This window comes from Achroia grisella, unplaced genomic scaffold (assembly GCF_030625045.1).
Source record: "Achroia grisella isolate CSIRO2021 unplaced genomic scaffold, CSIRO_AGI_Agris_v1 utg109, whole genome shotgun sequence".
In the NCBI taxonomy this organism is placed as follows: domain Eukaryota; kingdom Metazoa; phylum Arthropoda; class Insecta; order Lepidoptera; family Pyralidae; genus Achroia; species Achroia grisella.
Genome location: NW_026712573.1, coordinates 2,353,940 through 2,426,028, shown reverse-complemented (window position 1 = coordinate 2,426,028; position 72,089 = coordinate 2,353,940). Strand labels below are relative to the sequence as shown.

The 72,089-nt window shown below is 35.7% G+C and overlaps 5 protein-coding genes across 5 annotated transcripts; 3 read left to right on the top strand and 2 right to left on the bottom strand.

Moving 5' to 3' along the window:
* The first annotated feature begins 24,879 nt into the window (after positions 1-24,879).
* Positions 24,880-26,025, top strand: LOC131846857 (KRR1 small subunit processome component homolog). Its single transcript, XM_059196277.1, has one exon. It carries the CDS (start codon positions 24,952-24,954, stop codon positions 25,996-25,998), a length of 1,047 nt encoding a protein of 348 aa, XP_059052260.1. The 5' UTR covers positions 24,880-24,951; the 3' UTR covers positions 25,999-26,025.
* A 32-nt stretch (positions 26,026-26,057) lies between these two features.
* LOC131846606 (serine--tRNA ligase, mitochondrial) lies at positions 26,058-28,737 on the bottom strand. The gene is made up of 4 exons (XM_059195947.1): positions 27,966-28,737; positions 27,473-27,660; positions 26,826-26,993; positions 26,058-26,373 (listed from the first exon to the last, which is right to left on the bottom strand). Exons 1-4 carry the CDS (start codon positions 28,560-28,562, stop codon positions 26,058-26,060), a joined length of 1,269 nt encoding a protein of 422 aa, XP_059051930.1. The 5' UTR covers positions 28,563-28,737.
* Positions 28,738-29,293: 556 nt separating this feature from the next.
* LOC131846174 (DNA (cytosine-5)-methyltransferase PliMCI-like) lies at positions 29,294-38,261 on the top strand. The gene is made up of 8 exons (XM_059195418.1): positions 29,294-29,613; positions 29,712-29,826; positions 30,741-31,155; positions 32,377-32,590; positions 32,708-35,705; positions 36,395-36,575; positions 37,636-37,817; positions 38,115-38,261. Exons 1-8 carry the CDS (start codon positions 29,486-29,488, stop codon positions 38,205-38,207), a joined length of 4,326 nt encoding a protein of 1,441 aa, XP_059051401.1. The 5' UTR covers positions 29,294-29,485; the 3' UTR covers positions 38,208-38,261.
* A 466-nt stretch (positions 38,262-38,727) lies between these two features.
* LOC131846261 (ESF1 homolog) lies at positions 38,728-50,591 on the bottom strand. Its single transcript, XM_059195527.1, has 8 exons — positions 50,013-50,591; positions 49,207-49,327; positions 48,341-48,443; positions 47,879-48,002; positions 46,688-46,878; positions 40,364-40,568; positions 39,636-39,836; positions 38,728-39,415 (listed from the first exon to the last, which is right to left on the bottom strand). The coding sequence occupies exons 1-8, from the start codon at positions 50,446-50,448 to the stop codon at positions 38,742-38,744; spliced, it is 2,055 nt and encodes a 684-aa protein (XP_059051510.1). The 5' UTR covers positions 50,449-50,591; the 3' UTR covers positions 38,728-38,741.
* Positions 50,592-51,371: 780 nt separating this feature from the next.
* LOC131844329 (arf-GAP with coiled-coil, ANK repeat and PH domain-containing protein 2) lies at positions 51,372-70,351 on the top strand. The gene is made up of 20 exons (XM_059193190.1): positions 51,372-51,578; positions 51,660-51,776; positions 53,401-53,574; positions 54,255-54,339; positions 54,914-55,057; positions 58,238-58,333; positions 59,063-59,322; positions 60,181-60,297; positions 60,633-60,824; positions 61,667-61,773; positions 62,755-62,843; positions 63,304-63,398; positions 63,915-64,058; positions 65,599-65,669; positions 65,948-66,088; positions 66,484-66,641; positions 67,243-67,356; positions 67,815-67,921; positions 69,062-69,210; positions 69,546-70,351. Exons 1-20 carry the CDS (start codon positions 51,526-51,528, stop codon positions 69,563-69,565), a joined length of 2,433 nt encoding a protein of 810 aa, XP_059049173.1. The 5' UTR covers positions 51,372-51,525; the 3' UTR covers positions 69,566-70,351.
* The last annotated feature ends 1,738 nt before the right edge of the window (positions 70,352-72,089 follow it).

Sequence of the window (72,089 nt, the reverse complement as noted above, 5' to 3'; positions counted from 1 at the left end):
ACGAAATACAAAATCATATCGAACCCTACTTTCTATATACTAATTAGTATGGGGTCGCTATTTCTAATGTAGAGGTCATATAACTGAACCTTACCTAACCAACTTTTATACCTTATAGAATAGATCTGTGACCAAAATTTCCAGTGTAAAGGACATATAAATCATAACTGTATTTTTTACACGAACGATTATCATTTAGAATAGTCACCAAAGCAGGAATGAATTCCAAGATAGTCTCCTTAGCTGGTAATAAACCGTGGATATCATACAATGAAAGAAATGTATGGACATAACTTATTCTCATTATTTACAATCTGAAAATTTTACACATTTTGCAATCTTCAAATTACAAAATCCAAAGACAAAAATTATTCAGAACAGCATTCCTGAAAATAATTTCGACATCGAAAATGTTCAATATTTGTGTGAGTTTTTATGTCACAATCCAAAACTAATTTGATATTTGTGGTCACCTATACTAAGGTATAGGCAAAAAATTGACGTCTTCGGCCGCAGTATTGAATTTTTATTTTTTTTTATTTTGGCTTAGCTACCAGGGTGGCAAAAACATTTCGTCCATACATTGTCAACTCCTTCTAATAGTTTAGTATAACCGATGTAACAACTTACATCGGTTTTCATAATAATGTTTTCCAAATAATTTTGATAAAAGCCTTAGGGTTATTATTTATCGTAGGTAAAGGACCTATGATAAATAATAACCACTCATCACTCTTTTAATTAAAATATCATAAATATTAAAATCGGGGAAAGTTTTTAGCGCTGGCAATACTGAGATTCAATGCCATCCCATAAAAGCGGACTCGCTGCATGGTTACTATGTACCAAAATAAAAAAATCTTCCAAATTTTGTTCAATTTAACCTCGGCGGCCATCTTGGATTTTTCCATTTTGATACTTCTGACATATATATTACATTACGACAGATATATTTCGTCCACATATTGTACAGAGACACGGTCCTTTTAGTGGGTCCTTAGTAAATATTACTTTCTACGAAAATCTATGCCTGGTGTTGCCCCCTAATTTTACAAAAAATTGCATAAAACTATTAAGATGAGATTTATAATAGATACCCATCACATTTATTTTTAAAAAAATGTCGAAAAAAATTTCCCACATTTTGGGTTTGCTAAATTACCCAAAAATCGGGGAAAATTTGTAGCCTATATAATTCTTCTTATCTTTGCTCCATAGAAGTCAACATGCTGTAAGGAATAAAATAGTACTCCAAAAATGAGTTTTAAAACGTCCCTAAACTTGTCATCGGGAATAAAGTACCCTAACTCGGCAGCCATCTTGAATGATTCCTTTTTAAATAGTTTTAACATATACACCTTGGTGAGAAACATTTCGTCCATACATTGTACAGAGCCAAGGTAACTCCTTCTAGTTGTTCCTAAGTACTGTTTACAATGGAAATCGATGTATGGTGTTGCCAGCTCATTTTGACAAAAACCGCCTAAGACCCCTTGGGGATTATTTTTGACAGATCGTCATCATTGTTTGGTCTAAAATGATGAAACAAAAAATCTCACGTTTTTTACTTCTCTCTGATATTACCCTAAAATCGGGGAAAATTTTTAGACCAGGTAGTGCTTCGTACCGACTGCTGCTGTGACGATGGGTACCTGAAAACTGAATTTATAAAAATACCTTAACTCGGCCGCAATGGATTTTTACTTCTTAATACTTTTGACGTATTCACCCTAATAACAGAAACATTTCGTCCATACATTATGTAGAGTCTCGGTGGCTTCTTCTTGTACTATTCCCTAAGAAAACTGATCTAATATGTTGCCAAATAATTCTGACAAAAACCACGAAAAACCAATAAGGGGATGATTTTTGACAGATATCCATCATTATTTTGTTTGAAATATCGAAAAAAAAATCCCACATTTTGGACTTGTCTTCTAAATTACCCCAAAATCGGGGAAAATTTTCATACCATTTTTCCTTTTTCGTCCATATATTGTACAGAGACACGGTCCTTCTAGTGGGTCCTTAGTAAGTATTACTTTTTACGAAAATCGATGCATGGTGTTGCCAACTAATTTTACAAAAGATCGCATATAACTATTAAGATGATATTTATTATAGATCTCCGTTGCTCTTATATATAGTTTGTCGAAAAAAAAATCCCACATTTTGGGTTTGCAAAATTACCCAAAAAACGGGGAACATTTGTAACCTAGGTAATATTTCGTACCGAAATCTACCACGGCTCAATAAAGGTCGACTCGCTACAGGGAAGCCAGGTAAATTTATCATCAGAGATAAAATACTCAAACTCGGCCGCCCCTTAGATTTTTCCTTTTTTAAATACTTTTAACTTATCCACTTTGGTGACAGAAACATTTTATCCATACATTGTACAGATGTAAGGTGACTCCTTCTAGTAGTTCCTTAGTACTGTTTACTATGAAAATTAGTTAATACTTCGCACCGAGAGTTTCCATTCCTCAATACAAGTCAATTCGTTGCAGGGATATCATCCCTGTGCCAAAAACTGAATTTTAAAAAGTTCTTAAAATTGTCATCATAGATAAAGTATCCTAATTCGGCCGCCATCTTGGATTTTTCCTTTTTAAATACTTTTAACACATACATTTTGGTGACAGAAACACTTCATATATACATTGTACAGAGCCCAGGTTACACCTCTAGTTCCTTAGTACGGTTTACTATGAAAATCGATGTATGGTGCTGCCAGATGATTTTGACAAAAACCACCTAGGACCCTTTGGGGGATGATTTTGGACCCATGCTCATAACTGTTTTGTTCAACTTAATGAAAAAAAAATTTCCCACGTTTTTTTACTTTTCTCCGAAATTACACCAAAATCGCGGAAAATTTTTAGACCAGGTAAAATTTTCCACTGAGAGTTTCCATTGCTCTATAGAAGTCAACTCGCTGCAGGGATAAATGGTACCCCAAAATTGAATTTTAAAAAGTCCCTAAAAATGTCAACATAAATTAAGTACCCCAACTCGGCCGCCATCTTAGATTTTTACTTTTTAATACTTTTGACATATTCACCCTAGTGACAGAAACATTTCGTTCATACATTGTACAGAGCCTCGGTGACTCCTTCTAGTACTATTCTCTAAGAAAACTGATGTAAGGTGTTGCCAGATAATTCTGACAAAAACCACCTAAAATCAATAGGGGGATTGTTTTTGACAGATTTTCATCATTCTTTTGTTTGAAATATCCAAAAATTATTGTCCCACTTTTTAGGACTTATCTCAAAAATTACCCTAAAATTGGGGAAAATTTTTATACCAGGTAATACTTTGTGTTGAGACACATCATCTCTCCATAGAAGTCGACTGGCTGTGGGGTTGGCAAGTGTCCTAAAACTACATTTAAAAATATCCCAAATTTTCTCCGAAAAGCAAAACTCCCCTATCTCTGCCGCCATTTTGGATTTTTACTTCTTAATACTTTTGACGTATTCACCCTAGTAGCAGAAACATTTCGTCCATACATTATGTAGAGCTTCGGTGACTTCTTCTTGTACTATTCCCTAAGAAAACTGATCTGAGGTGTTGCCAGATAATTCTGACAAAAACCACCAAAAACCCTTAAGGGGATGACTTTTGACAGATTTTCATCATTCTTTTGTTTGAAATGTCGAAAAAAAATTTTCCCACTTTTTAGGACCTGTCTCAAAAAATACCCCAAAATCAGGGAAAATTTTCATACCAGGTAATACTTTGTGTCAAGAGACATCATCTCTCCATAGAAGTCGACTCGCTGCGGGGTTGCCATGTGTCCTAAAACAACATTTAAAAATGTCCCAAATTTTATCCGAAAAGCAAAACTCCCCTATCTGTGCCGCCATCTTGGATTTCTAAAATTTCATAATTTTCCCTAGAGGCCGGGTCCTTCGGCTATCCGACGCCGCACAGTGCGTTGAGCTAGCACACTCGTAGGTACCCTATCAATTTCAGTTTTTAAAGCTAGACCTCAATTTCAAAATTTGTCCCATGATGTATGGGTGTTGCCAGCAAATTCTGACAAAATCCACCTAAACCCCTTCAGGGGACGATTTTTGGTAGACCAACAAGACTTTTTCATTTAAAATGTCGAAAAAAATTTTTCCCACTTTATGGGACTTTTCTCCAAATTTAACCCAAAATCGGGGAAAATTTTTAGCCCTGGCAAATCTTCTTACTGAGACTTACCCATGTCAGTAGGTGGCGTATAGCTACGGGGTTGCCATGTGCAGCAAAAACGCGATTGAAAATATACCAAAATTTTTCCAAAAAATAAATCTCCCATAGCTTGGCCGCCATCTTGAATTTCTGAAATTTCATAATTTTCTCTAGAGGCCGGGTCTTTCAGCCTCCCAATGCCCTACAATAGGGATCGGTAGCATCCCCGCAAGTACCCTAGGAATTTCAGTTTTTGGAGAGACACCCCAATTTCTATTTTGGTCAAACCATGTATGGGTGTTGCCAGCAAATTCCAACAAAACCCACCTAAAACCCTTTATAGGATCTTTCTCGATAGGCCTTGATGCTTTTTTTGTCAAAAATGCCGAAAAAATTTTTTCCCACTTTTTGGGACATTTCTCCCAAATTACCCCAAATTCGGAAATTCTTTTTATCGCTGGCAATACTTCTTACCGAGACCCATCATCGCCCCATAGAAGCCGACTCGCTGCGGGGTTGCCCTATATCTAAAAAATTACTTTGAAAATTATCCGGATTTTTAGGACCAAATTCACACGCCCCCAACTCGGCGACCATCTTGGATTTTCCAAATTTCATAATTTTCCCTAGAGGCCGGGTCCTTCGAGTTTGCTAAGCCACACAACCGGAGTCGCCAGCACCCCCGCAACTACCCTGGGAATTTCGGTTTTTGAAACCGTAGAAAATTTTCAACCAGTTTTTGGCAATTTTTTCGCCGCCATCTTGGATTTTAATTTTTTGTTTTTACGCCATATTCTGGGTCCCGCCGAGACGTGCCAAATCACTCTTTGAACGGAATCGATCCGAGCGAAACTGTAAAAGTTAGCCGCCATCTTTGTCCGCCATCTTGGATTTTCCCAAATTTCGGAATTTTCTCGTGGTCACCCTAGCCAAAGGAACATTTCCCCCATACATCGTCTCGACCCCCGGACGCTCCTTCTGGGAGAACAACTATGTCAATCAGTCAGTGAGTCACCGTAATGCAGCTTTATATATTATAGACTAGCGGGTGCGTGTGTGCGCGGGCCTCAAGCGGCCCGCGAGGCGTTGTCGTAGATTTTTTTTTGTGAAGACGGTTTTCTTTTCGTTGTTAGAGTTGTCTGTTTTGATACGATTAGGTGACTTCCTATTGTAACAGTGAATTTCTGTTTCACGTGTACCATATATACCTGTGGCGAAACTTTGTATTGTAATGGTCACAATACAAAACCTAACCTAACCTACCTTTCTGTATACTATATTAGTCGGTCAAAGTTTTTAATGTAGAGCTCATAATACGAAACCTACCTTTTTGTTTACTATATTATTCTGAGGCCATAATTTCTACTGTAAAGAATCGCAATACCATTTTTTTTTTTTTTTTTTTTAACGTGTGGAAAAATCTTCAAAAGACCGTCACCCCGCCGGAGGGATGGCGAGGTGGTGTGTGGGACTTGTACCCACTAAAAAACCACACGGTGTACCTACGAGCGCCTATGCCGGAGCCAGGGGATTCGCAAGTGCATTCTACCCCAGCTCCGACGGCGACGGCCCGCCCTGTAGATGTTGTAGGGCAGGCCCCATCTCGTTTTGTGGTTAGGGCGACCTATTTCGCCCTACTCCATTGTGGAGGCGTGTGGGTACACGCGCACACCTCCGGGGCCTTTGGATTGGGGGACTGCCTCCCTCAAGGCAGTCACCCCGGCCCCAGTGGGGGATAGAGGGGGGCGGAGTTGGATACGCTCCCACCTCTAGGCCTGGCTCTTCTGCGGCGTAGGGAAGCGGGAAGAGCTGGCTCCCGCTCCCTTTCCGCCGCCTCCTTCCGCGAGATAACTTCCTCGCAGAAGGAGCTCACCGCCAGCCACGATCTCTCGCTACTGACCATCCTCCGAACTAAATTCGGCAGCGAGAGATCGTCCCCCACTATTCGTGTGAGGACACGGCGCTCACTCTCGAACGCTGGACATTCGTCCAGCGTGTGTTGCGCCGTGTCCTCCACACCTCCGCACTCGTGGCAGCCGGTCGTCGGCTCCTTCCTCGCCACATGACACAGATACCGCCCGAAGCACCCGTGCCCGGACAGTATCTGCGTCATGCGGTACGTCAGTGGCCATCTCCTATTCATCCACCTTTTGAGGATGGGACGGACAGCCTCGACGGTCCTCAGGCCGGCCGATGGACTGGCCAGCCTTTCTCTCCACCTGATCCTGAGGATCCGCCGAAAGTCGGACCTCCGCGCTCCAATCTCGTGGCCAGCGGGTGCCTCTCCCATGGAACGTCGCTCCGCGCGCCAGTGATACACTGACGCGTGGAGCTCCGCTACCAAGTCCCACGGAGGAGACCCCGCCAGCAGACCCGCCGCTTCCCCGGATATGGTGCGGTAGCCTCTTATGGCCCGTATGGCCATGACCCTGTGTGGCCTGTTAAGGCAGGCCACATTTTCCCTACCTAGGGCCCCCACCCAGATGGGGGCTCCGTACAGGGCCATGGGCCGCACCACGCCGAGGTATAGGCGGCGGGAACCTTCTCCCGGGCCCCTCACGTTTGGCAGCAGCCAGCTAAGAGCGCCGGCGGCTGCCATAAGGCGAGGGACCAGGTTCCGAAAGTGAGCGCGGAAGCTCCAACGACTGTCCAGGTCAAGCCCCAAGTATCGAATACAGGGCTTGACCCCCACCCTCTGGCCACTGACGACCAGCTGGGCATCCGGAGGTGGCGCACGCCGAGGCCCATGAAAACATAGGACCTCGGTCTTCTCCAGCGCCACCTGGAGCCCAAGCCTTCTAATTCGGCCGACGACCAGTGCCACGCTTGCCGTGGCAAAGCGGGTAGCCTCCCGTAGGTCCCGCCCCCGGGCAGTGACCAAGGTGTCATCCGCGTAACACACGAGGTCAGTGCCCGTTAAAAGGGCGCCCCGCAGGTTCCAATCATACCCGATGTTCCACAGGATCGGGCCCAGAACCGACCCCTGTGGAACACCGCGTTGCATGTCCCTCGGCACTACAACGCCGTTCCGCCCCGTGCATAGCACAGACCTGTCTTCGAGATAGGCCCCGATCACGTCCCGAATGTAGGGAGGCGCGCGATGGTATTTCAGCGCCTCCCTAATAGTCGCAAAGGGCAGGGTGTTGAAGGCGTTCTTTATATCCAACGAGACCGCCAACAACACCCCACCCTGGGACGTCGCCTCTTCCGAGAGGGAGCGCACACGCGAGATCGCGTCAATCGTTGAGCGCCCCTCTCGGAACCCGAACTGCTTCGGGCTGAGATCGGGACCTACCTGAGACAGGTGTTGGACGAGTCGGCCCGCCAAGATTCTCTCGAAGAGCTTGCCGATCTCGTCCAACAGCACTATGGGGCGGAACGCCGAGGGAACCACCGAACCTGCAGGGTGCTCCGCTTTGCGGAGCAGGACCACTCTACCCGCTTTCCACTGATTGGGAAACCGTCCCGACTCCAGACATGCGTTGAACAAGTGCCGGAGTCGGTCCCCTAGGGTGTTTAGGGCCAAGGCCAGGACGCGGCCGTGGATGCCATCCGGACCCGGGGCGACGTTCTTGCCCCGGAGTTTATCCACGGCCGCGGCGAACTCCTCCTCGGTGATAGCAGGAACCGCAGCAGCGCTGACGCCGCTGGCCTCTCCATCACTGCCACGCGGCATCATCGGAGGAGGTGTGAAGGGAGGCTGTCTCGGGAACAGCTCCTCCAACACCTCCTCCAGCTGCTGCGGCTGGAGACCCTCTGCCACGGGGGCGCCCAGGGGCGTAATTTGCCCCTGACGAACCTATAAGGTCGCCCCCATGGATCCCTGTCCAGGGTCTCCAGGAGTTCTTCCCTGGCTGTCTCCTTGGCCCTGCTGATGGACAGCTGCAGAGCTTTCTTCTTCTCTTTGTACTGCTCGTACAGCTGTGCTTCCTCGTCGGCGTCGCGGCCCCGCCTGAGTCGGCGGTGCCTGGTGTACCGGCGGCGGGCGGCGGAGCACTCCTCCCTCAACGCCGCTATCTCCTCCGACCACCAGTACACCTGACGCCTAGGAGGTCGAGGGCCGGCTCGGGGCATCGCCGCGTCGCAAATGTGCGACAGAGCCTCGCCGAACCAGCCCACCTCTGCGTCGACCTCCACAGGCCCCTCCGGTATGGGAACCCAGGCCTGGACGATGGAAGCCTCCATCAGCACGTCTTTATCTAGACGTTTCAACACCCATCTGGGGAGTTGTGGGACATTCCTCTCCTGGCGACCGGGGTGCGGAGCTACGGGTGAGGGGAGAACGTCTATCCGAATATAACGATGATCGGATAGCGTCTCCACCTCATCCAACACCTGCCAGCTCCGCACCCTCTGTGCGATCGCTGGACTGCAGAGGGATACGTCGACATGCGACCCCCCTGCTGTCTCACGCACGTGGCGGCCGACCCTCGGTTCAACACCACCAGGCCGGCCGCGGCCGCCCAGTCTTCCAGGACCCTGCCTCGAGAGTCGGTGATGGGGGAGCCCCATGCCGTGGATTTGGCATTGAAGTCCCCCATCACCATCATTGGACGGGCCGAGTATAGCTCCAGAGCGGCCCCCAGCCCGTCCATGAACTGCTCGAACTCGGCGAGAGTCCTGTTCGGAGAGAAGTATGTCCCGACAACGACGGTTTCCCCCCAACTCACTCCTATGTACCCCGCTCCGCCGAATAGGCGGCTGCCGAGCGGGGTCGCGGGGTTGCCCGCGCCGACAATGGCCACCAGGCCAGAGGGGTCGCCGAACCAATGGTCGCTTTGTGGGACGCGATATGGTTCGGCGACCACTGCAAGGTCAACTCCCCACTGCACCGCGCTCTGCAGAAGCAGATCCTGGGCGCGCGCGCAGTGGTTCAGATTCCCCTGCAGGAGGCGATGGACTGCCATTATTAACCGGTGTCCATCACCTCAGCCTCTCCCCGGCGGCCATTGCCGCGGGCCGATGACAGTGCGGATCCCCTCGCTCTCTTGGACCGGGATTGGGGGCACTTTTTGGCCCCCACCCGGTGATCAGCTGGGCGACCCGCCGCTGCGCAGACCACGCAGTGTGGGGCCGCCGAACATCCGGCCGCTTTGTGGCCGGGAGCCCCACACCGGTAGCAAAGGCCACTCCGGTCCTCCTCGTGCGAGCACCGTGCCACCACGTGCCCGCTTTCGAGGCACTTGAAACACCGGAGTGGCTTCTGCCGAAGCAGCTCCACAGCGGCCGAGACCCAGCCGATCCGGATCCGCCCTGCCGTCGTGACTTTCTTGACCGCGGCCAATGGGGCCCGCACCCAGCAGGTGCCCAGGCCCGACGCGCCGCGCCGAATCTCCCCGACGTTGACGGCGTCCGCCGTGCACTCGCCGTGCTGTGCCACGGCGGCCGCCACCTCCTCCCGGTCGGTACCGTCATCCAGGCATCGCAATACAAAACCTAACCTAACCTACCTTTCTGTATACTATATTAGTCTGGGGTCAAAGTTTTTAATGTAGAGATCATAATACGAAACCTTTTTTTTTTTTTTGACTTGGAGAAAATCCCTCATGGAGACCCGCAGGCCCCGGGGGAAGCCCGCGGGTACTGTGAGACTCCTACTCACTAAAAACTCCAAGATGTCCCTCACCCAACGCCATATGCCGGAGTCGCGGGATCAAATTATACTCTACCGCAACTCCGACGGCGGTGGCCCACTCTACAGCGGGCCCCATCTCTGCGGGTTCCCTTTGGAACCCACCACTTCCCCCGTCTTCCCTGGGGAAGGCGCGCGGGGACATGCGCGCGACTTCTTCGGGCCTAGTGTGATGGGGTGGGACCGCCCCCGCGGTCGTCACCCCGGCCCGGTAGCGATCTAGGGACGGCTTGGGCCGCCCCTGCCTGCTTGATCGCTGGGAGGGGAGGTGTCCATCCCCTCCTCTGCACCACTCCTACGGCCTGGGACCTGTGAGGCGGGCCGTTTCCCTCCCTTCCTTTTGGGCGGGGTGCACTTGTTGCTCCCCACCCAGTGGTCTGCCGGCCGGCCCTGTGATGCGCAGACAGCACATCTAGGGGCGGCGGTGCACACTGCGGCTTTGTGCCCGTTTTCACCGCACCGGTAACAAAGACCGCTGCGGTCCTCCTTTTGGGTGCACTGACCTCTCACATGCCCGCTCTGCAGGCACCGGAAACACCTCAACGGCCTTTGCCGCAGCAGCTCCGCCTTCGCTGTCACCCACCCGAGGCGGATGTGCCCTTTGGTGGTGACTTTCTTGACCCCCATCACTGGGCCGCGGACCCAACATGACCCTAGGCTAGAGGGACTGCTTCGGCGGATTTCCCCTACACGTACATCCTCCGCGTTGCATTCCCCGTCGCGCGCTATAGCAGCGGCGATTTCCTCCGGCGTCACAGAGTCATCCAGACCCATAATCCGCATTTCTGCAGTTTTTGAGGGCCTGGAGACCTTGGCCACGTCCTCCGGGATTAGTGACCGGAGTTTAGACGCCAGAGCGTCAGCCTTCTCTGCACAAGCGGTGCCGGAAATTTCGAGGATCCGCCCCCCAGTGATTGCGGGCCTAAGCCGCATGTCCTCTATTCCGAGGGGGCGGAGGTCGATCTTTCCTTTTGCCTCGCGGAGGATGTTGGCGTAACTGACGCCCTCCTTTTCCGCCGCCTCTCCGATGGTAATTACCACCGCCGCAGAGCGGGGCGGCTTTAGCCTCGAAGGAAGCGGCGGGCCAGTCTTCTTTGGGGGCGTCGAGTTCGCCTTCTTCTTCGCCGGTTGGGGATCGGCGACCGCCTCTTGGCCGGGTACTGTGGCCATCTTTCCCCGGCTACCCCTCACCACCGTTGCCCACGAGGAACATCCGGCAGCTGGCTGTGTCGCTGGGATAGTCGGGGGCTCCACCGCGGGGGGCTGCCCCTGCGGCGCAGATTTTCGCGCCTTCTTCCCCTTTGTGGCCTTTTGGCTTTGGGGAGCAGGACCCCGTTCTCCTTCGCTTGGAGCGACAGGTTGTGACACCGCCGCTCCTTGCTCCTCCTGCGCAGGTTGGTTCGCGCTTGATGGGGAGGGCTTAGGAAGCCTGGCGTTCACTTCCTCCATGAACTGCCCCATCATATTCCCCATCATGGAGCGTACTGTGCCCCCGACGTCCCTCATAATTTGGGCCCTGAAGGACTTTAAGTCGTCCAACGAGGGCGGGCCTCCTGGAGCGGCCTTAGCCGGTGCCGGTTTTGCGGCTCGGAGTTCGGCCACTTCCTTGCGGAGTTCCTCCACCTCCCTTTCCAGCCGGAGATTTCGGGCCAGGATGGGCGCGACAGAGCGCGGGACCACATCAGCCGATAGGGCGCCTATTATCCGGTTTATTCCGGCAAGTCCCTCTTTCATGTCCCTGATCGACGTACCCTTTAGGTTACCGGATTTCCGGATTAACTCTGCGATGGCCTCTGTGTGCTCATACACTGCGAGACGAACTCTATCTATCGCCTCATTCGCCGCAGTGTTGCCATCTTCTTGAGGTGTTTTAGGTGGTACATCCTCTACCGTCACGTCCGGGTTCATCGCCGATTTTCCTCCTTCGAAGAATTCATACCGGAACGAGTCCAGTTCTTTCCTCTTTGCAGCCGATATTCTGCTTTTGGCACCAGTGCTTCTTTTCTTCCCCTCCTTCTTTGAAGAGCGACTGGTGTTTGCCGCCGACGAGTCTGAGTCATATTCAGACAGACGCCTTTTACGCCCGGAGGGCGCGGCATCCTCAAACTCCATCTCATCCATAGTTGTTGCCCGCGAGCTCGACCGCGAAGAACCGCAGTCGATCCCGCGCGCAACCTTAGACCTAGTCCTTCGCGCCACTCTTTGGTCCGTCACCTCCGCTCCCGACATTGACCACAACTCCACGTCCGTGTTTCCAAGGCCTCTAGGGCCAGTCTCCTCTGACACCTTCCTATCCAGCACCACGATGCACTCCCTTGCCATCACTTCCTTCACCACCTTTTCCGCCATTTCCACGTCCTTCTCGGACACTCTCTTCACTACGTCCTTCTCAGACACCTCATCATTTTTGTGTTTTTTGTCCATTTCCATTTTAGTCCCACGAGTAGTGGAGAAAGTTGCACAGTAGGCAGAGCTCCTATACCTATCTGCGGCCTCATACGACTGAGTGCGGCTAGTTCTCAGAAGTTGGTGCCCTCGCGGCCGAAGTTACTCCTCCGACCCGGACGCCCTGGGAAACACGCTAGCTGAAATAAAATTCCAGCAGCGTGCTCCGCGGGATGACCTGTCCCTCGCCGGGCACCGAGCTTAAACAAGAGGTTTTTTATAGAGGTTGACTCCTCGCGGCCCCGGGCAGTTAAGCCAAGAGCCCCCGCTCCCACACTGGGCCGATAGACGTGATCACCGCACCCAGTGCAAGTTTACGGTTTGAAGTCAGTTGCACCGAAGTGCTGTCCGGCTGCGCAGTTAAGCACCCACCGGACCTGACTTGCCAGTAGGCAAAGAAGAAAAAGAGGAAACGAAAACAGAACGACAGAAAAGATTGTAAGAGAAAGAAAGGAAAAGACGAAAACAGAAAAAGACAAAAGAAGTGCCTACTCCTACTCGCCGGACTATCGGCCGACATAGTAGCAGTATCCCGAAGGAACGTCTACTATCCCGCCCAGGGCGTACCAGAACCAAACCATTGCTCGGCCACCGTTCCCCGTGGACGTATCCACGAGGATGGGGAAGCCTCCCAATGGCAGGCCCATACTTGGAGGTTGCCCGACTCACGCCCCCATAATACGAAACCTAACCTAACCCACGTTTCTGTGTACCTTATTGATTTGTGGCCAATTTCCATATTCTCCTGTCTATAGACCTAACCTCGTCTTACTTTTCAGTATACTAATAGTCTGAAGCAATAATTACTACTGAGTAGCAATACAAAATCTAACCTAACCTACCTCTCTGTATACCTTATATATCTTTGACCATAATTTGGGTTGCGTGTGGGTCGTTTTAGCTGATTTTTTTATGGTGAAGGTTTTCTTTTCGATCTTGGTTGGCAGAAACATGTTTTGATACGAAACTATACCACAAATGTCAATTCCTATTGTAAGAGTGAAAAAACGAAACCTAACTCACTGTTTATATACCGTATTGACTTATGGCGCCACTTTGTATTGTAATGGTCCCAATACAAAACCTAACCTACATTTCTTTACAATACATATATTAGTCTGTGATCATAGTTTATAATGTAGAGAACAGAATACGAAATCTAACCTAATTCACTTCTGCATACCGTATTGATCTGTGGCTATAATTTCTATTATAATTGGCCATTATATTACTACCTAACCGAATACGAAATACAAAATCATATCGAACCCTACTTTCTATATACTAATTAGTATGGGGTCGCTATTTCTAATGTAGAGGTCATATAACTGAACCTTACCTAACCAACTTTTATACCTTATAGAATAGATCTGTGACCAAAATTTCTAGTGTAAAGGACATATAAATCATAACTGTATTTTTTACACGAACGATTATCATTTAGAATAGTCACCAAAGCAGGAATGAATTCCAAGATAGTCTCCTTAGCTGGTAATAAACCGTGGATATCATACAATGAAAGAAATGTATGGACAAAACTTATTCTCATTATTTACAATCTGAAAATTTTACACATTTTGCAATCTTCAAATTACAAAATCCAAAGACACAAATTATTCAGAACAGCATTCCTGAAAATAATTTCGACATCGAAAATGTTCAATATTTGTGTGAGTTTTTATGTCACAATCCAAAACTAATTTGATATTTGTGGTCACCTATACTAAGGTATAGGCAAAAAATTGACGTCTTCGGCCGCAGTATTGAATTTTTATTTTTTTTTATTTTGGCTTAGCTACCAGGGTGGCAAAAACATTTCGTCCATACATTGTCAACTCCTTCTAATAGTTTAGTATAACCGATGTAACAACTTACATAGGTTTTCATAATAAAGTTTTCCAAATAATTTTGTTAAAAGCCTTAGGGTTATTATTTATCGTAGGTAAAGGACCTATGATAAATTATAACCACTCATCACTCTTTTAATTAAAATGTCATAAATATTAAAAGCGCTAAAAGCGCTGGCAATACTGAGATTCAATGCCATCCCATAAAAGCGGACTCGCTGCATGGTTACTATGTACCAAAATAAAAAAATCTTCCAAATTTTGTTCAAAGTCAACCTCGGCGGCCATCTTGGATTTTTCCATTTTGATACTTCTGACATATATATTACATTACGACAGATATATTTCGTCCACATATTGTACAGAGACACGGTCCTTTTAGTGGGTCCTTAGTAAATATTACTTTCTACGAAAATCTATGCCTGGTGTTGCCCCCTAATTTTACAAAAAATTGCATAAAACTATTAAGATGAGATTTATAATAGATACCCGTCACTTTTATTTTTAAAAAAATGTCGAAAAAATTTTCCCACATTTTGGGTTTGCTAAATTACCCGAAAATCGGGGAAAATTTGTAGCCTATATAATTCTTCTTATCTTTGCTCCGTAGAAGTCATGCTGCTACATGCTGTAAGGAATAAAATAGTACCCCAAAAATGAGTTTTAAAACGTCCCTAAACTTGTCATCGGGAATAAAGTACCCTAACTCGGCCGCTATCTTGAATGATTGCTTTTTAAATAGTTTTAACATATACACCTTGGTGAGAAACATTTCATCCATACATTGTACAGAGCCAAGGTAACTCCTTCTAGTTGTTCCTAAGTACTGTTTACAATGGAAATCGATCGATGTATGGTGTTGCTAGCACATTTTGACAAAAACCGCCTAAGACCCCTTGGGGATTATTTTTGACAGATCGTCATCATTGTTTGGTCTAAAATGATGAAACAAAAAATCCCACGTTTTTTACTTCTCTCCGATATTACCCTAAAATCGGGGAAAATTTTTAGACCAGGTAGTGCTTCGTACCGAGAGTTTCCACTGCTCCATAAAAGTCAACTCGCTCCAGTGACGATGGGTACATGAAAACTGAATTAAATAAAGTACCCTAACTCGGCCGCCATGGATTTTTACTTCTTAATACTTTTGACGTATTCACCCTAATAACAAAAACATTTCGTCCATACATTATGTAGAGTCTCGATGACTTCTTCTTGTACTATTCCCTAAGAAAACTGATGTAAGATGTTGCCAAATAATTCTGACAAAAACCACGAAAAACCAATAAGGGGATGATTTTTGACAGATATCCATCATTATTTTGTTTGAAATATCGAAAAAAAAAAAAAAAAACATTTTGGACTTGTCTTCTAAATTACCCAAAATCGGGGAAAATTTTCATACCATTTTTCCTTTTTCGTCCATATATTGTACAGAGACACGGTCCTTCTAGTGGGTCCTTAGTAAATATTACTTTTTACGAAAATCGATCCATGGTGTTGCCACCTAATTTTACAAAAAATCGCATATAACTATTAAGATGATATTTATTATAGATCTCCGTTGCTCTTATATATAGTTTGTCGAAAAAAAAAAATCCCACATTTTGGGTTTGCAAAATTACCCAAAAAACGGGGAACATTTGTAACCTAGGTAATATTTCGAACCGAAATCTACCACGGCTCAATAAAGGTCGACTCGCTGCAGGGAAGCCAGGTAAATTTATCATCAGAGAAAAAATACTCAAACTCGGCCGCCACCTTGGATTTTTCCTTTTTTAAATACTTTTAACTTATCCACTTTGGTGACAGAAACATTTTGTCCATACATTGTACAGATGTAAGGTGACTCTTTCTAGTACTTCCTTAGTACTGTTTACTATGAAAATTAGTTAATACTTCGCACCGAGAGTTTCCATTCTTCAATAGAAGTCAGTTCGCTGCAGGGTTGATAGGTGCCACAAAACTGAATTTACTAAAAAGACCTTAAAATTGTCATAATAAATAAAGTATCCTAATTCGGCCGCCATCTTGGATTTTTCCTTTTTAAATACATTTAACACATACATTTTGGTGACAGAAACACTTCATACATACATTGTACAGAGCCCAGGTTACACCTCTAGTTCCTTAGTACGGTTTACTATGAAAATCGATGTATGGTGCTGCCAGATGATTTTGACAAAAACCACCTAGGATCCTTTGGGGGATGATTTTGAACCAATGCTCATCACTGTTTTGTTCAAATTAACGAAAAAAAAAATTCCCACGTTTTTTTACTTTTCTCTGAAATTACCCCAAAATCGGGGAAAAATTTTAGACCAGGTAAAATTTTCCACCGAGAGTTTCCATTGCTCTATAGAAGTCAACTCGCTGCAGGGTTTAATTGTACCCCAAAATTGAATTTTAAAAAGTCCCTAAAATTGTCAACATAAATTAAGTACCCTAACTCGGCCGCCATCTTAGATTTTTACTTTTTAATACTTTTGACGTATTCACCTTAGTGACAGAAACATTTCGTTCATACATTGTATAGAGCCTCGGTGACTCCTTCTAGTACTATTCTCTAAGCATACTGATGTAAGGTGTTGCCAGATAATTCTGACAAAAACCACCTAAAATCAATAGGGGGATTGTTTTTGACAGATTTTCATCATTCTTTTGTTTGAAATATCGAAAAAAATTTTTCCCACTTTTTAGGACCTATCTCAACAATTACCTTAAAATCGGGGAAAATTTTTATACCAGGTAATACTTTGTATTGAGACACATCATCTCTCCATAGAAGTCGACTGGCTGTGGGGTTGCCAAGTGTCCTAAAACTACATTTACAAATATCCCAATTTTTCTCCGAAAAGCAAAACTCCCCTATCTCTGCCGCCATCTTGGATTTCTAAAATTTCATAATTTTCCCTAGATGTCGGGTCCTTCGGCTATCCGACGCCGTACAGTGCGTTGAGCTAGCATACTCGTAGGTACCCTATCAATTTCAGTTTTTGAAGCTAGACCTCAATTTCAAAATTTGTATCATGATGTATGGGTGTTGCTAGCAAATTCTGACAAAATTCCCCTAAAACCCTTCAGGGGACGATTTTTGGTAGACCAACAAGACTTTTTCATTTAAAATGTCGAAAAAAATATTTCCCACTTTATGGGACTTTTCTCCAAATTTAACCCAAAATCGGGGAAAATTTTTAGCCCTGGCAAATCTTCTTACTGAGACTTACCCATGTCAGTAGGTGGCGTTTAGCTACGGGGTTGCCATGTGCAGCAAAAACGCGATTGAAAATATCCCAAAATTTTTCCAAAAACTAAATCTCCCATAGCTTGGCCGCCATCTTGGATTTCTGAAATTTCATAATTTTCCCTAGAGGCCGGGTCTTTCAGCCTCCCAATGCCCTACAATAGGGATCGGTAGTATCCCCGCAAGTACCCTAGGAATTTCAGTTTTTGGAGAGACACCCCAATTTCTATTTTGGTCAAACCATGTATGGGTGTTGCCAGAAAATTCCAACAAAACCCACCTAAAACCCTTTAGGGGATGTTTCTCGATAGGCCTTGATGCTTCTTTTGTCAAAAATGCCGAAAAAATTTTTTCCCACTTTTTGGGACATTTCTCCCAAATTACCCCAAATTCGGAAATTCTTTTTATCGCTGGCAATACTTCTTACCGAGACCCATCATCGCCCCATAGAAGCCGACTCGCTGCAGGGTTGCCCTATATCTAAAAAATGACTTTGAAAATAATCCGGATTTTTAGGACCAAATTCACACGCCCCCAACTCGTCGGCCATCTTGGATTTTCGAAATTTCATAATTTTCCCTAGAGGTCGGGTCCTTCGAGTTTCCTATGCCCTACAACCGGTGTCGCCAGCACCCCCGGAACTACCCTGGGAATTTCGGTTTTTGAAACCCTAGAAAATTTTCAACCAGTTTTTGGCAATTTTTTCGCCGCCATCTTGGATTTTAATTTTTTGTTTTTACGCCATATTCTGGGTCCCGCCGAGACGTGCCAAATCACTCTTTGAACGGAATCGATCCGAGCGAAACTGTAAAAGTTAGCCGCCATCTTTGTCCGCCATCTTGGATTTTCCCAAATTTCGGAATTTTCTCGTGGTCACCCTAGCCAAAGGAACATTTCCCCCATACATCGTCACGACCCCCGGACGCTCCTTCTGGGAGAACAACTATGTCAATCAGTGAGTGAGTCACCGTAATGCAGCTTTATATATTATAGATATTTTAACTTTTGACCACAGAAAACAAGAGTGGAACATTTTCAGAAGCAAATTGCAACAATTTATTAAATTGAACGGCATTGCAAATGATTTACAAAAAATTAAAAAAAGTGCTATATTGTTTACACATTTGTCCGACGAAACATACCGTTTGGCTCGGAATTTAATACATCCGCGCGAATTAGAGACGGTAGTTTTCGATGAGCTTATAAAATTACTTGATGATCACTTTACACCTAAGAGGCTGACGTTCGCTGACCGGGCAAAATTTTATGATGCAGTAAAGGCACATAATAAATCGCTGGAAGAATGGGCAGTTCGTCTAAGAGGATTGGCAGTGTATTGCGATTTTGGAAGTGCTCTGGATGTCTTACTTCGTGATCGATTCGTGCTTGGATTGGGTGTAGGTCCAGAGCGAGATCGTTTGTTTGAACAAGATGCTAGCAAGCTTACGTTCACGAAGGCTTTAGAGGTGGCGCAGCAAGCGGCTTGTGCGCGTCAGGCTAAAGTGATTATGAATGAGAACGGCGAGTGTTCCCGTGGTAATCTTATAAAGGAGGAACCAATATTTAGAGCGACAGGTACGAGTGGTTCAGGCTTCGGTGAACGGCGCGAGTATTATTCTTCTACTGGAGATTCTATTAATCGTGAAAAACAGTGTTGTGTGTGTGGTTTAAAAAATCATAATACGGAAAAATGTCGTTATAAAAAATATACAGTCATATTTTAAATGTAAAACAGATTTACATGTGGAAAGTGGTAAAACTGCGGGGTTTAAGAATAGTCATTCCATATGTATTGAGACAGCGTATGTTAAACGAATTACACAAAGGTCATTTAGGTATAGTGAAGACGAAAAGTCAGGCTCGTAGCAGGATGTGGTGGCCAGGTATTGATAATGATATTGAAAGCATGGTCCGTATGTGTGAAACGTGCTGTATTTTGCAAACCGCACCTCGCGCTCCGCCGTGTCCGTGGCCGGCCGCCATAAAGCCATGGGAACGTATTCATATAGACTATATGCAAATAGATCAAAAGGTATTTTTGGTCGTGATCGATGCCTATAGTAAGTGGCTTGAATGTATCCCTATGTATAACAGCCTAACTACTAAGTCCCTTATTAATAAATTTAGTTATTTATTTTCTTTGTTTGGATTACCAAATGTAATAGTTTCAGATAATGATCCTAAAATAAGTAATGATGAATTTTTATTGTTTTGTAAAAGTAATGGTATAACTCATTTAACTTCGCCTATCTATCATCCTAGCAGTAACGGCCAGGCCGAAAATGCAGTTCGAATCTGCAAGAAAATGATAAAATGCATTCTCGTAGATGGAACAAAAAGATCGAGTGAACAAATTCAAAATGAATTATTGTTGTTTTTATTTAAATATCGTAACAGTGTTCATTGTTTTACACGCCGTACTCCAGCAAAATTAATGTTTGGTAGAGAATTACGAGGGCGGTTGGATTTGATTTTTCCAAATAAAGTTAAACATATTATGAAGGAGGTACAATGTAATCTAAATAAAAGTAGAATGTTTGTAGAAAATCAATTAGTTTGGGTACGTTGGTTCATATCTAGAAAGCCGGTGTGGTTAATTGGTAAGATTATTAATAAACTTGGGAACAGAATGTTCGAAGTTTATATAGACAAATTAAAAATTAGATGCAAACGACATGTTGATCAATTGCGGACATATTGTAGCTCAGACGATATTTTTGAGGAAAAATCGGGAGAAATGCCAGTTACAGTGTGGCCGATGTTATCACCGCCAGCGGTAACGGAGGTCGCGCCTTCTTTACAAACAGAACTTTCTAGAGACAGAGACAGTGAGAGTTCATTACCCGTAGTTATTGATAATGAATCAAGGGTAGAGACGGTAGGCTCAGATATTAATAGAGGGGATATGGCATCTAGTGATGCAGTTATTCTCTTAGAGGAGGGTACTACTGATGAGGTTCCTGAAGTAATTACAGGTGAAGGGTCAGTACCCATAAATACCGAACCTCAACCATCTGTTGAAGTAGAACCACTGGGTGCGACGTCTGTTTCCATTCAGCCACGATATCCAGGTCTAAGACCCAGAAATAAAAAAGTTAATTATAAAGATGTATAAAATGTTATTGTGTACATTGTATATAAATATTAGTCATATTATATTCTTATTGTTTTGTTAACAGGTTTTCAAATTAATGTGGAGGAGTGATGTGTATGTAAACCTCTTTTCATATTAAGAAAATGTATTTGTGTTTCTTCTAAAGAAAATATATTCATTTGTTTTTGATTCTGACAGTTGAGTAATAAATTAGCTACATAATAAGTCGGACGTTTTAATATACATATTAATATCCCACTTTAGAGAAATCTTTAAATGTATATAATTCACAATTTAAACAAAATGTAAATAATAATAATACTGCATTCAATGCAGATCAAATTGTAAATAATGAAATTATAATTAATGCATTAATTAAATCTCTTGTTGCTCTCGGTAACAACAAAGAGAAAATGTCAATAACTAATAAGACAATAAAATAAATATTGTTGTCAAATTTAATTTAATGAATGCATACTTAAATATAGCCCTGTTTAATATACAAAGCTTACAGAGTAAAAAAGCTCTGTTGCAAAAATACATAAATGAACAAAATATTGATATCTGTCTCATTAATGAGACATGGCTTAAAAGTAACAGTAAAATTCCTAAATTTACATCCTATAACTTCATATTCAAAAACTCAGTAAATACACACAATGGAGTTGGTATTTTAATAAAAGAAAATTTGAAATATAACATTATAACTACCACTTTTTATGAATCAATTCAGAATATATGTATTGCAATAGAAACATCCATAGGCAAATTAAACATACTATGTGTGTATTGTCCTCCTAATGGAAGATTTGATACCAACAAACTGAAAAAAGTTGTAGTAGTGCTCCTAAGCCATGTCTTATTATGGGTGATTTTAATGCACATCATATTTTGTTTGGTTGTCATACAAACAATAGTAGAGGTAATAACATATACAATCTCATAGATGAGCTTGACTTATGTATGTTAAATGATGGTAGTCCAACCACTATTCAATCGCCAAACAGGCAGGCATCAGGAATAGATATATCATTAGTTAGTCCCCGAATAAGTTCTCTCTGTGAGTGGAAAGTCCATGATGACCCGATGGGCAGCTATCACTATCCAACTCAGGTAAGTGTAAATGTGAAGCCATCAGTGTATGAGGTCCGACCTGTAGAAGAAAAATTTTTATATAATAAAGCAGACTGGTCGAAATATTTTTCTTTAACAGAAAGTATTTTTTCCCACTTAAATGTACATAATAATGTAAATAATGACACACCATTACAATTTTATAATAATTTTGTTAATATTTTATATGACATCAGAGACAAGACAGTACCAAAATCAAAGTGTAAACAAACTATAAACACTTTAATAAAATCAGTGCCTTGGTGGAACAAAACATGTGATGATGCTGTTCAACAGTCTAAGAGAGCCCTTATACAATATAGAGTTACCCCAACAATTCTTAACTTCATAAATTATAAAAAAGTTGATGCTAAAAAAAAGAATTCTAAAGGAACAAAGCATAGATTCCTGGCAAGAGTTGTGTAGTAGCTTCAATAGAATAACACCTATTTCAAAAATATGGAGTTCCATTAAAAATTTTAAAAGGATAGGTACATATTCCAACAAAAATTTTAATAATGACTGGGTACAAAGTTTCTTAGATATATTGACAGCTCCATCACAATGCAATGATGCAACTTTAGTTGATATATTGAATCAATCTGATAAAAATGACAGTGACCCCTTTCTCAACAGACCCTTTACACTGGCTGAGCTTCATATTTCGCTTAAGAGTAGGAAAGATACAACACCAGGTTTGGACAATATTACATATAAATTAATAAAACAGCTACATCCAAATGCAATTAAAATACTATTAGATATATACCATAAACTTTGGGAGAATTTAATAATACCCGAATCCTGGAAAACCCAGTATGTTATTCCAATTTTAAAACCAAATAAGGATATTAACTGTGCATCATCTTATAGGCCCATTTCCTTGTCATCGTGTCTAGGGAAACTATTTGAATTTGTTAAAATTATGTTTGGACTACTTTACTGAAACACAGAATAAGTTGCTAGATATTCAGTTTGGATTCAGAAAAGGCAAAAGTTGTTCTGAAAGCTTTGTAACTCTTATATCCCTCTATTAAAAAAAGCAAAATTAAGTCATTCCAATGTTGTGTGTGTATTTTTAGATGTTAAAGGTGCTTTCGATAACGTAAATGTAGAATCCTTAATTCATGTGCTACATAATTTAAATTTCCCCTGAAAAATATTAAACGGGATTTTTAATTTTTTTTAAAACAGAACTGTTTATGTAATGTATAATAATATCCTACATGGACCTAAATATGTTAACAGGGGAACAATGCAGGGAGCAACCCTGTCCCCTCTATTGTATCCTCAATTATGTGGATACTACAAAAGTTAACATACTACAGTTTGCAGATGATTTGCTTTTATACACTGAGAGTCCAAGTTTGCCTTTGGCCATAAATAATATAAATACTGCACTAAATCAATTACAAAAGTATTATTCAAATATTCTAAGACTAGAAATCAGTTCAGAAAAAAGCTCTGTGTTAGTATTTAGTAGATATACATTCACACAATCTAGTCATAAAATTATGTATAATAACAAAATAATACCCATTGTCCATCAACACAAATTTTTAGGTATAGTTTTGGACAATAAATTTAAATTTGATAAACATATAGATTACATTTCTCCAAATGCAATGAGGAGCATAAATATTTTGAGATGTTTAGCAGGGATTTACTGGGGCTCTGATCCCAAAACACAATATACTGTATAAAAGCATAGTCAGAAGTCATTTTGATTGTAGTAGTTTAGCCTATATGACTGCTAGTACCACATTGTTGAGGAAATTAGATGTTATACAAAATATAGGGTTGAGAATCATTAGTGGAGCTAAGCATTCCACACCTATAAATAGTATGGAAGTTGAAAATTGTATACCTCCATTGTCTCTAAGACGTTTGCAACTGGCAGAAAGATTTTGTATAAAGGAATTATCTTCCAGTAATAGTATTGTGCTTAAAAATATTTTATATCCTGCACAGCTTTCTCTGTTAGTTGTAGGTTCCCCTATATCAGCATCTGTTATTATTTTAGGATCATTACCTGAAATTTCAATAATAATGACACATGTTAAAAATGCTACAGGTGGAATATATATATAATGACAAATGGCCAGTATACAAATGTCCATATGATTCACTAATCTGTTTCCTTGACACTACATTTCATTTTGATTTAATATATAACAAATATGACTTTGCAGAATTTTTAAATATGAAATCAGAATTTTATTTTATTTATACTGATGGCTATAAAAATTTAAATGATGATAAAGCAGCTTATTATGATCCACAAATGAAATATACTAAATGTATTAAACTCGAAAGTAATTGCAGCATCTTTACAGCAGAAAGTTATGCTATATTAAGTGCTTTGTTATATGTTAATAACCTTGTAAATAATGTAAATATAGTAATAGTTACTGATTCCAAGAGTGTATTGGAGACTTTATCCAGTGGCAATTGTACATTTAAACAAAATTATATTATATATGAAATAAAAAATAAGTTAATAGCTTTAAATAAAAATAAGAATGTAGAATTTGTATGGGTCTCCTCATTTCCAGGTATGTCACACAGTGAGAATGAGGTCGTAGACTTGGCAACTCGTCAACAATATGATGAAGATCAGACAGACATTTTGAAAGTGCCATTTACCGACTACTACCAATATTTTAAAAGTAACTTACGAAGAGTGTGGAAAGAGTACTGGAACATAAGCACAAAAAATAAAGTAAAATGGTATGCAGAATTACAGCCAGACTTACCAGTGACACCTTGGTACAGCAAATTCAAATATTACAATAGAAAATTTATCACTATCATCAATGGTCTACGTTTCGGCCATTGTTTAGTTCCATCCCATCTCAACAGAATTAAAATCACAAATGACAACAGACGCAACGACTGTTTCAAGATAAATGCTGACATATTATATTTGAATGCCAAGTTTTCAACATACAACGGTTGATTCTTGTCAGTGATATTAGTGACATCGCAAAGGAACACTCACAAAGTATTCCCCGCCGCGTTCAAGATTTGCTATTTCACTTTGCATATTTTATTCCAATGTATAACTATATTGTACATACTGTGGAAAAATTATAATTAATTAATAAATTATTACTAAAATTGTAAAATTGTACTGTCTAAGAGCATATAATAGTTTATTCCTTATGTTTTAATTTTTATGTTATGTATTCAATTCTTTATAAAAATGTGTTCGACTGAAGGACTTGTATCCATGGTCATGAATAAAGCATTATTAAAAAAAAACTGATCTACGACTCTGTGACAGCCAGTTATTAATTTTTAACATTAGAGAATAATAAAACCTGTTTTTCCTTACCCTAAGTTTTATAAATATATATATATATATATATTTCCAATACCACAAATTAAAATGCATAACGAAGAAAACGTTAGCCCTGATAATGAGAAACAAGATTTAAAACCAATAGAAAATGCGTGGTTTATGAAAATCCCCAAATTTACAGCTGCAGATAACCCACATGGTTTACTTGAAGAAAGCAAGTTTGCTACTTTGTTCCCGAAGTATAGAGAACAATACCTGAAAGAGTGTTGGCCCCTTGTACAAAAAGTGCTAAAAGAACATCATATCATTGCAGAATTAGATCTCATTGAAGGAAGTTTAACTGTTAAGACAACAAGAAAAACATGGGATCCCTATATCATTATTAAAGCTAGAGACCTTATGAAGTTATTGTCACGCAGCGTTCCGTTTGAACAGGCCGTTAGAGTATTAGAAGATGAAATAGGTTGTGATATAATAAAACTAAATTCATTTGTTAGAAAAAAAGAAACATTTCTAAAAAGACGCCAACGTTTGATTGGACCTAATGGTGTCACACTGAAATCTGTAGAATTGTTGACTGAATGTTATATTCTTGTTCAAGGCAATACTGTGTCTGCAGTAGGGCCCTATAAAGGCTTGATTCAAGTGAGACGTATTGTGGAAGACACAATGAAAAATATTCATCCTATGTACAACATAAAAAGTTTGATGATTAAAAGGGAATTAATGAAAGATCCCAGGCTAAAAAATGAAAGTTGGGAGCGATTTTTGCCAAAATTTAAATCCAAGAATGCACCAAGAAAACAGACTAAAAAGAAGGCTGAAAAGAAATTATATACACCTTTCCCTCCACCACAAACTGAAAGTAAAATTGATCGCGAATTGGCTACTGGTGAATTTTTCCTAAAAGATGAACAGAAAAAAGCTAAACATCGTCATGAAAAGGCCGAGAAACAGGCTGAAATGAAACAGGTGCGTAATATGAAGAGACAGAGGGATTTCATAGCGCCAGAAGAAAAAATGACAAATTCTGTGCTGTCACAATCCACAGAACCTGTTGTTGACATTCAACAATTTAAAGCAAAGATAAAGAAAATATCTAAACAAAGTAAAGGTATGAAGAAAACACAATAAAACAATTTAACGAAAAAAAATATTAAATATTTAATTAATAAAAAATAAATATAAAAATTTTATTTTTTTATTTTCGCCAGTTTTAATTCAGGTGTAATAGTATTTTTGGATATATATTTTTTTCCATTCATATAAGGTTGTAATACATCTGGGATAAATATTTTCCCTTTGGGATCTTGATGGGTTTCAATTAAGGCAATTAATATTCTTGGTATTGCACAAGCAGTTCCATTCAATGTATGAGCATATTTATTGCCATTACTATCTGTATATTTAATATGTAATCTTCTAGACTGGTAATCAGTACAATTACTACAGCTGGATATCTCGCCATAGCTGTTTCGACCAGGCATCCAAGCTTCAATGTCGTATTTTCTGGAATTAAAATTTATTATGGTGCTATATTACTTACAAGTGAAATTCCATATTATTTAGAATTATTACAATCTATTATTACAATTATAAACAAGTAGTATTAATTAATATTAAAAAACTAGTATTACTACAACCATTATCACTGTCGACTGGGAATTTTATACAGAAAATATGCACACAGCAGCTATTACTTTTAAATTGAATTTATAAGTCTAAAATTCTAAATAAACTGTTTAACTAAATAATGCAGTGTAGTGACAAGCCTCATCACTAATCAATAAAGTGTTAAGTTTGTGTAGGGAATTACATACATTAGATTAAAAAAAACATTTTTTTATATTTGCGTCTCAATGAAATAGGGCATTTTATTTTAGCAGAATCTCTTGCATTATTTCAATATTTGTATTTAACTAGTTCTCCAATATTTTTCAAATATATTAGAGAGTAGTTACCTGTAAGCAGGTGCACCTAACTCAATTGGCGGCATATCTAGAATTCTCATATGAAATCCAAGAGGTGAAAACAATTCCTGTTGAACTTTCTGGATATACTCTAACATATCTTCTGATTGTTCTGGAGTAGTGACAGCAAACATTTCTACTTTAGTAAACTGATGAACTCTAAAATATATAAAAATAAACAAATAAACCAGTACTTAAGGCAACTTACTGGTAAGGATTTATATTTGTCATGTCTACCTATGTTATTTACCATATTACAAGATTGTTTAACATTTTAGCTCTTTGTACTAGACATTTCAACAATCATGCACATGATGTTAAATGGCTACTACCATCATGTGCATGATTGTTGACATTGTTGTAGAGACTAAAGCATTGGCAAAGCATACATCTGATGTTTAGGTACAAATGGCTATGGTAACATTCATAGCCATTTGTAATCTGAAACATCAGATGTATGCTCTGCCAATGCTGTAGTATCTACAGAATATCTCAGGAGGTCAATTCCACAATATATGACCAGTACACAAAATATAGGTGAGTAATTTCCAAATGAAATCTGTTTCTGAATCAAGATATTAAGTTACACATTGATGTTATGAATAAAAAAACATATAAGTTTGTAAAACAAAATATACCTATATATTCCCCTTTCTTCTACAATGTTAGATGTCTCAGCACGATAACATCTGCTTACAGCAGCTAGCTTAAGAGGAAGATCAGATATACTGTGTGTTGAGTTCATTAACAAGCCTGCTAGCGACATCTCTGCTGTACCTGATAGATACAAATCTGATCCATGGTGAACTGCATCCAAACTATATATCTAAAAATTATGTAAGATTTAATAAATGTTAGCCTTAATACTGACAGTGGTTAGGATACCATTGTGTCATTAAGGCAAGGCAAAAGCTTACACCACTAAAAGCAGTCCTTGTGTTTAAAATATATCTATTACTTAAAAGAAAGAACATCATAATGAAAATTAATACAAGTTATAGGCTATCTTAAATCTCAATAAAAAGTCTGACATTGTTGTGGGCAACAAATACATCATGTATGTTTAGTAGAACATCATATTTCCATCCAAATACAAATGAGTAATAAAAGTAAATAATAAATATTACTTACCTGTGTTCTATCACTATTAACTGCCATTCCACAACTCTCTAAAACATTTTTCGGCAAAATGTCAGGCACAGAAACTAATTTGAATTTTTTGTTTAATAGGGACATTATAGTATATTTAATTAAAGCCTCCTCTAATTCTGCTAATTCTCCTAAAAAGTAATAACTTTTGTGGCCACATGTATGGCCCAATTTATCTGTCCTCATCAAATTCAAACGTCTTGTTATCTCACTGAATTCAAGTGGAGCATATTTACCAAATTCTTTTTTCTCATTAAGCGTTTGAACTATGTGCGGAGAGTCATTGTATTTTTGAACTGAAGGATGGGTTCTATTAGGTAAGCAACTAAGTTCTTTGTACAAATCTTCTTTTACAATGTCATGGGAACTATGATATATTGGAATTCTATTGAATTTATTAAACAGTTCTTGTGCACGGTCTATATTACCCACACCTTTTCTTAACTTTATATTCTGTTTTATTTCTGCAGCATTATTAGAATTGCAGTAGTAATCAATATCAATATCGGGAAGCGAGCTCCAAAATCTTGCATATTTTGCTACATTCCCTGGAGACACTTTACATGAATACATTATCATTTATAAAAGGTATATAAATTGCAGCTAAGACATAAAATCAGGACAATGTAATTATCAAATGTAACTTATAAAGTCAAAGGCAGTCATCCAGTCATTAACTAAAATTCTGTTGGACATACATAACATAATAGTCATTCATTTCGTTCGGTTTGAATTGAGTTAAAAAATAAAAACGTAAACTAAGTAATGTCAATATCAACTTGACTTTGACATCATATTATAATGGTTTTAATCACAGAAGAGAAAAAAAGGTAGGAAATAAGGGAACGCACATTTGTTCATATTTTGTTCTCAGTATTCCCGATCGTCGTGGAGATCTTTGGGGGAGGCCTATGTCCAGCAGTGGACGTCTTCCGGGCTGCGATGATGATGATGATGATTCACGGTATTCACAGTATTCACATTGTTTTTATTAAAATTATTATTATAATTATTTATGTAAATATACTTAACTATAAAAACTTTCCTATTTCAATCCAACTCACGAAGTAAGATGGATGGAAGAACACTGTGACAAAAATAGTTTATTACCAATAATATATTTAGTCTTTGCCACACATTACATGTATAAACTTAACATTCTCATCTAATCTTTATTAATTTTGTATTAACACGTTTTAAATAAACACCCACACATTATTTCTGACAAACATAAAAATCGGTAATTAATATAATTTCCGATAATGCGCAACACTTCCCATAGTGTCAAATTTTTCTCTGAGATTGAAAAACGTCAAAAAAACACTAATTTCCCGCCTTCGCCTTTTATGTTTAGTATTGTATTTGATTTTCAGTTTTACATTTATTTTTTTGTTAAATATGAATTAGATCATTCAATGGTAAAAAGTTGTGAAAAATTAGTCCATCATTGAGTGCAAAATAGTCTAAATAGGGAATTATTTGTATTTGTTTTTTTAACTAAAATGCCTGCTATTGTTGAAACTGAAGATAATAGTGAACATTCTTCTGCGACACTTACGGATGATAATTTTGACGTTAAGAAAAGGAATAATGCATATTCTTCAAACCAGCACACTTTGTCATCTGAAGTGTATGTATTTGTCTATAATTGTTGGAATATTATGTGAATATTACTAACTAACCGAGTAGTGTTTTCTATCACGTTTATATGTTGTTTATTAATTACAGCTTTTCAAACACACATAAATCTCATTGCAATACAAAACAAATGAGTATTAAAAATATGTTCACTATGAAGAGGTCCCGAAGTCCGACAATTAATGGGGAAAGTAATCATAAACAGGTGAAAAACTATTCTCATATACATTGAAAATGCCTACCATACGAGCCCAGATATATTGTGTCCATATTGAATATGGACACATTATATCTGGGCTAAATAACAATAGCATAAACTTATGATACAATATATCCTCACCTCAAAGTCATCTCAGCTGCTAAGTTACAAAAAGATAAGAGATACACAAACAGACAGACAGATACAGTATCCTATTTATATTAGTATAAATTACTTTTAATTTCATATTTTAGTTTTTTAGTACTAGATTATTTATTAACATGTTAATCACCATGTCAGTCATATGTATCTGACAATAAGAAGTTCTACATGAGCCACATCAGACATATATGTATAACATACGCAATTTGTTAGAAGGCCATGGCAATCACAGATGTCCGATGCAAACAATACATTTGCATTATGTTTCGAAACATGCAAATGTATTGTTGGCCTATCAGGAACAATGGCTGAAAATTTCTAGGATTACTACAAACAATAAAATGAAATAAATGAACATCGAACAAAGTTTTAATATAGTGTAATATATGCCATGTCAGTCATATATGTGTAACATAAAAAGTAGTGTTTACATTAAGTGTCTTTTTTACATTTTTAACTACATGATCTAATAAAGTTACCATGGCCGATGTGAAAATTTTTCTGATAGTATCGTGGCAATTAACATGTTAAAGACACTTAAATAGTAAAGTCATTGAGAATTACCATGAGGCCAGTTATAATGCCCTGGTTATAAGTAACTGGACAATGAATACCTAAAGTTAATATCTATAACATTGCTAATCTACCCACGTTAAAATTTGAAATTTCTGCTGAGTGAGATGCTCACTGCACTTATTATTGCACTGTTTTTATTATGAATACAAGATATCTAATGAAATGTTGTAAAACTTTTATAGAAAAAACCTAAAACTATAGATAACGTAGATCAAAATGAAAATGAAGGTAATGTAACAGAAAACAACTGTGGTAATAAAATAGTACAAGAAAATACAAAACTAAATAGTTTTGATGACTGCAGTGTTAATTGTGATGATAACACTGAACAATGTGATAATGATAACACTATTCAATGCATTGAAGGTGCTTCTAATAGAGACAACAATAATGATAATATAAATAAATTAAATCTGCATACTGATACACATCTGATCTCTGAACTTAAGAGTAAAGATAATATTGCAAATGTGGAGAAATGTGACATCTGTGGGCAGTTTTTAAATAATTCTGACATCATATACTTCCAAGGACACCCACAAAATGCTGTGGAAGAATTTATAGCCTTGACAAATGAAAAGTTAGTTTTAGCCTCTGGTAAGTGTATATTTTATTGTACTGATTGATACCCTTAAAGTAAGATTATTAATTCCAGTCAGTAAAATGACATTTCCAGTGTTGCAGGTTTTTAGTCCCAAATAAATAGTCATGTGGTAGAATAGAGTTTTTACAATTAACAGTTAGTCGAGATTACATTTTTTTTATTCAATATCTAATTGCCTTTATATAAATAATAATAGTGTTAATGAATCTCTTTATACATTTTTTCCCAGCTTTTGTAATAATGTTGTAGTGGGAAATGTTAATATGCTGGTAAGGTCTATATTTCTGAAATCTATTATTTAATATGGTATGTATTAAATATTTACAATAAAAAAAAACGCTTTGATACCTAATAATATAAAGCATGACTAAATGTCTAAGTCTATTGATTGCTGAACATCACTATTGTAATGGGTCACCCTTTTTTGTATCAGTGACAGTTGCACTTGTCATTTTACTGACTGGAATTAATTGTACTTTAGTAAGAGTAATATAAAAATCTTTTACATTATTGATGAATTTGAATCTATCTATATAAAAATTTCAGCAGTACATTGTCTTTATAATGTACTTATATTACAGAATGTTGGTCTACTGACATGGGACCAGTCATAGCATTTGTATTTGTTGTATAATAAAGAAGTTGTGGGCCTAAATTAAAATAATAAAACTTTATCATAAAACTCATTAAACATGAATTTTTTAAAATATTGGATATATTCAAATATAAATTCTTTTAATAGCCGTCAACTGAAAGTCAGAGTTATCTTCAATTATAAACTTTTAAATTAGTGTTTTATTTTATTAATTTAATAACATTTTTAAATAATTTATTATTTATGCACTACATATTGAAGATGGATGGGGGAGATTTATAATATTAGTAAGATGAATGAAAATGCCGTAAATTTTCTTAACAATAATTCCTGAGTACAGAGATCTTACGAGAAATATAACTTTTTAAATTTCGCTTAATTACAAGTGAAATTTAAAAAGTTATATTTCTCGTAAGATCTCTGTCTATTGACAAAAAGATGACGGCAAATTGAGGTTTCCAATTCTTTTAATTTTTTTAAGTTAGGAAGTAAGAATGCTTTTAAATTTAATAAACTAATTCCATGAATTAATGAAATTACCTTCCACAAAATAACCAATTTCAATAAAATATTCTTTTCATATAATAATGAATAATCATGTTTCTAATCTTGATTATAGGTGAAGAAGGTGATATTATGGAAAGACCTCAAACAAACATAACAGGATTCTCTATATTTGATGAACAAGGCCATCTTTGTCCTATAGATTGTGGTCTTATAGAAAATGATATCCGTATTCATATGTCTGGATATTTAAAATCAATTTGTTCTGATTCACCAGATATTGATGAGGAATCTATCCCTGTAAAAGATGTGGGACCTATAATTGAATGGTAAATGTACAGTAAAATTATGTTGTTAATTTTATTCTCATAATATGTGATAATATTTAATAAGTATCATCAAATCAATATCATTTTAATTATCACTGTTTATTTATATTATTTTAGGTTTATTCATGGATTTGATGGAGGCCAGAGAAATTGTATTACATTATCTACTGAATTTGGGGAATATAACTTATTAAAACCTAATGAAGATTACACACCTCTAATGAATAACTTATATGAAAAAATTAGACTAAGTAAAATTGTAGTAGAATACTTAGAGGAGTATCATTACTTACAACCAACTTATGAGGATTTACTGGAAGTGCTTAGAGAAGCTACAATTCCAGAATGTGATGATAAAAAAATGAGTGAAGAAATGTTACACAAGCATGCACAATTTGTATGTGACCAAGTAGTTAGTTTAGAAACTGATGAAGATGATGAACCTTTAATAACATTACCATGTATGAGAGAATTAATTAAATTAATGGGTATAAAGTTCGGAAAACGCAAATATCGAACAAAAATAGATTACAAAAAAATTGATAAAAAGGCATGGACTAGGGCTACTACTACACCATTAGTGAGAAAAACATTCGAAAGTTTTTTTACTAATCAACTGGATAAGACTAATCATGAATTAGTTCTGAGAAGAAAAAGATGTGGGGTATGTGAAGCTTGCCAATTGCCAGATTGCGGTGAATGCAATGCTTGCAAAGCTATGGCTAAGTTTGGTGGCCATGGTCGCACCAAAAAAGCGTGTGTTCGTAGGTTATGTCCCAATATGGCGGTAGAACAAGCTAATGACTCTGAATCAGATGATGAAGATGAATTTGAAAAAATGGCTGAAAAGAAACATCAAGATAAAATAGATGATGTTGTGCCTGTTAAGTTAACTGGAAATAATAGGAAAATCAAATGGATTGGTGAACCAATTAAAGCAGATGCTACTAAAATTTATTATGAAAAAGTTGAAATTGAAGATTCGGAACTTCAAATAGGAGACTATGTTATGGTAGAAACATCACAACCAAATATACCAGCTTTAGTCGCGAGAGTTGTGTATATGTGGAAAGAAATATTTAATCCAAAATTAGGATTCTTTCATGGAGAAGTGTTTATTAGATCTTCTGATACAGTTTTAGGAGAAGTAGGTGATCCCAGAGAGATATTTTTAGGAGATAGATGTTGTCATGGAGCTCCTCTTTCTTCAATCCTAAGAAAAGCCTGTGTTGAAAAACATCAAACTCCCAGTGATTGGTTTAAGCTTGGAGGTAAAGATGTAGTTGATGACAATTTTGAAGATGATGGTAAAACATATTTTTATAAGAAGTATTATGAAAGATTCACTGCACGTTTTGAAGACCTACCAGATGATCCAAATTGCCCTAATGAATTAAGAAAACATAGATTTTGTCCCTCGTGTGAACGTAAAACTAAAAGAGATTCACGAAACATACCAAAGGTATCAGGTAAATTATTAGATTCAGAAATTGTGACAGAAAATTATAGAACCGAATGGACGACAGTTACATGGCAAAGTCATGAATATAAAAAGGGAGGTGCAGTGTTTTTAAAACCAGGAACATTTAAGCTGAAAAATAGTTTCAATAGCTCAAATAACAATATTAGTCAGAAGTTAGAGAAGGTAGATGAAGATATTTATCCTGAATATTACAGAAAAAGCGACAATAACTTACGAGGGTCAAATATTGATACAGGTGAACCTTTCTGTGTGGGTTACATAGCAGCTGTAATGGCTGGAGGGGACGGACCACTTATTGTACCGCAAGATATTTATCTTAAAGTTAATGTATTGTATAGACCTGAAAATACAACTACAAGGTTTCCCCAGCATGAAGATCTTAATCTTGTTTATTGGAGTGATGAAATACGAGAAGTTCCTTTTTCTGCTGTTGTAGGACCCTGTCATTTGATTTATGAACAAAATATACCACAAAATTGCACCTTACAGGATTGGTTAGAAGCTGATCCAATTAGATTTTACTTCAGAATGGCATTCAACAAGGAATCTGGTCAATTCATAGATATACCGCAACATGCAATGAGCATTGGTCGTATCGATAAAGGAAAAGACAAAGGGAAGGGGAAAGGAAAATCAAGTAAGCCTATGAATGGAAATAATACTAAATTAGATGATATTAAAATAAGACCATTAAGAACTTTAGATGTTTTTGCGGGATGTGGCGGGTTATCGGATGGTCTACACCAAGCTGGCATAGCAGAGTGCAAGTGGGCTATAGAAAATTTAGAAGCTGCAGCACATGCATATTCTCTCAATAATAAAAATTGTATAGTTTTTAATGAAGATTGCAATGCATTATTAAAGGATGCTATAGATGGTGTCACACATCGCAGTGGATTGCGCCTTCCCATGCAGGGCGAAGTGGAACTGTTGTGTGGAGGGCCCCCCTGTCAGGGTTTCTCTGGTATGAATAGATTCAATTCAAGGGAATACTCCAATTTCAAAAATTCATTAGTGGCTTCTTATTTGTCTTATTGCGATTATTATCGACCAAAATATTTCATCCTAGAAAACGTGCGTAACTTCGTTGCTTTTAAAAAAGGAATGGTTTTAAAATTGACACTCAGGGCTTTATTGGATATGGGTTATCAGTGTACATTTGGCATATTACAAGCAGGAAACTATGGGGTGCCACAAACTAGGCGGAGATTAATAATTTTAGCAGCAGCGCCGGGATATAAATTGCCTTCATACCCAGAACCTACACACGTTTTTAGTCGGCGCGCTTGCTCTTTGACCACTACTATAGACGGAAAAAGGTTCGTTACAAATATCCAATGGGACGACTCAGCTCCTAGAAGAACATGTACGATACACGACGCCATGAGCGATTTGCCACGCATATGTAATGGAGCTAACAAAATTGATATAGATTACGGTTCTATGCCAGAAAGTCATTTCCAACGCTTAATAAGAAGTAAGGATGAATCAGCAAAATTGCGAGATCATATTTGTAAAAATATGGCCCCACTGATACAAGCAAGGATATCTAGAATTCCCACCACTGCAGGATCAGACTGGAGAGATCTACCAAACATATCAGTAACATTATCTGATGGGAGCAAATGTAAGGTATGTAACAACTACACATAATCATACCAAATCATAGTTGCAATGGTCTTATTATTTTGTTGCTGCATGGTAGCTTTGTTCATTAATTTATTTGGAATCTTATCGTTTGAGTCAGATAGACGAAATATTGAAATAATTAATAAATACTGAGTATTTCTATCAGGTCTAATAAAAGAGTCTAATATTCACGCCGGATCACTTACGTAGTAAATAAAGGGAACCAAGTACAATTAGTTTACCTTGGTACAACTCATACTTATTCATAACTTGTCTCATATATTCACGCCAGCTCCTTAAATTCATTATTCCTCTAATTATTATCATATTTACAAATAGACGTAGCAACAGCTAAACTTATCTATTTCAGTTATTTCCATTGTTTTATGTCGTATGGTATTTTATTATAGCGTAAAGCAGCGGACACAAACACAGTATTTATTTTTCAAAAGGGGGTGATCTGCTCCAATTATGGTATAGGTTCCAAGGAGTCTCTTAGAGAGTACTTTAAGATTCAAGTTGTTCAGTTGCTTCTCAATACATTTACGAAAAGATCATGTACACCAGTAAAAATGTTGAGTTTAAAAAAAGGTAGCGATTACACTAATAACAGTTGCAATTTTCTTTCGCCTGTTACATGGGATCTATTATGCGACTTGGAGGCTTTTCTTAAACAAACGATTGGTCTACAGGTGTTGCAGTATCGCTATGAAGACAAGAAGAACGGACAATCTCGCAGTGGCGCCCTGCGCGGCGTGTGCGCGTGCGCAGCCGGCGGCGGTTGTTCATCCGCCGACAAGCAGGAACACACGCTCATACCCTGGTGCCTGCCGCACACGGCCAACCGCCACAACAACTGGGCTGGACTCTATGGTGCGTATTAGTAGGTGAAATTATTATTAAATATATGAAGGCTCATCACCATGCTTTTTATGGCTAGCTAACATGACATTGACAAGTGATCAAGATTAGAAATATATTTGTTTACTTTATTATTGTTGCTAATTCTTTTCTACTATATCAAAGCTCGTATCTATGTGTACAAACATATATTTTCATCTATCACAATAACAATCACACTGATGAGCCTTTTCGCACTGCTGCAGCACGTAGAATTTAGTGACATACACGCATTATATGACATTTTGTCGTTTAGTTGTTTTGTTATTATTGTTACTATTTACTGTGTCTATATTTTACTTGCACAAGCAAGTAACTTGCACAAGCAAGTAACTTGCTTGCATCAAATATATTTTTTAAATTTGATGAAATTTTGTGGTTTGGAGGCATTAACATGTTCGATTCCGTCGTCTCTATTAATTACCCTTATATATAATACTGTCAATAAATTCGTGGTAATACTATAATTGAATTATCTATAACTTGCCGCAATATTTTTTTTTTCTCTTTATTTTTTTTAGGGATTTTTGTGCACAAAATGTGATGATGATAATCCCATCGTACCTATACCAAATAACAAAAATAAACTAAAAAACAACTACAGAACTTAGACTAATATGATACCATCCAGAACAATAACTTGGCTGCATCGGAAGCTGGTTCTGCCAATATTTCATGAAATACTCCTATGTCTAACCTATTTAACATTAAAGCTTGGATAGTATATTCTCTTTTATATGCATTACGAACACATTCCATCAAAATATGATGCAGATGTTCTTCTTTCCCACAAGCTTCACAATTAGGGTATGTCACTTTTTTCATTAAATAAGCAAATTTATTTAATGGAATGTGTCCGGAACGAAGTCTATTACCGCAATTATACGGAGTTTTGAAAAAAGAAACGAAGTATGAGGAAGTTGTGTTATCCATCTACTATCTAATGACATACATTCGAAAAAAAATACCTTCGATAGTAGTTTAAATTTTTTATTTAAAATAATTTTAATTTTGTAATGATTGTTTCCGACAGGGCGGCTGTCATGGGACGGGTACTTTAGCACGACGGTAACCGACCCCGAGCCGATGGGGAAGCAAGGCCGTGTGCTGCATCCCGATCAGCCCCGTGTAGTATCCGTGCGGGAATGCGCACGTTCACAGGGCTTCCGTGACACATACCTCTTCGTTGGCTCCGTGCTCGACAAACATCGACAGGTTTAATAAATCATACATTTTCTTTTAATAGTTGATAATGGAATGGCGCTTTCGCCTGCACTAACTGCGGTAAAACAGGACACCAGTGAAGGATGATTAGATGATAATGAGGTCAAGTAAAGTTAACCAGTAGGTATTACAATGGTTTCTAGTAGGAACTTTGAGGTCTATACAAAACTTTATATATGTACTATAAATAACAATGAACAATGCATAGTTATAATATCTAAATGTTTGTATAGGGATCCAATATTTAATCGATATTCATTGTATTAATAATTATTTATAATTATGCAGGTCGGCAATGCAGTGCCCCCACCACTCGGAGCTGCTGTAGGGAGAGAAATAAAGAAGGCGCTAACTAGGACTTTGAACAAAAATCAAGCCTAAATATATTTTATTACATCATTATATATTTTTATGAACACATCAAAATAAATCATGTCAAAGCAATTGTGGGTATATTATTTTAAAACGTCTGTCGTTGAATGCGGTATTATAATTTTTTTAAAGTTATTTATACAAAATTATTTCTAGTAAGTCGAATAATAGTGTCATATATATATATATAAATACCACACAAATAACTATGTTTAACGTTAATTACTGAGGTAGATCACGAGTCATCTGTGTGAGTATATCTAATTCACTTATTTAAGTCACCAAGTAGCTTCATTTACAAACTGTTTTGATTAAAAGTGACAAGGCAGTGAGATTACAGGATATGGGGGCAAGACTTCTTAGTCTCCCGGATTGACAACACATTTGTGGTACCACAGGCGTTACATAAGAATGTAATGTCCCTGTTACCGTCCATTTACCTGGGCGATAGTAACCTTCATTTATATTATTATTATTAGGTACATTACCTTCAGATGGCCATCAACAAGAAAATTAAAACACTAGCAAATAAATTAATAACATTTATTTGTTCACATGCTTAGTTTTTCGTTTGATACTTTTTACTAATAAACTAAGTTCTGCGTCTTGTTTCGATTTCTTAGGTTGCGGTTGGTTGGCAAGCGATTCTGTAGGCCTCCTACGCAATTTTTCTTCAATAAGTCTCTCCATGTTCTTAGTTTTCTTAAAGTTTGGATTACTTGGATCAATGTTATAATGATGTGAATTATATAACGCTGAAAATCTTTCATCATTCACATCTATTTCGAAATCTGGCAGGGATTGCTTTTGTGACATTATTTTTTCTTTAAGTTTCCTTTTCCCTTTCAATCTTTTCGATACTATTTCTGCCTCTTGGATTTTTTTTAGACTGAAGTGTACCTTACCATCTTCATCATCCAACAGTAATTCTAATTCTGCTTTTCCCTTTTCGTTTATTTCATCTACCTCACTACTGTTCACATTAGAGTTTTTGGTATTCTTTTTTTTACTATTTTTAAATTCAGGTTTATTGAATTCTTCAGCAAAGTAGGGATCATTCATGTCAATATCCGAAGGAATATCATCAGATGAGTTATTTTCGTCATCGGATGCACTACCTTCGGATTTTACCGTTTCATTATTTTTTAATTTCTTTTGCTTTTTCTTCTCCTTTCGCTTTTTCAATAATTTTTCAAATGGGGTCAAATTTTTGTTGTCTGAAAAAAATGCAATAAAATTACCTTGTAATATTTTAGTTATTACATATAAATAAATAATATTTATGTTTATGTGCATACTACATTTGCAAACAATGCTACTGTAACACATAATATGTGGATACATAAATATATCTAATCATAATAGTGCACATTATGTATGTGCACTATTTTTTTATTAGATATATTATTTAACATACAATATTTGCTTAATATATACCTTCATCAGTTTTCTTTTTCACTAGCTCTTCTGCTTTGTCTTTAAGTCCGAGGCCCCAGGTTATTTCCATTTCCATATCTTTATTTTTCTTCTTTTCCTCTTTATTCTCAATGTCATCCAGTAACATCTTATATTTATTTATAGGATCTTCATCTTCATTATCCGGTTGAGAATAATCTTTTTCTTCTGTGATATTTTCATCTGAAATGGTATTGATAATTTCATTATGTAATTTAGGCTATTTATATTGAGAGAGTCTGGGGCAAACATCGAATTTCCAGTAGATGACAGCAAAAAACTTAGTGTGCTAATTTTCTTATTCCCAATATTCAAATACCAGAGTAAACTATGTCTCTCTGGGGGGAAAGGGGATTATTAGCAATGTGAATTGATTATTTTATTGCTAACAATGTACCATGTCAGGTTGACCTCCACGCGGTTCCTCCTGGAAACCATCGTGATGAATTTTTGGTGAATTTGTCACGATGGGCTAACTGACCTGACCTCCTGTTCATCTTCCCCTGCCCCTCTGGATCTGGTGCCCCGCCAGCGTAATCCATTGGCGCAGGCGGGTACACCATTCCATTTTCATCTATAAAAAAACAACTATGTCTACCTGTTAACATAATAATGATATTTGACGCGAAGATAGACGTAAACTATCTTTTATCTTAAAGACAGCAGACGAAGTCGGAGGTAACAGTGCAGTATATATATGTATATCTCACCTTCGTCACTGCTCGACGCTAAGTATTCTTTTAAATCTAGGTCGTCAATTTTGCCAGTGAGTGCACCACGTATCATATCAGTACGGTTGGGGTTAGTAGTATCCCATGTTAGTTCAACTTTAGCTTGTTGTAATGCTGTCGTTGTGAACAATCGAGGTCGGTATTTGTTCAAATCAGGTATTTTAGTACAAACTTCACGTGGTTCCTGAAACAAATAATACATTTATATATATGATTTTGAATTTGAAATTACAACTCCCACATGTTATGTAATACAAAGTCGTCTACGTATCTCAGTATCACCCAATTCACCCTTTTTTTTTTTTTTTTCCTCGACTGGCAACATTACCGATAACTGTCTTTGTCAGCTGGCCCTAATAATTAATTACTTTTATCTAATTTATTATTCAATTTTTTTAGTGTAATTGATATAATTAGTGAGTTTAAGCTATAAAAAGTATCGATTGTTGTTTGTGTTCATTTTTATATAGTATTTGTGTACAAAAATCGACACATAAATATTTCTTACCGGTCAACTGTCAAAGTTCGTAATAAACTTATATTTACATTAATCTTGTACATGTTATCGCGTAATTCAATTTAAATTATTATAACATTCCTTTATTGTTACTTATTTTGTAATACATGTTAATTTTGTGGTAACTTTAAAAGTGATTTACAGTTGTGCGTCGAGGAAAAAAAAAATTACCCACTAACCAAATATTGTAAGTACTAACTGAAATATAATTAATTCTTACATTAAAATACACAACAAGAGAGTGAAACTTTCACTAATTTAAATAATTATTTGTATATATTTCAATAACAATACTGAATCTTCTAGAATTGGTTGTTTTTAATTCTATTATTTGAGCTTGTGTAGTACCCCAAGAAACCCATTCTTACAAGTAATAATATTTAGTATTGTTATTTATAATTAACAAATTTACTAAAATTACTTACATATTAAATATTACATTGGTTTTATATATTTATAAATAAATATATTGTAAGGAAATAGCACACATTCTAAATTCCATTAAGTTCCTTTATATTTAAATTAATTACTCAGCATATTTAATAATGATGTCCCGAAGAGCCTGTGATCTTGATGCTAAACTTAAGGTGGCACTCGTTGAATTAAAGAAAACCCAAGACTTGAATAAAGTGTTGTTACAGGAACGGGATGATAGTGAAATAGAGATGAAATCTCTATTTGACAAATATGTGGCCCTGAAGGGGGAACTTGTAGACATTAATGTGTTCTGTGAGGACCTACGCGTTGACAGGGATAGACTTCAGGAACTTGTTAATGAATATGATCACTGCAGGGACACATATGAGTCAAATTTACAGCGTATCACTCACCTCGAGAGACACCTTGAGGAAGCACAAGCACATAGTGAATCTATGTTGGAACACAAACGGGTGAGTAGCTACAATAACACCTTAGATCTGTATACAGAATTGTTAAATGTCACTTGTGATCAAAAGTCTACTCAGCCGTTGGTGACCATAGATTTAACTAATACACCCAGCTCAAACAGTTGTATTAGTCAATTTAATAGTGTCAATAAATTAAAAAAATATATAAAAATAAACAAATTTATTAAAAAGTCAGAAAAGTTAGTGAGAACTCATACTAAATGTTTAAAATCTATAAATATTAGAAGACAAAAATTAGACCTGTTACAAGAACTTCAAAATTGTAAAACAAATTTACATGATAAGGATTTAGAACAAAATAAATTAAAGAGTAAAATTCAAGAGTTAGAATCTTCATTATCTAATTTAACAAAAAAATATGAGTGTGCTCAACTTGAAATTAATAATTATAGTAAATCGCTGGATAAATTAATTGAGTTGGGAAATTACAACATGGAGCGGTTCACCTCATTGACAGAGAAATGTTGTTGTGAGACACCTGAATCTCCTAAATCTTGTCAGTATAGCCCTAATGGAAATAACAATAAGTCAATCACATCGGTTTTGACTGAGTCAATCACTCCTTGTTCTAGTTTACTCAATTCTAACTTGTCTTTAAAAACTGATAATTGTAATGTTGCACCAGTACGAAGGACAATTATTTATTCAGATGAATATGGTAAGGGTCTGGGCCGTTCATTATCAGAAAGTCTATATCAACATGTCATAAATAATTGTCTTCCTGGTGCTTCATTGCCTAATATTTTAAATAAGGTGGTTAATGGTAGGTATGATAAGTTAACCACATTAGTCATTGCTTTAGGCAACTGTTTATATGTAAAAAAAAGTCATGTAATTAAACTTGTAAACTCTTTGCTTAATATTGCTGAGCTGGGCATAGGTAAAATAATATTATGTGCATTTCCTTACTGTCGTTCTCTGACCATTGAACAAAATAAGTTCATATATTATATTAATAATTTAATTTATAATATGACATGTCGTCATAATGACTTTTTATTTTTTGATAGTAACAAATTTGTTACAAACTTTTGTATGACTGGAGATAGATTTTATCTGCCTAAAAAACAAATAACAAATATAGCTAGTTTACTAGCTTATAATATAAATGACCCCATTATAAGTAATATAATGGGTTGCATTAATCCAATTAGTAGTACTTGTACTAATGTTAATACTAAACTTACTGAAAATATTGACATAAATATTGATTCTAGTAAGAATCCTTTTATTTACAAAAATTTAAATATGACTGCAGATTTAAACTGCTGAAAAAGACAAAGGGAAAGCTATCAGAATTGAAAATTGTTCACCAGAACATACAAAGTTTTCTCGGCTGTGAATTAATTATTCAATTGTTCTTAGAAAAAAATAATATAGATGTTCTATGTTTAACTGAACATTGGCTCAAAGTGAGCAATATGATGTTCAGCTTAAACAATTATAATATTGTCAGCTGCTTTAATAGAAAAATAGTAAATAGAGGAGGTTCTATGATATTGGTGAAAAATAATATAAAAGTAAAAGAACGTAGTGATATTGGCAATCTTTCTGTTGAATGTTGTATTGAAATTTCCTGTGTGGAACTAGACAATTATATAGTTATATGTGTATATAGACCTCCAAATAGTGATTATAATTTATTTGAAGAGGTAATGGAGGATATTTTAAAAAGAGTATTTAATATTAACAAAAAAATTATAGTGTGTGGTGATTTCAATGTTGACATTTTATCACATAATACCACAAAAACTAAATTAATGAGTTTATTTCAATCTTTTGACTTGAGTAATGTCTTCCACGAACCCACTCGTATCACTGCCACGTCTGCTACTTGCTTGGATAACATATTTAGCAACAGTGAGTATTTAGATAAAATAATAATATACAACCTTCCTTCTGATCACTGTGGTCAAATAGTTATTTTTCCAAATCACTTAAACAAAATTGGGAAAATTAATTTATTAAAAAGAGACTTGACTAGTTATAAGATAAATAAATTTAAAATATCAGTTCCTAGTAAATTAGATTTTTATCTTCCATCTAATGAACCTAACAAACTTTATACAGATTTCTTCAATATTGTTTCTAACGAATATAATAAGGCTTTTAACAAAAAAACTATCAGTATTATTAACAAAACAAAATTTTCAGAATGGGCTACAAAGGGAATTCTTAAAAGTAGAAATATATTATTTGATTTATATGCTCAAAAAAAATACCGTTTCGATAGTACATTCGTAAATTATGTAAAAAGATACTCAAAAACTTTTAAAAAGGTATGTAATGTAGCAAAGTCTAATTATCTAAATAAAAAAATTAAAGAGTCCAAGGATAAGATAAGGACAGTGTGGAATATTATTAACAAAGAAACTGGCAAAGTTAAAAGTCCATATAACGATTTTACGTTAAATTATAATGATAAACTAGTAACGTCCACAAAAGAAATAGTCAATATTTTTGAAAATTTTTTCGCTAATATTCCAACTGATATTACTTCCTCTTTGGACTCTTCTCCTAGTACAGCTAAATCATTCCTTATTGACAATGTTGTTTCTTGTCCGGTTACATTTAAATTTACATTTATTGACATTGCTACAATTACTAAAACATTTAAACAATTAAATTTAAAAAATACTGAAGACCATTGGGGCATGTCTGTTAAAGTTATTAACACCGCTATAGATGTTATTGCTCCATATTTAGTAATTATTTTCAATAAATGTATTTCTGATGGTGTTTTTCCCAATTTAATGAAACATAGCAAAATAACTCCACTCTTTAAGTCAGGAGAAAAAACTGTGGTAGGTAATTATAGGCCTATATCTATCTTACCAGTATTGAGTAAAGTGTTTGAAAAAATTATGCTCAATCAAATGCTGCAACACTTTAAAGTAAATAAACTGCTTCACAGTCGACAATTTGGTTTCACGGCCGGTAAATCAACTACTGATGCCGGTGTAGCTCTCATTAAATATATATTTGATTCTTGGGAGAGGTCTCAGGATGCAGTCGGTGTATTTTGTGATCTTTCAAAAGCATTTGATTGCGTTGAACATGAAACACTTTTGCTCAAACTTGAACATTACGGTATTAGATATGAAGCACAAAGCATGATGAAATCCTATCTAAATAATAGAATGCAAGTTGTCGAAATAAATGGTGTAAAGTCTGAGGGAACTAGTATTAAAATGGGTGTTCCTCAGGGCTCTATTTTAGGTCCTTTCTTATTTTTAGTTTACATAAATGATCTTCCTTATATGGTAGAAAAGATAGCTGACATAGTTCTGTTTGCTGATGATACTTCATTAGTATTCAAAGTCAATCGACATATTGATGATTTGGACGAAGTAAACGGTGCTCTTTCTTATGTTTTAAAATGGTTTACGGCTAATAATATGTTACTAAATGCAAATAAAACTAAATGTATCAAATTTACTCTCCCCAATGTAAGGCCGGTAGATTCAAAAATCACGTTGGACAATAAACCTATTAATTTTGTGGATGATACTGTATTTCTAGGTATCACATTAGATTCCAAGTTGCAATGGGGCGCTCATATTACTAAATTAGCGAGTCGACTTAGTTCCGCCGCTTATGCGGTAAGAAGAATTAAACAATTAACAGACGTGGCAACGGCTAAACTTGTGTACTTTAGCTATTTCCATAGCATTATGTCGTATGGTATTTTGTTATGGGGTAAAGCAGCTGATATAAATACAATATTTATTTTACAAAAGAGGGCCATTCGCTCCATTTATAGCATGGGTTCCAGGGAGTCTTTGCGAGAGTGCTTTAAGGAATCAAATATCCTCACCGTTGCTTCTCAATATATTTATGAAAATATCATGTATGCCAGGAAGAATATAGACAGTTTCAAAAGAGTTAGTGATTGCACTAATAAAAGCTTACGTAACAATAACAAACTGATTTTACCTAAATGTCGTTTGGCTAAAGTTAGTAACTCGTTTTATGGCAATTGCGTAAGGTTTTACAATAAAATACCAGAGTCTGTTATAAATCTGCCAGAAAAAAGATTTAAATGTCAAATAAAACACTTCCTTTGCAAAAAGGCTTACTATAAAATTGAAGAATTCGTTAACGATAATAATGTTTCTGTAGAAAAATTTTAAATACATAGCACTGACAATATTATCTGATTACACTAATAATGAGTGCGTAGCGATTTCTATGTTGATTGTCGCATGCCTCTTACTTGTTACACTGTAATTATTTATATAAAAAAAAACATCTATTAAAAAGAGCAACACACAAGTTTCTTGCTCATTCTTCTTGTGATGAATCTGCATTCCGAATGAGTGGTAGAATCAAAATATGACTATTCAAAAGTGCTTGTAATGAGTTTATTTGAATAAAGATTATTTCTATTTCTATTTCTATTTCTATTCAGCCTCCAGAAAGCACCTCCTTTGTAGGCTGTAACTGGAGATTGATATATTGCAATGAAGTTAAAGGACACCTCAGGAATAGTGTGCTACTTACTACTGTCTTATGATAACATTGTGTCCCTGAGGCACTTACTGCATGGTTGTTTGCTAACAGCTTGTTAACCAATGCGAATATTATAAATAAATAACCCTCGATAATTAACACAGTGCCATCTAGTCCCACGGTAAGCAGAGCTTGTGTTATGGGTACTAGACATCTGATATAAATATATTTTTTTAAATACATACATAAAATACATAGGATACACTCCGTCCGACACAAACAATAATACTCACGAATACAAATATTTGCACCGTGCGAGGAATCGAAACCGCGACCTTCGTAAGTGAACTACCGTACCGCTAGACCACCGAAGCCGTCGATTGTGTTATGATAAAACAAAGCATTATTATATAACAAAACAATTACCTGATCAAAATTGACATCATCAGGAATGAATCTCATGTCGAGATGTGTGGCGCTGCTTTCATACTCCATACCATCGCATTCATTATACAACTTGTCAGCGGTGGCCACAGAGTCGCATTCCACAACAGCATAATAGTATTTTAGTCTGTTTAGTTGATAGCGTCGAAGCTTCTCCATATGGTATGTGGAACCTAATAAATTTTGATGGATAAGTTTGGATTTGTGCATAAGCATGTACCCGTAGAGTAACTACGGGTATACGCTGATGGTGCACCAGCGGAGGAAGATGTTTCTGGTGTAGCCATCGTTGCAAATTCACCAGGAACTAACGGCGACGGATTCCAGGACATGAACCTAACGGGGTACATTGGAGGGAAGGTGATTGTTAGTAATGTGGACTCATTACTTGCAATGTACCATGTCAGGTTGACCTCCACACAGTTCCCTTGGAAACCATTGTGATAAATTTCTGGTGAATTTGTCACGATGGGCTAACTGACCTGATCTCATATTCATTTTATCATCCTCCACTGGTGCTCCCCCAGCGTAAACCGTTAGCCCCGGCGGTGTACCATTCCATTATCATCCATAAAACATCATTATTCATATCATACATGATTATATATCATTGTATGCAATGGTTCCCAGTCCTCATTATCAACTATTGCCATTCTTGAAATTGCAAAGAATGAATGGAAGACTAAACATATAATAGGCTAAAATCGATGGGTTACAATTTTCTAATAAGCCTTTAAGAGTTGCATGACTTGCAGTTGCAACTATGGAAATATAATATTGACCCAGGACAATTAACACTGCTCTATAGTTTGAAACTAACCAGAGCTTATGCAAAAATATCATCTTATACTCTTAATACTTGTAGTATTAAACAACTTACAGATGATTGTTTTGGCATTAAAAACAATATATAATACAGAAATAACGCAGTTTTTAACATGGTTTCTAATATTTGCTAAATATTGTTTTTTTTCTGTATCAAATAAGAATAGTAAATAGAAATAAAGTAAGTGTTAAAGATTCTTTCTTTAGTCCTTCTACCCAATTTCACCCAATATTACACTAAATCTATTCATTTATATTTACTCTATTATTTATCTAACATTTATATTCAAACAGATTATATACATAAATTCTAACTAAGTATAACTTTAAATAAGAATAACAAAGCACCTTCTTCATTTTCGCCATTGTCTGATAAATCAGTATCCTCATCATTAACTTGTTCAGTTAATTCAATAGGTCCACGCACCTCTTCTTGTTCCATTCTCTTGAGTCCATACTCAGAAGGATAGATCTGAAATATCAATAAGCTAATTTGAAATAATTTGATTTAAGTTTTGGTTGATGGTTTTATTTTCTGAGTATTTTATGAAATACTATATTTTCATTATGTTTAAGATAAACATAATGAAAATATATAATGTAAACTAACACAATATAAACCTACAATTTACACAACATATATATATACATGTATAGATGATATATATAATATACATGTATGTAAGACAAACATTTTGACAAAGAATAGGCGTTGGTGGTAGAAGGTAAAAATTTAGGGTTGCATATATTTATTAATACCAACACATAATAAAATAAAAAAATTTATTACAATGATATAATGATACTAACCGTAATTTTAAGAATGACACCTCCTGTAGGAAGAAATGAGTTTAATAAAACCATTATATCTGCAGCTTTGATGTTATCCCAATCCATATTGCAAACTGCAATTCTGTAATAATAAAACATTCACTTATATTAGTAAGTTTTATTAGGAAGGAGCAAGGCCAGAAATTAAAGATAACATAAGAATTGCTAACCTGTTCTATTTTAAGTGACAGATAGAAAATCTAGTTGCTATGGAAAATAGGCCAAATATTAAAGAGACTTTAGAAGTCAGATTCAGCTGTAGAAAGTAAACTTTTCTCATTAATAATCTCTTTAATGTTTTTATTGTATAAATGATGCTCACATTTCTTATTAAACATATTTAGATATTACATAGATATCTGTACATATAAATAAAATTGGCGTGTCTGTTTGTAATATTGAAATAACCATTTTTTACTATGGTATGGAATATAAATACGGTACATACACCAAAATAACATTTTTTACAATTTTTGTGTCAGTTTGTTTTCGTCCGATTTTGACGGGACTTTTTTGGCAGGTAGCTGGTGTAATAAGGAGTAACTTAGACTACTTTTATTTTAGAAAAATAAAGTTAAGTTCTATGTGGGAACAGTTAGTTTATTATAAATACATTATAAATTGAGTATTTGGTATTGTATGTTTAAAAGTTAATGTACACCACCTTGAACACAAAAAGATTGCAGAAAGCACTGCACAAAATAAAAACATGTTACAGATTTAACATGTTTTCCTGCAAAATACAAAGAACAATCAAATTATAATGGGTGTGGGGATGCAATGTCATGACATGCTAGAGGGTATTTCAATTACGTATAATTATAAGAAGAAAATCATAAAGAAACCTTCTAGTAGACTCGTCGGTGGTGCCTGCATCGCCGTCCAGTTCACCCCATTCATGCTCGAGTTCACTTTTTTCCTCATCTGCACTGTCATCATCAGAAGAACTGTCAGTTAGAAGTACTCCTGAAAAGAAATTATTTCAATTTATTAGAATTAGACGTTACCAATGCATATCATCCAAGTCTGCATTATAAAAGTAGCGTCAAAGATAACTATTCAAATGTAATGTACTCTTTGCTGTCTACTTCATTCTCTATTGTCTTACAAATGTGATTATGTAGTACAATAAAAAAATTACCCTTTTCATGACAAAGTTAGTAATATGTATCTATTATAATAACACTGAAAAGTCAAAAAACCTTATTTTTTCATTGTTGGTTTCATCATTATGTATTTACTTGTTGTGATAAATATATTTAAAAGTCTTTTACAAGTGGATGAACATAAGGGACTATTGGGTTCCTATTATATACATATATATATAATATAATAGGTAATAAAAAAAATATATTATAAATAATAAAAAATAAAGTTGTAAGGATTAAGATTATTTTGTTTTATAAGTTGAAACCATCTCTAATGTAATGTAATGTATATTTTATGATAAAGTAAAAATAAAATATATTTTTATAGCAGCTAAACTGCTAACTGACAGAAACAACATATAATATCACTCTTTAGGGTGTTATTTATGCTACTATGAAAATTTCCAGAGGCTTATTTACATAAATTCACTTATATTTGTTATATTATGAGTGTAGTCTGCTATACAGAAGATACATTTATACGTCACTACCAAAATTTTTACCTTCTCCACGGGCATAGTCAATATCTAAATCCAATAACCTTTGTTTAATTTTATGGTCAAGTTTAGCACGCACCAGTTTGTCATTTTGTAACTTATTAACATCTTGATTATTTTCCTCTAAATCTACGCTTGGTGGCCGTCTCACAAATTGACCGGGTATGCTACTATTCTGTTCCGATGGATCAGAGTTAGAGCCTTCGTTAGAACTATCCTCAGATTCATCCAATTCATAATATTTCCTCAAATTTTCTGTAGATGTTTCGCTTATTGGTCTTCCTCGTTTATCTACCGTATATTTCACTTTAAATTTCTCATCACTAAACATAGATTGAAACCTTTTATCAATTTTAACCTTTCTTTCATGTTTTGGAATTTGTTTGTAGCGTGGATCATTCAGATATTTTGTAAAACGATTGTCTTTTAGAATATTAGTCATGGTTTTAATTGTTAAATAAACAGCATACGTTTTTCCTGTAATAATTTATAATCACTATATTCACTGACTAAAAAATGTTAATAATTTATTTATAAAAATTGTATATGGGAACACGATCATGCTCATGTAAAACAGTGTCCATCCATGTGTGTTTGACAGTTAAGGTGACAGTTTGGTGACGATGTCATATGCTTACAGTGTTTATATGTTTCGAGTTTTTAGCGCAGCCTCACACTGACCGATTCTGTTCTGTTCTGCTATTTAATATCATTTTATCTGTGGTTCTACTGAGAATGGAAAAGAAAAGACTTTAAAAGAGGAAAGTTTATTCAATTATACCTTTCTAATGCATTTGGAAATAGTTATATATCTTCATTAATAATATTAGCAACATGACATGATATCGGCCATTCAAATATGAATCAAATCTTAAATAAAATAAAGATTTTCTAACGTAGATAGTTGTTCAGCCTTAGAATACACTTTGAAATTTATTTTCTAGCCTAAGTTACTCCTTATTACATCAGCTACCTGCCAAAAAACTGCCATCAATATCGGTTCAGCAATTTCAGAGATTAGCCGGAACAAACAAAACAGATTGACAAAAATTCTATAAAATGTTATTTTGGTGTTTACCGTATTTATATGCGTGTAATAAAAAAACGGTTATTTCAATATTACAAACAGACATTCCAATTTTATTTATATGTACAGATGTACAGATGAGCGACTCCCACTTCAATTAGATCATGCGCATGTCTTGTCCGTATTCGGTCGCGATGGATTCAGATTAAATTCCCTCTTTTTTCTGTTATAATTAGAACAGAACGGAATCGATAGGTATGGAGCCGGGCTGTAAAAGTCACTTTGAATGCAGCTGTCAAATGTTTCTGCTCTCTGTCGTCAGAGCTGTTTTGATCTGTGATACTGTGAAAAGATTTGTTTGAATGAACAGAAAAGAGTAAGAAAAAAACTAAGCAATTGAATGATTTAATTGTTTTATGATAGTATTCTTTGTCATGTATTGAAATTTATTCCTATGCGTTTTTTAAACTAAGTAGTACTGTTTGTGTAAGCATGAAACCCTTAATTGATTTTGATGAATGCCTCAGGGACTCTCCTAAATTTAGGTCGGTAATCGATGAAAGTTCGTAGAAAGTAAAATACTTTGCTTGTGAATAACAAATAAGTTAAACAAATTGTCACTTCAGGGAGCAGCTTGAAACTGAAGAAGCTAGTATTGATTCACTGGAACAGAAGCTGGATAAAGTTCTTAAAGCATGTACAATTATGATCGAGTCAGGCAAAACATATATGAGTCATAGAAGGTAAGTAATGTGTGCTACTTACTTGTTTTTAAAACTTCATCTATTATGCATTACGAAACATATGTTAAATTTCGGATTTTGTTGATTAGTTACTGATGACATACAATTTATGTTTTTGTTACTGTATTTGAAATAGTTGTAATAATTTAATAGAATATAAATTGGCAATAACATGAATCGTAGTCATTGGACCTTTCTCTGATCTATTTATTCATTGATGATTTCATTTAATTCTGCTTGCAGTATGGTAAGAGAGAATGTTGAGAGATAAGTAATATACAGAATAAAATCTCCGTCAGTTCAGAGTGCTTTTCAGCTAAGAACTGACATAATAGAACATGTTTTTAAATTTTTAAATTACAAGTACATAAACCTTAGTTTATGTACTTGTAATGAATTTAAAAACATTCATATTAGTCTTTAGTGCAATTTTCTTTTTGCATGAAGTGGTAGTATTTATTCCAGCATGTTTCAGAATGCCAACAGATTTAATATGCAGACACTTAGCTATGTATTAGGAATATTTTATTTTGTATATTTACACATTTTAGCAGGGATAACTGGAAAACACATTTTAACTGGGTTTGCCAGTTATCCCTATTATATAGGCAATTTTGTTTTCTTTTGAATACAGAATATATACAATTTATATATTTTAGCCATTTAAAAATATTAATTGCCAATTGAGATCTAAATATATATACATATTTTTAATTTCATTATATTTTACAAATTTTAGTTAATATGGCACATATAAAAATAGTTTCTTTTAAATTATATAATAATAGTTTCTAGTAAATAATTACAGTAAGCAGATGTTATGCTTTTTAAAAAATATATGTACAGTTTGGAAGGTAATAAAATAATACCTATTATTTGTGAAAGATTAACATTATCAATTGTACAATATTTATTGTTATATTACACATACTTTATTTAGATTAAGATACTAAATGTTACTTAATTATCTGTGTGTGTTGTAATTTCATAATGGATATTCATTACATTATTAAACATGAGAAGTTTCTTTAATAGATTTTTTATTTTTAATTACATAAAACTAGAAACCTTATTATGGCTTTCTTTGTACATCTTTAATTAATATAGTTTAACAATAATAAATAGTAAATAAATAATAACAAAGTACAACTTGTATATCACTATTTAACTAAATTACGCTTACAGTACTAATATTAAGTAACTGGTACACATACCTAAATCTAGAAACAGATTTACTTGGACATAAAATAATTAGTCTGGCTGTGTAGGTGTTCTTTAAATACATGTTAAGAATGTTAGATCTGGATATTATTATATTATATTTTTATCATGTTCCATATGCTTGGTTTATCAATAATCTTATTAATATTATAAATGCAAAAGTTTGTTGCTATGGAGGGATGTTTGTTAGTCTTTCACACAAAAAATAGTGAACAGATTTTGATGAAACATAACAGTAATATAGCTCATACATCAGAATTATACATAGGCTATAATTTAAAAGTTGTATATTATTTAAATTGTGTGAAATATGTATAATGTTAAATGTCAAGTAAGTGTAATGCAGATGAAGTTGAGCAGGTCAGCTAGTAATTTCATCTACAACATAGAGTGTTTATTGTAGTTCATTTGCAAATGCACTGTGGGATCTAAGTGGGAGCTTCTCAGAAGATTCATCAGTAATGGCCGCACTCAACCGTATGATACATGAACTGCAGGAGATGAACAAGTTCCACTCTATACTGTTGGATCAGGCATCAAGGACTGTAATGAAGAATCTCACAGCTTTTATTAAGGTGTAAGTGCATACTTTTGTTTCATTACCAATGTTTAATTTTGATTATGACAGGATATGTAGTGTGAATTGTCCTAAGATTATTATTATTACTTGTTATAATCAGTGTACTGTTTTGCCAGTATTATTAATTAATTATGTTATGAATAGATTATTTTATCACAGAGCTATGTATTGTAGTCATAGTGGTGGAGAGGGGTGCACGCTCCACCACCCTCAGATATAAACTGCAGTGAACCTCATCGGTTCATATGATTGGAGTTATATATGATTGGAGAACACATCTTTTATTATTATGTGTTCTGTTGTTACATATTCCATAGTTTGATTTTACATTAAATAACCAAATTCAATTATTCGAAAAATATTAGTATTATTTTATAATGTAAAAAAATAATATTAGCTTATCATCCCTGTTGGGGTAGTTGGAGATGGAGGCATTGTCGACATGGTGGTGAACGCAGAACTCATGGGTTTATTTATTTATATTATAATATACATAATCATACATTGATTTTCATATTGAGTTATTCATTCTATCTGTAAATATGATACCAGACACTTAAACATCCTGTTTAGGAGTTTAGTGTTTCAGTTAGGAGAATGGTGTGATTTTACAATTAAGTTATTGATTGACGTTAACTTTTTTATATAAGTGTGTATTTTGCTATCTATTGTTTTAGAGATATCAAAGGTGTCAAAGAAAGCAAGCATCATTTTGATAAAATCTCGAATGACCTTGACATAGCTTTAACAAGGAACTCTCAGGTGAGACCATTAAAGTTTTGCACACATATTATTTAGTTAATATTATATTGTTTGATTATATACTATGTTTATCTATAAGAACAAATTTAATTAAACTTAACAAATTTAAAACCTCACGAACACCACAATATTATATTATATAATATTGTGGTTTTCGTGAGGTTTTAAAACTGGCAAAACGAACGGACTCAATTTCCGATGGATACCGGTACCATTCAAACGGGGATCGAAGTTACTACGGCGTGAGCCTAGTATTGAAAATCTAGCCGTGTCCTCAGATGCTTTTTAGTTGGCTTACAACCACTCCATAAGGTGTATTTCCACTCCACTCCTTCCGCACGTTAGGAGTACCCTCTGCACTTGCCCCATTTTCGTCTGAAGCCGTAAAGGCTATCTACAGCTAAGAGCATTAGAATATTTTGAAAGAGGTCTATGCGCTTTGCGAAATATAATGTTATCACGTCTCAGTGGTCAAGTAGTCAAATCGACTTGCCGCCATAGGTACTGCAAAGGCTCTTTTTAATTAAGTAAAGTAAGTTGATAGAATTATAGCTATATATGTACGTAATTATAGGTGTCAAGACACAAATCAGCTGACGTGGAGGAGATAATGAATCTTTTGGTGGCTACGCGATCGTGCTTTCGGCACACCGCCCTCGACCATGTGCATAAGATTACAATGCTGCAAGTGAGGAAACGTCACGAAATATTGGCTACGGTAAGATTTCAATTATTTTCTAGTTGCCTAAAATGCAAAATGCTCATCCTAAACTATTCATCAGACTGTGAAGAATTGCTAGGATCTTTTGAGAACTCCGACGAGAGTTTCTAAACCAAAATATCTATATAAAAATTAATATCCGTAAGTGTTTGCATTATTGACTATTTGATTTTTAATCAATTAAGTAAGTTGAAATTAAATTAAAGTTGAAATGGATATCGACCACTCATAAGTTGCAATTCTCGAGTACTAAAACGTAATGCCGCCAAAGACTTATTTTATTAGAACGCTGTTCGTGGCATTGTAATCCGTGCCGGGTGTAACTACTTACGTATAAAATATTCATGTTTTGATTTAGTTATATACATTATCTTAGATTATGCTGAAAAATATTTGAAATCTCGTCTTTTCTTTTCCTTGATCTAATAATACGTAGTACGAACATTGATCGTTTAACTAATTTGGATATTTGAAATTGTCTACATATATATGTATGTACTTATGTTCAATATTAGATTTTTCTCTATTGCAAAGTTAGGTAGTTGTGCAGCCTGTACTATCCCCACAACTAAAACAAAACTCACGATACTTCATTCGTAAAATGCATCACGTCGATGACATACAAAAACAATCGATATTTAGCGATAAATAAGGTTAGGCCTATTTAGCTGACTTAATTTTAATTTGGGACATAGAAAAATAAGGATAAGAAACCTGCAAGTTACATCGACTTCCCATAATCGGTTAGGCTGAACGTTGTCACGCACACTTTCGCTTTCTATATTTGTTTCGCAATTTGTCATTACTCATACTATGGATATACTTTCAATTACTCATATGCGTTGGTCAAACTTACTTGATACGCCTGTTTGAAGTCTAATTGTTTTAAAATGCACGAGACTGTTCTAAATAGTTTGTGTGAAATTTTAAATATACAGGAACAGCTAACAGATTTTTTTAAATATATACAGATAAACTATGAGTATGTTATATATTTTACAAGATGAGAATGAAATCATTTGAATTAAGTATCTAATCTTAATATATTTGAATATGTTGCAAGTCATCCTTCTAATAATGTTTTTGTCTCTGACAGTTAGGTCAGCTGTAGCTGTTATTCTATTCATAACATTTTTTTGTTATATACGATTATTACGCATTTAGAATTTTTTATTGTCAGTCTTTCAAGGCATTAAAGAGTAATCCACTAAGAATAGTCTTATTTTATAGTTAGTAGCTTCGCGTTCGTCACATTTATTTATCTAAGATCAATATGGGTAAGCTGATAGATAACTGTGTCTGTTCATCAGGCCTTAAATACCTTATAGTTAGTATATCAGTATTAGTATAATTATATACAGTACTGCTGCTAATTCGAGCAGCTGTTTGCATTTTAAGCTGTAATTTTAAACATCCGAGGCCACAGGGCCACCAGCTATAAAGTTTGTATCATTTTCTTTAAAAATATTATTGTAATTCTTATATTTTACAATATTTAATGTTGCTATGACGCAGACATTACTTAATGATCATAATACATACAGTACCATGTATACTTTGAATTTAATTACCTAATTATGACCCGAAGGTAGAAACACATTGCAGCGGATCTTCCTTTGTACGGTTACATGCACACATAACAAGAAAAATACATTTTGTGTCTTATGTCTAGAGGATAAAACTTGCATTTCTTTAATCGAGCAGTTTTATAGGTAGGAACCACCTTCAACGTTATACTTATGGTTATACGTGGGAATTTGTATCCACTTATACATTCGTTTTGTATCGTGCAATATCATTATAAAAAGATGACTCACACGTTTGTTTTTATTCGTTAGTTGCAGATTTATTTGCATCGTTTACCTCATTACATTACTGTAATAAGTAGGTAACTCTTATTACAGTAATGTAACGTATAATGAGATGATAAAATTCCTATGTACCTATATAAAAGTATATCTACTTTACACGACTATCGCGAAGTTTTGATTGTAGCAGTTTTTTATTTGCGTCTTCTAGATTTATTTGCGAACCATAGAACGTTTTATTTGCAAATATATAATATATTTAGACAAAATAAAGTTAGATTTTTTTCTTTTACCAATATCATAACATATTTTTTATAATAACACTATAATTAGGTACTAGGCCGACCTAATTCCTAAAGGTGGTCGGCCTAGTGCCTAATTATAATGCTATTATAAAAAAAATGGGAACCACGGCATTGAACAATCATATACAAGATAAAAATGTTAATAATAATAGTAACCCAGGACAATTCACACTGTGCTTAATTAATGCACATAAAAATATTTTTCCTAAGCTTTTCGTGTCTTTTTGGCTAGCCAGCAAAATAGGGTTTATATAAAATCCTATTCTCTACCTCTTCGCATATTATATATCCGTACACAAATAGTAATGAGCATTTGGATCCAAGCTCGAACCACGTCCTTTCGTAAACACGTTTGCAATCACTGTATATAATCTCTATGTAGGTATATATATAAAGATACAGTTGAATTGTACACTTCCTTTTGGTAGTGCGTTGCCAATTTTGATAAGTTATCTATAATCATGCTATCACATTACTCATTAGTACAGTTGTACCACCTAAATATGAATTTCAATGTAGTTTTGTAAGTTTAACACTTCCAAGCAAGGCTACATCCATTTATTTGTAAGTAAATCGCGCGCGACGTCTACCAGCGACAGTTATGTATTGTGTTGCTCAAGCCATTCAATATTTTCGTGTAACTGTATTTATACTTCACTGAATCTATAACGAATCTTGAAACATTGTTCACCGTTTCGTGAAGACGTCAATTGCTAACTAATTATAGGTAACTGTGCGTTGAAAATGTATATTTTTCGATAATAGTTCAATCTAGAGTTTACAGATTTTGTTTAGTTATGATCATGTTTCTGATTTTTATTTACTTGTTTTTTATCTCAATTTATTATGTGATACTAATGGCCTGCTCGGCTTGATCAGGATAATCCGGATATTGTGAGTTTTGTATATATGAGTTAACAATATAGCCTATATAATTCTGGAATAATATAATGTAAGGAGTCTGGAGTTTACTTTCCTGAGATAACTTATTAGTGATAGATTAGTATACATAGATAGTAGTCTATGTATACTTTATCTAATGTCTAAAATATTATTGATTTCAGTTCTTATCGTATCTACAAGCGTGTTGTACTTATTACCACCAAGGAGCCGATCTTTCTGAAGACTTAGAACCATTCCTCAGAACAACAGCTGAAGAAGTATGTACCCACTAAATCTCTTTTTAATCAAAAATAACAGTTATGCACCTATTTAATTTATTTGTTACTTTAAATGTCAGTAATAGAATTCGACATTACATGAAGTAATCGGCCATTACATGCTATTGTAGTTTATTATTTCAATAAAAAACTATAATTAGTCGCGCCTAATAATCAACTGCATTAAATAAAAAATAAAACTTTACCTGCACCCGCCTGTGCTAACGAACGATAAGATGAGTATGTGGTCAGATCACTTAGCCCACCGTGACAAATTCACCAGGAAGTTACCGCGATGATTTCCAGGCGGAACCGCGTTGAGGTCAACGTGACAGGGTAAATTGATGGCTATGGGGTAATATGTCCATATTACTAACAATCCCGTTCCCCTGAAAAGAAGTTATTAAAATCTTTATCTGTTAAAAATGATCTGCGATAAAAGTTAATTTATTGGAACAAATCGAAACACAATATATTAATAGAAATATTCAATACAATTACATATTGATTTTTCAATCGTACTGGTATCAATACCACTAAACAGTCTGTGGTCGGGTCAGTGACCTCTTTGTTTACCTTTTGTTTTCTAGTTCTATTGGAACAGTGTATAGTTCTATTTTCTATGCATACATTTTAATATGTCAATTAGTAGAGAAATTGAGAGTGGTCGTTATATAAACTATTTTAATAACTCTTATAAGTAATAAACGCTAATCGGTAAATTTTCAGGTTTCAACTATGCGTAACGATACTAAAACGCTCGATAAAGAAATGGAGAATCGTCATACGATCGTTAATAGTAAGGACACAGTGTTGCCGAGCTGCAAGACGAGCCAGCAGGAGAACGACACCAAAGATGGCTTACTTGGTACACCGTGCCTGAAGAATATGCCGAGAATGCAGGGCTACCTTTTCAAGAGAACGTCAAACGCTTTCAAGACGTGGAATAGGAGATGGTTCTATTTGTATGACAATAGACTTGTATATAGGTATGCATTTTTAAATTTTGATTTATTTTATTAGGGTGCATAGCACATAGTTTCAATATTTAATTAAGAGCATAATTTCAATTTTTTATGTAATTGCAATCAAGCTAACTGCCTGACTGTGACCATTGCTTATATAACAGCACACGGACATCACTTCATCATGTGATGACCGTGGTACCTATGCATCAATAAAATCTATATATAATTTACAACTTGTACAATGTTTTCTCTGTTACACTGTGGCATGCAGATTAATATTAAATGATTTATATAGGTAACTGTGATCTGTGCAAACTTCTACCTTCCATTGTTTATGGTGGCATAACAATTATGCAAATATCAGTCACGTTCCAAGGTTCCGGTTATAATTTGTGACACGCACTCACACCTTAAAATGTATGTGATTAAAAGTGACGATATATATATAGTATAGTGTTGTTATGAAAACATCACTATTGATAATATATAACTATATTATTTAAATTAATTTCATATTATTACGAAGTTAAATAAATAACCCTGGACAGCGCTATCTAGTCCCACGGTTTGTTATGGGTACTAGACAACTGATATAAATACTTCGATACTTTTTTTATAAATACATATATAATATACGTAGACAACATCCAGACTGATACAAACAATCATAGTCATGCATATAATGCATGAAGTCTGCTATTTCACGGGTTTTTTGTATTGAGTTTAGTGTTACACTAATAATTTGTGGAAATCTTGACGGCTGAAATAGGTAAAATTGAGGTACTCACGCCGACGATTTTTGACAGTCTACCTCGGTATAATTTTTTTTTTACATTTTGTACTATCTGTTTTATGAGACAATATTACACTGTGTTTAAGGAAACGGACTGGTGAATTAAATGTAACTGCTATGGAGGAAGACCTGCGCTTGTGCACTGTAAAACCGGTCCACGATGGTGAGAGGCGCTACTGCTTCGAAGTGCTATCACCCTCCAAGTAAGTATTATCACAAGAGTAGAAATACAATTAGGATATACTATGCAGTGCTGGGCATGAAACCTGATAAACCCGATGGGTTAGAAAATATAAAAAAAATTAATGTGTGCCAAGTGTGCCTTCTTTTGGTATTTACGTACCTTAGTTAAATATGTCAATACTAGTATGCTCACAGAACAACAAATATATACGTACTTAGATACTTACTTTAATAGATACAATATATAATATAGACCAATAAATATAATGTATATATGCAATTTACAAAGAAATTAGTAATATATATTATATATGGCAATAGTTAACACTAATTTTTCATTTATATTTTTTTACAGGAGTCACATGCTTCAAGCAGATTCCGAAGAAATGCTGAACACGTGGATTTTAGCATTGCAAAATGGCATTAGGTCTGCTATACAACAAGGTCAGAGTCGCGACAATCCTGACTCGCAACTGGTGTTAGTGCCGGACGATAAGCCCAGCGACAACAAACACAGCCCCGCCATTGTACGAATGAGGAAAATAAGGTAATTGTTACTCAGTTATTTTACTCGTTTATATATTTCATCTTAACAATAAGTTAATGCAGGGGAAGTAAAGTTTTTAATCAAGGCGCCAAAAAGTAAAGTTTTGTTTTTGTATACACAAAGTAATAATGCCTATTAACAATGTTTTGTAGGTATTTTTATAATAAACAATAGAATAATAAATATGAATATAAATTTTAATACAAAAGCTTGTACGAAGAAGACGCCAACAAGTGAGTAACTTGTCAAAAAAAAATATTTCGGTTTAGTATGCACTACCATTTCATTATAATAAATATTATAAATTATTATATATCCCATCAATATATTAATATTGATGGGAAAAAGTAGATAAAATAAAATAAATTAAATTATAGTAATGCTTGGCAAGCCGCATAATCATGTTTAACTGTCCGCTAGCGACTCGTGGACGCGTTTTGCTCATCCCTGAGTTTATGGATTACCATTTACTTATTATTTACATAAATAAAAATGTCAATGAGATAAAGTACCCTAAAGATGTGTAACTATGCTGTAAGTTGTTGTGAGAATATAAAAACACTGAATTACATATCTCAAGCTCAAGATAACTTAAAAATATTTATTATTACTTTTATCAATAATGTTTAAATGCGATTTTTCGTCGACATTAAAAGCCGCGCGCGGCTATTGATGTAATCTTGCACGCCCACTGTTTAAACATGTGTTAGGATTAAATGACAGTGGGACGTATTACAAGATAGACAAATAGATAGATAGACAAGAAAGTGACGATGAAACTGCGAATATCCGTTCTAAGTATATATATATAATATCAAATATAAAGTCAAAGTTTATTCCAGGATTTGGGAGCAGTTACTCAATATTCCTGGTAACAACAACTGCTGTGATTGTGGCAGCCCCAACCCCCGGTGGGCGAGTATCAACCTTGGTATTACACTTTGTATAGGTGAGTAATAGTAATAAGATCATGCAATCACCGTTAAACATAATTTGTAAATCTATATTAATATTTACAGTGGTCAAGTTTGTATGTTTGTTTGTTTGTTTGTTTGTTTGTTTGTTTGTTTGTTTGTTTGTTTGTTTGTTTGTTTGGGGTAATCAATCGTTCTACTTATCTAATTTTAAATATTCTTTTACAGTTAGAAAGGTATATTATCCCCGAGTGCTACAGGTTATCCATACTAATATTATAAAGCTGTAGAGTTTGTTTGTTTGAACGCGCGAATTTCAGGAACTACTGGTTCGAATTGAAAAAATTGTTTCTTTATGTGCTAGACAGTCCATTTGTTGGGGAAGGCTTTAAGCTGTATAACTTTACGCTACGACCAATAGAAGCGAAGCATCAATGAAAAATGTTACAAAAACGGGGAAATTATTCATTTTTGAGGCCTTCCATTCCGTGCGCTTCGTAAACGATTCAAGTGACCCAAAAAATATGTTTGAAAGAATTATTCTTCTTTAAATGATCTAAAAAAATGTACGCGACGAATCGCGATAGTGTTTTATATATATATATATATAGATAACCACATTGTATAATATATATAACATCATGCTACGATTAGTAGGAGCAGAGCAGCAATAAAAAATGTAAACAATATTGGTTAGAAATGCTTCCGCTGCGTAAACGGTTAAAGTTACGCAATTGTATTTATGATCGCCAATTATTTGTGATATAATTTTGTTATATTTTCTTCTTTTTCCAATAGGTTCATCATGCTATTATTTGTTTTAGTAAAAAAACACTGGTCTAATATTTTGTTAATATTTAATCAATTACATTATTTGGGATTCTGGCGTTAACATATCCAAATAAAATCCGTGGCAGTGAGATTATATTTATAATAAATGAATAAAAAAAATATTTTTTATAATATGACTGTTTATAATATGTTGCAAATATTTTGTATGTCTATTGCTATTTCAGAATGTTCAGGCATACACAGGTCCCTTGGAGTGCACCTCAGTAAAGTGAGATCATTGACATTAGACGATTGGGAACCAGATATCATCAAGGTAAAGAACAAACCTCCTTTTATACCTTATTTTTTATCTATCTATACTTATAAAGTTGTATAGTTGTTTTATTAACACATGATTAATATTACTAAAAATAGAACATACATATTTTAAAAAAGCAAGAAAACACACAAATAATTAATTACGAATATAACTTTTCTTTTATACATAGACAATGAAAACTCCTCTCAGAACATTTTTTACAAGTAGTAGTAAATCACTGGGTTAAGATGTATATATGTATATGTAGGTGATAGCCTAGTGATTAACTATCCCTAATTACACCAAACAGGTCATGAGTCGAAATATAAAACTAACATTTCTTATTGATTCACTTGTGAAGTAAACACTAATATCAAACCAAAAATGTATCCAAATAAGTATCAAATTAGTCAGTTCTTTTCCATATTTACTAATCAGTTCCTTTGTTTTACGTCTAAAATCTATATGTTTACAGGTAATGGCGGAATTGGGCAATAAGATAGTGAATTTAATATACGAGGCGAACACTGAAGGCACTACTATTACTAGGGCAACTCCGGACTGTGAGACGTAAGTGTGCCTTTACTATTGTATGCACTCACTTGTACGTAAATCTTACAATTCCTGTAAGCTATATATATTCATATGGTTGTAGCTTATTAAATTTTATACAATATTATAAATATTATTTCAATATGTCGGACTATAATTACATTTAGTTTTGTTCAAAATATGTTAGCTACAACTATTTTTAAGAAACAATTTTCTCAACATTATATCGACAACTGATAAGTAGGTCCAGAATATAATCGTAATTTTTATTTCAATCTACTTTTGTATTTTTCTTTTAGAACATAATCAAGAATAAATTGAATTCTCTCTCATTAAACACAGAATAATAATAATGCAAAACTGCGTCCAATCCAATGCCGTAATACTATATCGTTTGGTCAGGCTATGTCATTGTTGCATTATATGTGTATTATATAATGCGGTTGCATTCACATGCGTACAGTACGTCATAACGTGATTAATTTGTTAGTTATGGAAATAGAACCATAATGTAACGTTTTTTAATTGTTATAGGTCAGTTCGAGAGGCGTGGATACGCGCGAAGTACGTATCGCTGTCGTTCGTTAAAGACATCGTGAACATGGGCGGAGCGGAGCCGGGCGCGGAGTCTCCGTTGCGGAACGGACGCCGCTGGTCGGTACGGCGTGCGCGGCGCAGGTATTTGTTTTAAAGTTACAACTGAGAAACTTATAGTCTGTTTTTTTAATCCAAATCAGAGACAAATTAAATTACCAATGTTGCAAGGTTTTTGCCAATTTTAAATACTGTGGCACTATCGGAAATATATTAATTACCTATATTTATAGGTTACTGAGAAATAATGTGTTTGTTTAAAACGCATGATCACAAAATTAATAAATATAGGGCAGTTGTATCAAAATAGATTTATTATTTTTCACTAAAATAAATACTAACTGCCTTTTTTTATAAAACAAATAACCTTCGTATGGTGTTATATCATATAACATACATTTATTTTTAATATTTTGCTGTTTGAAAGAAAAAAATATTAGTTTGTATTATCATACTGTAAAATTTATTAATGATGTTGTATAATACAACGAGAATAATGAAAACACTAGTATATGTACGTATATTTTGTTGCGGAAGGGTCATGTAAAGCATTAAAACTACTATGTTAATTTAAAAATTAATGATTAAACAAATCTAGCCCCTGATATATGGCGGTAACATTGTTTAAAAATTTGACATTTACAGCTGTCAATTTAGTCTCCAGGAATAAAAAGAGACTATAGATTGATATGTGCATAGAAGAATTTTTATTTGAATCTTAGTACACACATATGGGCTTAATTATGCCGTATGCTTGTTTGCCACCTAGTAGTATAAAAAAAAAAATTACAAATACTTGTAGTATATAATATTTTTAACCAATCCAACACAATATAGGTAAACCTGCATGTGTGTGCTACAGTAATGCAAAAATTTTAAAATCTGTATATCAAGTTTGGACGTTGGAATTGTCGTGACAAATTTAATTATGATATTTGTATATGAGCCTAGAGGTGTAGGTTAGCTTTTGTTTATCTTTTGCATGTGTAAAGTCAAATACTGTGAATAGGTATATGTCAAAGAATGAACTGATGTATGTATGTGTTTGACGCTATCATTAATAGTTTTCGAACTCACAATACATTCTTAATTTATTCTCTTTTTGCCAAAATAATCTTAATATTAATAACTTAGTTTTGATCACATCGGGCTATGTTCTGAAGTGGAGATGTATGTTATTAATTTTTTTTTAGAGGATGTTAATGGAATGGTTCGCTAACGGTTTATGCTGGCGGGGCACCAGTGGAGGATGATAAGATGAAGTCAGATCAGTTAGCCCAACGTGACAAATTCACCGGGAATTTATCACGATGGTTTCCAGGGGGAACCACGTGGAGGTAGACTTGACATAGTAAATTGCTAGCAATGGGATCATTAGTCCACATTACTAACAATCCCCTCCCCCGTGTATGTTATTAATTATATGAATTTAATTAATTATAAACAAATATTTTTGTATAACACTCCATATGTACAATTGAAGATAGACCCGGGCTGATTGATATCTACCGGTGCCACTAATGATGCGCTTAAACAATGTGCAAACTAAAGTCATATATTAATTATGGTACAGTTTTGATTACTAACTAATATTCTTCTACAATTAATCTTCATTCTTTTACAGGGTCCGTGCACCACCTGTAGTACCTGAGACTATTCCCGATGAGAAAAGTGATGCCAACAGTAATACTAGCGGTAAACAGTTTTTTTTGTATGATACAGGCACAATATTGTTAGAACTGTCCACATAATGGAAAGTAGTAACCTTTTACTATATATATATGAACAGTATCGTAAACATTAAAATGCGTTGCTCACTAAGTTTGTAATGTCAATGACATCTTATTATTGTAGATCCTTAATATTCTCTATGTTTAAACCTTCCAAAGACAATTATAATATAAACCCACTGTAGTTGGACTAGAATATCACCATTAAAGATATAAAATAAAGTATAGATCTGTTATTTATAGGTTCGGCGTCGGAAAGCTCAAGTAAGAGTGACGAGAGTCCGGTGCTGGTGATAGGCAGCGAATTGGCAACTGACCGCGACGTCGACCTCAGCCTACCCTCTGATCACGAGTCCACTGAGGGCGAGGATACTGACGATTTAGGTACGACTTGTTCTTTTGGAGTATATTAGTTTTTCACGTGACTGTATGTTTTTATTAATTAATGATTGGTGTGGTGCGTCTACTTGTGTTAAAGGGATATGCTAATATGTCACATGCCCGTTGCTTGCTCTTATGAGCTAGAAATTAAGTCATCATCATTGCGAATTAATATGGATATTTTTTTAGACTACTCCAAGGGGCAGAGTGCAGATGGCATTCCAAATCCTCAGAAGGACTTATGGAGTCGTAACTGTTAGGCGGGAGTGGTCAACTCCCGCCTAACGGATATGACTTTACTCTGAGGAATTAAGCTGGAATCGAGACGTGCAGGACCATGCGGACATCGTACTGACATTGTATATAGCTGGCAATACTAACAATCCCGACGTGTACAGGTCCGGAGGAGATGTGCGGCCTGTCGGCGGGAGCGGTACTGGCGCGAGCGGCGCGCGCGCACAACGTGGCCGTGATGCGCGGCGCCCTCGCCGCCCGCGCCGACCTCCACCACCGCCACCTGCGGCTGCGCACGCCGCTGCACGCCGCCGTGCTCAGCGTACGTATACACAGTACATACACAACGTGGCCGTGATGCGCGGCGCCCTCGCCGCCCGCGCCGACCTCCACCACCGCCACCTGCGGCTGCGCACGCCGCTGCACGCCGCCGTGCTCAGCGTACGTATACACAGTACATACACAACGTGGCCGTGATGCGCGGCGCCCTCGCCGCCCGCGCCGACCTCCACCACCGCCACCTGCGGCTGCGCACGCCGCTGCACGCCGCCGTGCTCAGCGTACGTATACACAGTACATACACAACGTGGCCGTGATGCGCGGCGCCCTCGCCGCCCGCGCCGACCTCCACCACCGCCACCTGCGGCTGCGCACGCCGCTGCACGCCGCCGTGCTCAGCGTACGTATACACAGTACATACACTGTCTGTTTTTAATTGAACTGTATTTTTATAAAAAATATTCTTTTGGAATTAACTATTGCACTTCGCATGGGAGTTTTTTAATATCGCCCCGATTGAATTTCGGTTTTTTATATGGAATGTGAAATTACTACCGACTCAGTCAATTTCCATTTCTGAATAACGAGTGAAAACTTGTACGATGAAGTTACCAACTATTTTATTTTGTTTGCACATTGTTTAGGGTTCCGTGATGGCATGTTCATTCCTGTTACTGAACGGCAGCAAGCTTAATCTACAAGACGAAGACGGGAAGACGCCGCTGCATCTCGCCACTGAAGCCGGGAATACAGGACAGGTAAAATTATTCATATTATATCTGAAATAATAAAAGTATAGGCATCTGGACCATTATTTTAATGCCATTCTCTTGTAATATGTACCATTTTATTATTGTGTAAAAAGATCAGTCGAAATGTTAGAAGATGACGATTGTTGTCTATAACTACATTACTGAACCGATCTTAAATTGCGCTGGTCATGATGTCAGAATATTGTGCATTTCTTCTTAATTGACATTCAATAATATAATTTCCAATTCCAGTTGTGTGACTACATCTGCTGCACATATTTTTGTTGCAAAACGTTAACAAGCCACGATAATCAGTGCATGAGAGATATTATGTACGTCACCATCTATTTTATTATGAAGTTCGATCTCTGTAAGCGACACTTACCACTTTCCATTAAGTGCGCCGTCAACTTCCCCATTTTCGTTACATAAAGAGAGGTATAATTAAATATATTTGTTGTCAGGTGTGCCTATTACTGCGTTATCGCGCCGACCAGTCGATTGTTGACAACGAAGGTCAGACGCCGCTTGACATAGCCGTCAAACACGCAAACGCAGATATTGTCACATTGTGAGTATATATTTGATTCAATTATTCAGTCAGTCATTTTGTACTATTGGTAGTAGAATTATAATATCCTTGGACATTTTACACAGCACCATCTAGTCCCAAGTTAAGCCGAGCTTGTGTTATGAGTACTAGACTATATACTACATGATACTATTTTTTATAAATATATATAATATATTATACATAATTAACACCCAGACCAATACAAACAATCATATTCATGAATACAATTGTTTGTAACGTCCGAAGAATCGAACCTGCGATCATCGGAAGTAAAGCGGTGTTCTAAACCGCTAGACAACCAAAGCCATCTGTAGTATGGATACTACTGCAGATTATCTAACTTTTAATGTAGCCCTTTGTAAAGTCTGCTTCAATCTGCTTAAAAAGCCTTTTGGCAATGTGGGATATTTATTTTTATGTCAAATTTTATCCATAAATCGTGCAGCCTTTTACACGCTGTACTGTTTGTTTTCCTAAAACTTCTTAAAACGCACACCACTGTTTTCACTCGTCGGTTACAGCGTTATGGCCGGTTGACGTTGGCAGTGTGCGCTAGAGACGACATAATGCTTCCTTGTCTTTCCCACATATATTATACACACCATTTCTGCTATGAAGCAACATTATTGGCAGATTACCGTCGACAGTCCCGTGACCACGGAGACAATTTATATTTTATTATTTATAATATGGGCCGTTAGTAGCCTGACATAAATAAATAAATAAAATAAATGACTTACAAGCCGTGTTCAATTTTAATATGGCAGTGAAGTTACAGAGTACAGATAAGATGGTAATTCAAAGGTATGATAACATATAAGTGGTTTGACGGGCATTAGCTAACGATGTTCTATCTGTGGTGCCACTGAGATAAAAAAAACATAATAGTGTAGGATTGTTTCTCTTATAAACCCATAACTTATGTCAAATACATATATTATATGAGAACACTGATACTTATCGCACAGGTGTAATATCTAGTTTAGGGTCATCATATTGTATTGTGCAACTTTCTGCCATTTCAGTCATTCACTAGAACCAACATAAATTGTTGTGTATTGCTCCTTTTTAAATGTTGTAATTTTATGGTATATACATATAAAATATTAATATAATATCAAATAACATTTTGTAAAGGTTGCGTCTAACAAAACTGAACGAGGAGATGCGTGAGAGCGAGATGTCTTCTAACGATGATACATACAACGAAGTGTTCCGCGATTACACGCAGCTGGCTCACTCGCATCCCGAGCGGCTGGTGCGTGCAAGGCACAACAACAACGAAGGTATGTTACATATGTACCAATTTATATCGTATACACGTTTTATGTATATACATGTTTACATCTTACGTTATACGTATGAAAGTTTTCGAAACTGGTTTTATACGTGTATGTAGAAAAATATAAATACTATATGTACTTATATTTTTCTATACAGTATACTCAGATCTCTTCAGTTAAAAATGGAGGAGATTTTTATATTAGATGATAATGAAATGGTGCGTCATCTAGTCAAAGAGCTTGTGTTATGGGTAACACAAGCTCTTTGACTAGATGACGTTCCGTGAATTGTTCAGGGGTATTACTATTAGGAATCTTACTTTTATTCCCTATGATAGGTGAGCAACCGACAGAATGACCACTTGACAATAGAGGTCGGCGACTTTGGCTGTGGTAACGACGACAACATCGACGGACTGCCTGCGGTAGTTGAAGAATTATGTGTTCCACAGGCCGTTCCACTTTGTTATAATGTCACGATATACAAGTATTTATATTTTAATTGAATGAAAAATTGTCTTTTAATTAGATATCGACTTATTATGCTTGATTATTAATTAAAATATATATGAAAAGTGTTTTACAAGTACAATAATGAGATTGTTATTATGTATATATTGTTATGTTTTATACTTCAATTGATTTTGACAAAAATCAAAGTTAGATATTGTTTGTACCTCTATAAAACGTTAAGAATATGGTATCTTAGTTTGGCTAAAAATTTAGGTATTACTTAATACAAAATGTCACAAGTGGTTATATTTAGTATTTGTCGCTAACAAATTGATTTGCAAAGTATATTGTTTATGTGACATTAAAAAAAAAATCTAAATTTTGTTTTATGTATGTGTAATAGGTAAAAATTGTTTTAAGTCGATTTTCACATTTATTATTCAGGTGCAAGTTGGTATCTCGGCTTTGTATTAACTTATCAAGAACATTGGTTATAAATATTCTTTCAGGTTTACATTATTATAAAAAAAAACATATGTAAATGTTCAATGTGAGCGAATTTACTGCTTGTAATCCAATTACAAATTTTTCAATATAAATAATTTATTTAAAACTACTCGATTATGATTTCGTCTCATTATTTGGGATCGGCGCACTGACTTCTCATTGTTCACTAAAATTTAACAGTACGTACCTACTGAATAATGTATTTTTTAAATTATTATCAATATCGGGTGGCTCAGGTATATCTATATTTATACTAGTTGTAAGAACTTTGGATTCCTATATCAAGCATAATAATGTTATATTGATCAAGTGATTTTCTTTATCAGTTTATGTCGAACAAAAACTGATGTTTACGTTAATTATAATATTTTGTAATGATCTCCACTAAAATTATTCGAGGCTTTTTATAATATTGCAAACGAAATTTAGAACTATTTATACTACCTAACCACATATTGGAAGAACACCACTATTGTCGTTTCGTACTTGTTTTGGTGCTTTTGTACATTTGCGTTTCCAATAAATAATTAAATCAGTTCACATTGACTGCCTACATTTTCTGTCATAATTTGAAAGCACTGAAACAATTTTAGAAATAACTGTAGTATCTTGCAGTGGATCAACTGCTTCATAGATTTTAAAATGAGGCTAGAATCATAGTAAAGTCTTCCGCATTGCCAAGTTAAAATATATAATATGAAGCTCGCAATCAATGATGAATCAGCGAATTACATTCCAACGGTTACGCAATTACAGTTATTATTTTAGATGCCTTTGCTGTGTGTCAGTTTGTGATGTACACACACTTGTAGTAGCGTGTGTATGTAGCATAAAATTTGGTTTGGGCCAAAGTATTTATTTATTTACATAAGATTATATATGTAGTATGAAAATCATTAAATGGATATCGTGGATGTATAATTTTTTAACAATAGTGGGATTTTTATGTGTCAGTGTAATTCAACATACAGACGCATGTCGCGTATGTAAACTATTTAATCACGGCACAGGTAAACTCTTTAAGTATTTCATGTTGTTGGTGTAGTAGTACTATTTCAAAGTACTAAAGTATATGTCAATATAAATGCACCTGACTATTGCTTCTCACGGCTATAATAAATAAATGTTTACGGCCATATTTGTTGCATATTGGTGTAATGTATTTATAGCAAACCAAAGATTTGAATATACATTTTGGGATATGGGTATGTTATTATAATTGTTAACTGTTGCGTATTTACATATATAATGGCCTATATTACAAATGTGTTAGTAGATATCGATATGTGTATTGTGTGACATTATTGATTAACTATTAGTGAGTTTAATCTTGCCGCTTTTTATACTTTATTAAAGAAGAAAAGCGAATGTTACAGCATTTGCATATAATAATAGTTACATTCAACATTACAAAACGTTCATCATTGTTTTAATTATGTAAGACAGTTGCCGACATAAATAACCTTTTTACAGTTCGATTTCGTACACCTATCAAAATTTTCAATTTAAATGTATTAGAAACTAGTTCTTTCAACTGCACTACATAATTAAGGCACATATTGCAATAAAAATTGTATAGTATAGTGGAAAAGATTCTTAAATATCACTGCTTAAAAGTATAGTACGTCATTCTAAGTATCTCAGTCTTCTGTAGGTCTTCAACCAGTGAGTGTTGCCAGTGATGACTTCTGTAACCAAAATATTACTTCTTTGTGCACTGGATTTTATATAAATATATATAATTAATATAGTAGCAAGGAACAAAATAACATTCCATATATTTGATAGCATTTCTTTATTCTCTAGCTTCTGATTCTAATACTGCTATGAACAATGGTTCTTAACAACATAAAGTCATTCCGAAGTGATATTGCATTTGTCAATTAGACTGTTTCGTTTATCAATTAAATTGAATCTCAAAG

What these genes read in the sequence shown, in the direction of transcription:
- LOC131844329 (XM_059193190.1), top strand. Translation starts at nt 51,526, where the DNA reads ATGAAACCCTTAATTGATTTTGATGAATGCCTCAGGGACTCTCCTAAA. An exon ending in CTTTAACAAGGAACTCTCAG is followed by an intron (nt 54,340 to 54,913) that starts GTGAGACCATTA and finishes ACGTAATTATAG; the next exon opens with GTGTCAAGACACAAATCAGC. An exon ending in GACAATAGACTTGTATATAG is followed by an intron (nt 59,323 to 60,180) that starts GTATGCATTTTT and finishes ACTGTGTTTAAG; the next exon opens with GAAACGGACTGGTGAATTAA.
- LOC131846174 (XM_059195418.1), top strand. Translation starts at nt 29,486, where the DNA reads ATGCCTGCTATTGTTGAAACTGAAGATAATAGTGAACATTCTTCTGCG. An exon ending in AAAGTTAGTTTTAGCCTCTG is followed by an intron (nt 31,156 to 32,376) that starts GTAAGTGTATAT and finishes TCTTGATTATAG; the next exon opens with GTGAAGAAGGTGATATTATG. An exon ending in CAACTGGGCTGGACTCTATG is followed by an intron (nt 36,576 to 37,635) that starts GTGCGTATTAGT and finishes TGTTTCCGACAG; the next exon opens with GGCGGCTGTCATGGGACGGG.
- LOC131846261 (XM_059195527.1), bottom strand. Translation starts at nt 50,448, where the DNA reads ATGACTAATATTCTAAAAGACAATCGTTTTACAAAATATCTGAATGAT. An exon ending in TGACTATGCCCGTGGAGAAG is followed by an intron (nt 49,328 to 50,012) that starts GTAAAAATTTTG and finishes ATTTCTTTTCAG; the next exon opens with GAGTACTTCTAACTGACAGT. An exon ending in GAAAAAGAAAACTGATGAAG is followed by an intron (nt 39,416 to 39,635) that starts GTATATATTAAG and finishes CATTTTTTTCAG; the next exon opens with ACAACAAAAATTTGACCCCA.
- LOC131846606 (XM_059195947.1), bottom strand. Translation starts at nt 28,562, where the DNA reads ATGATAATGTATTCATGTAAAGTGTCTCCAGGGAATGTAGCAAAATAT. An exon ending in GAAGAAAGGGGAATATATAG is followed by an intron (nt 26,994 to 27,472) that starts GTATATTTTGTT and finishes TATATATTTTAG; the next exon opens with AGTTCATCAGTTTACTAAAG. An exon ending in TTAGGTGCACCTGCTTACAG is followed by an intron (nt 26,374 to 26,825) that starts GTAACTACTCTC and finishes TTTTAATTCCAG; the next exon opens with AAAATACGACATTGAAGCTT.
- LOC131846857 (XM_059196277.1), top strand. Translation starts at nt 24,952, where the DNA reads ATGCATAACGAAGAAAACGTTAGCCCTGATAATGAGAAACAAGATTTA.